Source organism: Kogia breviceps, chromosome 3, assembly GCF_026419965.1.
Source record: "Kogia breviceps isolate mKogBre1 chromosome 3, mKogBre1 haplotype 1, whole genome shotgun sequence".
Taxonomy (NCBI): Eukaryota; Metazoa; Chordata; class Mammalia; order Artiodactyla; family Physeteridae; genus Kogia; species Kogia breviceps.
Genome location: NC_081312.1, coordinates 93,531,975 through 93,594,768, shown reverse-complemented (window position 1 = coordinate 93,594,768; position 62,794 = coordinate 93,531,975). Strand labels below are relative to the sequence as shown.

The following is a 62,794-nucleotide window of genomic DNA, read 5'->3' as shown; positions in this document are numbered from 1 at the left end:
TGGAGCGGCTATGCCCGTGAGCCATGGCCACTGGGCCTGCGCGTCCAGAGCCTGTGCCCCGCAACGGGAGAGGCCACAACAGTGAGAGGCCCGCGTAACAAAAAAAAAAGAAATAAAGTTGATTATCTGTCACAGGATGGATTGGTTTTGTTTACACATATGCAAACCCAGGTATTGAGGATATTGTGCTGGTGTCTCTATCCATCCCAATAGAGCTGTGGTTCCTGGCCTCAATCACGGAGGTTTGGGGAAGCGAGAGACTGAGGAAGCCATCCGGCTGGGAGGGAGAGTTTCTGAGTTTCTAACTGGGAAGTCAAAGATGTGGGTCAAAGGTGGTCAGGCCCCAGCAGGCTTTGGTTCCAGAACACTACTGTTCTGGATATTTGTGTAAGTGCTGACCTATCACCCAAAAAAGATGTCCCCTGTGACACAGAATGACATCACAGCTTGAACAATCTCTGCTTACAACCTGATTGACTTTAACAAGATTCCAAGTAACACAATTGCACAATGTTATACTTTCAAAAGCAAAGGCTGGGCTATTTCCCATCACTTGGGTTAAAATTTTCACAGGGAGATCAATAAAGCAAAAGCAGAGATACCTAGAATTTTGAAAAAATTCCCAAATGCTGACCCATGAGCAACAGTTGTTCTAAATTGTTGCCTAAATTCACAGAGATGCAGTGATATCCGGAGTTTTTCCTTAGGCCATCCTCAAGTCCCTTATGCATATTAAGTGCTCAGGCAATGTTTACTGTTGGGCATATGAGCAGGATTCTGGTCATGAGTCTTCTTAGGAGTCTCCTCTAAAAAAGTGGAGAGAGTTTAAAAAATATTTCTAATACTGTGTTGGGGGTGGGTATGGCCACGCCTCATCAAGTATCATTGAGAATCCCTGAATACGTTTGCCTGGGGCTTTTCAGGGACTAAATTGAAGGAGAATTAGGGCTCCTTTCTAGCTCCTGGTCATCTGAAGATGACTTCCTAGGGAAGGAAACTCTACCTGTTTTAGGGAGGCTGGGGTGAACTCGAGTCACACCTCCTAGATGTGAACTTAATGAGCATGATGCTCCTGTGACCTAGGACAAGCTCTAGTAAGGAATATGTCATCTTGAGGGCCACCACCAAGGACCTGCTCCTGGAACTCTGTGACTGACACATGCAGAGCTTATGGGGTTCTACTCAGAAGTGGTGGCAGCTGAGTGTAAGGACAAAGAGCCTGTCCGAGAGAGCTCCTTGCAGTTCCCAGGCCCTCCTGTGCCATGCCAAAAGCCCTCGGTCCTTGAACAGGCTCTCTGGCCGGAGACTGGCTGTGGAGTGAAACCAGATCTCGACTGAGGAGCACGTGAGGCTGGGGGTGCGAGCTGGACCTCTGGGACTTCTCTGGTGCACAGTTACATTTTCTTTGGGGTGAGTGGAAATTATAAAAAATGTGAGACTTTACATGTTAAAAATTGGGAGATTCACATAAATATCTGGATTTCTGTTTCGTGAATAATCAGAAGATCTTGGAAGTACCTGGGCTATATAGCCCCATGACAATAATCAGCTGACTGAAGCTGCGTTGTGGCTGTACCCAAGTTTTCCACGTTCATTTGGGACCTGCTCTTCTCATCCGCATTACCAATACAAATCCTGAAGACACTTGAGTTTGCAACCCTTGATATGGCTAAAAAGTTTGCTGGATACCTTTTATGTATAGAGCTCTGATGCTCTAGACTAAAGCTCCTTCAAAGACTATAGGTGGCTTTATCACTTGTTGGCTAATACTGTAGGCAGTGGCCAGGATGCTTCTGGGGGTAGCGTTGGCCTTACACTAGAGCTGGATTTCCATTGGGTTGTTCACTGGGGACCTACCCGCTTACCTCCCAACTCCTTACCACTTTTTACTTAGAATACCATTAGCATTATAAACGGGACACCTGTGAAAAATTACCAATGATACTGTCAGGCTCAGGGTTTGCATTTAGAATTAAGTCAGGAAGAAGTGCCATTGCATATGTTGGTGTTCATCTATTTTATTACATATTTTAAAAAATAACATCCTCCCTCTAACAAGCTTAGTTTGCAAATACAAACAGTAGGCGCAAATTGAAAAACAATTATATATAAATCTTTTCACTTGCAAAGGTTCGGGTGTAATTTTAAAAAGTCTCCCCTTACTGGTATGCATAAAAAAACTGCACTGCACAATCTTCAATCAAATTAAAGTGGGATTATATCAAGTGGCTGTACTAGGTCCATTCAGTTTCTTTCTAAAATACACTGAGTTACCCGCCTGGTAATATTCAGAGTTTCAGAGTTTTATCATTAATGGCGTTGTAAATGTCCTCAGTCATCGGCACATACATTTTTTCTTTGTCATCCAAGAAATACAAGGCATCCTTGATAACTGCAGGGTTAAAGCCCTCTTCCATGAGGGTCACTTTTCGGTGTTTAAAAGTTCCAGTGATCTCAATGGTGTCCTGAAAAACATCAAACAATCATCTGCGAGCTGTGAAAGCAGGTTCTGTGTGATTCCAAGATATCCTGTCTTCAGAACCTCCACTAGGGGGCCCTCTGTGGAGGTATTTTTCCTTCCTTTAAAGCTTGACGATCACATGTGGGGAGAGAGAGGCTGCTGACAGTGGAATATGAAGCAGAAGAGTCTGTCACTTGGTGAGCTTCTGGTACTACTGGAATATTCTGATTAATGGTGGGGTGGGGAAAGGAATCATCTACACACAGACAACTTTTTTTTTCAGCCTGTTTGTGACACTGAAGACTTGTTTCTTCTTCAATAAATAGGTGATGATCTGAGGATATTTCAACTTTCATGTCTCTCAACCATCACTGTAAAGCATATGTCAGTGCTTTATGAACATCAACAGAAATAACTGTTTAACCTTAGCAATATCTGGTAATCTAACACTTCTTTTCTCAAATCTTCAGCTACAGAATCACAGAGCTCAAGGTCCAAAATTGAGAGTGTTAAACTAAGGGGTTAATGTTTGAGAAATTAAAAAAAAAAAATCTCTATCCGTGACAGTTTAGCCTTTAGTAGTTCCTACTGGCTAATGATGCCCAATTAAAGTTCACAGCATAGAAAGGTGCAGGACTTCAGTGGATTTTTCCATTCTTTAAAACTGGAAACAATAAATAAGAGGGTCTGAGCATTTCTATTTTATGTGTTTGTTATACCTCAACAAACAGACTTAGTGAGTTATTTGCTAACACTGTTGCTGAATGAACTGCCTGTGGTTTTAGGGGAAAAGGGATTAGGATTTGGTTTCAGCTAGCTATGTTTTCTGGTATTTCTGCTTCCTCATTTAGCTTCCTGAAAGGATAGTGAAAATTTGGCCGTTGTGCTCGCCATGGTAGAAGAGGAATTGTTTCCTAAGACTCAGGTGTCTCCGAGAGAGGATAATTGAACTTTATAACAAGGGGTCTCACCTGTATTCTTAGAAACCTGGGCCTTGCATAAGTGGGCAGGTAATCTGCCACATGCTTAAAGAGTTTTCTTCCATCAAATTCATGGTCTTCCTTCATCTTGATGGAGGCCATGCCAATTCGACCCTCGTGACCTAGAGTTAAAGTGGGAAAAAATTAGGTGGGTTGTATTTATGATGTATTTTATTTATGATGCTTTGCTAGGTCAAAGAACAGAGAACTGAGACAGCATTATGACATGGGTTTCTTTTGGATAGCTGGAATTTTTATTTCAAATATATGTTGAAGTTAAATTCTAAAGTGAATTAATGGTCACAACAAAACAACAAGCTATACACTGATTGAATCTTTATTACATGCCAGGTCCTTTACTAAGTGTGCTTTATGTACTATCTTATTTAACCCTCACGACAACCTTATGAAGAGGTACAAAGGTTATCTCCATTTACAGGTGAAGAAACTGAGGCTTAATGACATTAAAAGACTTGTTCAAGTTCATGCAGCAAATACTAGGCAGGGCCAGAAATGGAAGTGAGGGAGGCTGGTTTAAGATCCTGTGCTTATTGACATCATCCTTCTTGGCAGCCTAGATGTAAACACCAGAATGGGAAAAAGGTTGAATTAGTGGCTAAAATAATTTTTTGGATTCTGGTGAAAAACTCTTGCTCCCCTGTCAAGGATAACTGGGCTCAGGTTGTTCTTTGGGTCGCAGGTCAGGTCTGTGGTGCTTCCAGGCACAAATGTCACCTCTGAGACTTATATAATCACGGTTCCTAATAGCTTTGCCTCTGCATTTCAGAGAGGCTGCGGGACCGGAGGGTGAAGGCAGATCAAGTTTGAGCTGTGTGTGCCCACCGCACCGGCACCTCCCCACCTTGATGCCTTCTAGTTCAGAGAGGTTGTGCTCTCCACAGGGGAAACAGATCCTAACAGCTCTTTCTTCCCACTGTTTAGAACAATTACCATTGTTTTCTTGTGAGGACAGTGGTTAATTACATATTAATACCTCTTCTACCTGATCCTGCAGACCTGGTGGGAGTCCAGGTCCACTTCCCTGAACTACTTAACTGTAATCAGAGAGGGGGAAGGAGCCGCCCTTCGTCACCTGGGCCCCAGCTTTCGAAATCTCTCCCATGGTGATTGTGTGTTTACCCATGACTCTAAAGAAGGCAGAAAACAAGAGGAAAAGTTATAAGAAAGGAAATGCATCCTCATTTGCTTTGCCTCTTATTTGAAGGAGGGAGGCAGGTCACCATACCCTCTTTCTCTAGGGGTCCCTGGTAGCTGTCTCAAAGGTACCGGTCTCAGGAATCTTGAATGTCTCCAATGAGCTCCTTTTAGAATTAAGGCAGAGGCTGATGCAACAGAAATCTTCAGTGTCAACTGGCTCCTTGCTTCTTGCTCTGGCAGAGGTAATGCCCAACTGAGAGGCGAATGGGGCTGTTGGATCTCAGGTCTCTGTCCTGACTCCCAGAGGTTGGCTGGGGCTAGTTCAGCTCCAGGGGGAAGGTTCCTGTCTGCAGCAGTTCGGGCCAGAGGTTCTCTAGAGTTGCACTATCCAATATGGTGGCCACTGGTCACATGTAGCTATTAAAATTAATTATAATTAAATAAAATGAAAAATTCAGTTCCTCAGTTGCACTAGCCACATTTCAAGTGCTCAACAGCCATATGGTAGCTATTGGCTACCATGCTGGACAGTGCAGATATAGAACAGTTTCAGAACACTGCAGAAAATTCTATTGATAATATAAAGTTTGGCAGTTCTGCTGTCATCTCTATTCTAGGCCCAAACTTAGAAGTTTCCTCCTGGTCCAAAGCTGAGATCTGTGAAGGCCTTGTTCAGCCCGTTGGTAGTGAGAATCACCCTGGTGGACTGATGCCTTTCTCTAGATAGACCTGACACGTTTCTAGGCTGCAAGAGTGGCACTGAGAAACACAGAATCTGAAAATAGGAGAGACTTTAGGGTTCATCTCTAATCTTTCACTGCTGTAAGAATTCACAAAGGATCCCAGGTGGACAGCCAGCCTCTTTACGCATCCCAGTTGGTGGGACATTGTCTACCTCAGGAGACAGACCATTCTGTTGTCGGTCCCTCTGGTTACAGGAGAGTTCTCAGGCTAAAATTTGCCCCCTGGTCATTTCAATCCATCCGTTTTATTCTGCTCTCCAGCGCAACATAAACACAGCTGCTCCTTGTTCTACCTGACTTGTCTTCCAATCATTTGAAAGCCATTATCCTCCTCTTCTTTGTCCTATATCAATGGCTCCTAAACTTTACTGGGTGGCAGACCCACTTGGGAATTTAAAAAAGACACAAAGATTGAGTCCTAAACCCCGGATCTGGGCTTTAAAATGTTTCCCAGATGATTCTGATGACTGGCTAAATTTTTAGAACCGCTAGGCCTCCAGGCTTCTCAGACTTCAGTGTTTTTTAAAAATTGTGGTAAAACACACAATTCATTATTTTAACCATTTTAAGACTTTTTTTTGTGTGTGTGTGTGTGTGGTACGCGGGCCTCTCACTGTCGTGGCCTCTCCCGTTGCGGAGCGCAGGCTCCGGACGCGCAGGCTCAGCGGCCATGGCTCACGGGCCCAGCCGCTCCGCGGCACGTGGGATCTTCCCGGACCGGGGCACGAACCCGTGTCCCCCGCATTGGCAGGCGGATTCTCAACCACTGCGCCACCAGGGAAGCCCTATTTTAACCATTTTAAAGTATACAGTTCAGTGGCATTTAGTACGTTCACAATGTTGTGCAACTATCACCAGTATCTAGCTCTAGAACACTTTCATCACTCCAAAACCAGACTTCATTTGTTTTAAGAATCACTGGAGGGCTTGTTAAAACACAGCTCCCTGGGCCCCACCCCAGAGATTCGGGTTTAGTAGTTCTGGGGTGGGCATTTTTAACATGAGAAATATCAAATTTTTAACCAGCTCCTGGGCGATGATGCTGTTGCTGGTCCAGGGACGCTACTGTCAAATGAAAAAAATGCACAACGTGAGAGTTGTGAGTTAAATTTTATTTGGGGGCAAAATGAGGACTATAGCCTGGGAAGCAGCATTTCAGATAGCTCTGAGAAACTGCTCCGAAGAGGTAGGGCAGAAGGTCAGTACACATGGGATTTTAGTGAAGGGGGATACATGCAGTCAAGCACACATTTTTGCAGAAGGTTGCTGCTAGTCACAAGGAGCAGATGTCACCGTGAAGGATTTTAGTGCTTTTCTAGATATGAGGAGATGCAAGAATTGGGCTCTTAAAATCTTCTCCTGATAATATCTAACTATCTGAAGGCCTGTTCTGCTGGTTTTTCCCAGAGCACAGAGTGCCTCATTCCTGATCTCCACCCTGAACTCCTTTCAGGGCATGTTGAAGGTCAGCAGCTACAGCGGCTTGTAATTTGATCCTTGTAGAGGTAGATGGCAAGTGCCAATTTGTAGGTGACACCACTTTGAAGAGCAGTGGATTAGGCCTTTCCATTCCATTTCCCATATTCTCTTACCTTCTCATACTCATTCTTTTGTATTGTTACTTTAAAAACTCCAGCATTTAGAAGGGCATGCAACATATTCCAGGTGGGGTCTGTGAGAGGCCAGCATGGTGCCATGGCTGACAACCACAATATGGACCTTTGTGTTCATTCAGCCTGAAATCCAACATGAGAAGTATTCTGCACCCCTCAGACTCTGACCTAAGGTGTGGCTACACTTCCTGTCAAGTCATTGCCACCGGGTTGGAGAGGAGCAGGCAAAAGAAAGCCTCAAATATTCTTTAAAAAATAAAAGGACAGCACAGTGTCACGTGAAACCATCATAGCTCAGGTAAAAGGGGCTTTGGGATTTCCATTTTGAGCACAGATGAGAATCCCAAATACTGAGTTCTAGGGAATACCAATTCCCCTAGTACCTTATATTTGGATAGTGATTTGGAAGTTTTAATTCTCTCTGACATCTATAATTAAAATGATTTCTTTTCATGTCAACCCTCATGTACTTGTCTGATAAATATACATTTAGTATTTCTGTAATTAAAATGAATTAGTTTTCTCGACAATCTTAACTGCAGGATTGGTATTATCTCTAATTTAGTGATCTGTGTGAAGTCAAACAGCCAGCGTGTGTTGGAGCCAGGACCCAAAATCAGACCTCACCCTCCCCACTCAGCTGGCAGAGGCAGATCTGCAGACAGAGGCTTGGTGACAGCACTTTGTGTGATGATTCTGAAACTCAGTGGAGCAAGCTGGGGTCAGGGACTTGGTTTAAAAGAAGAGTCTGGAAAAAATCAGCCTCTTCTTGGCTTTTTTCCTCTAGCAACGGCACTTGCTCTTATTTGTGCCTCCCAGTTCAGAGGCCAAGATACCACTTCCAAGCTCTCAAGCATGATACCTCTTTTCTTGAGGCATGCCAAATGCTGCATGGACCCTGCATCATGGAGAGATTCAGCTTGCTTGAGAGCCCAAGAACAGCTGGGGAGTGAACCACAGAGGAAGGCCATGTTCAGATGTACTGACCTGTCTGATTTATAATGGCACATAAACCCAAACATAAGCCCCTTACTCCCAGGAGGCTAGGAAAGAGTTGTTTGATTCTCCAGCTGGCAGGAGGAAGTGATGACAAACTTTGCCCGGGGGTTAAAATCATGTTCAGTTAGTGTAGGAGTTTTGGCATTGATTTATAATATCTTGTGCATACCTGGCACAGACACGCCATAAACATTCACTTCTTGGACAAAGTCAACCAGTCCTACTATGTCAGCAACTTCAGTGGTGGCCACATTTTCCCCTTTCCACCTGGAAGGAAAGGCAAGGTTAGCAGAGGTCACTGGTGGTCTGCGGTGCAGGTTGTCTGTGACAGGTGTTTCCTCCAGACCTCTGTGGGGTGGCTGCACTTGTCTTCCTCACCTTGGACCCCAAACTCTCCAACTTAGTCATGGGAGAGACACCCTGCTTGAGGCATGAAAGACAAAGGCATAGACCTAAAGAATAAAATGTGGAATTTTAACCTTGCCACATGAAATGTGATACACAGAATGATGTTCTAATGTTAAAATATGGGCTTGGCCTAAGAAAGGCACTAGAAATTAAAAATAAATCTCAATGACTTTTTCCTGTGTTTAGGTCTCTCACTTCCCTCATTCACTAACTTTGGCTGCTATTTAATTCAGTTAGTAAATTTCTATTAAATAGAATTTCCTACTTCTATTTCAGGGTCTTATGGCAATGAAAAAGCTTTTAATAAGAAAGAAAATACCATACTCTATTTGTAGGGAGAATAATGTTAGTGCCCAATCAGGTGCTACTTTTTCTTTTAATAAAGAGTTAAATTTTGTCTTACATTTAAAAATTCTTTAGATCTCCCAGAAGTATCTTTTTTAGTAACATGAAGATGGCATAAAATAATGATATAGATCCAGAGTCATGGGATATTAGAGATGGAAGGAACCCTATGGATTGTTGGGACCCTCATTTCATGGGTGAAGGAACTGAGGTGCAGGAAGATTACCTGTCTGATAACACAGCTGCTCAGGGGTAAGAGGAAGCCTGGGAGCTGAGTTCTTCTCATTCATATCCATGCTCTTTCTACTACAGCCAGACAACTTCCATCTCTTCCTCATTCATTCATGCAAAAAGTAATCACTGTACTAGGTGCTGGGGGGCGAACAAGCAGACACAGGGTCTGGCCTGAGGGAGTTCATACGGGAAGGAAGCTGGTTAAACAGAAGTGTCATGAAGCTGGAGGACCATGCTGTTGCCGAGAATTAATTTCATGGTCTATTACGATGACTTTCAAACTCCACTGTGCTGACTTGTGGGTTCTGTGGGAAACCATCTGGTTGGGAATGGAGAGTGGGAGGGAGAGGAGCAGACGGGGCTCAGAACCCTCACCTCCTCTTCAACTAGATCAGCTTCACATTAATTTGCATTTGATTTTATCTGTGAAAAAGCCTCATGATTGGAAACAGTATGAAAATCCCTGGCTGACCTGAGTGACTGGTAATAATTGAGGATAAATGGGAGGAATTGAATGGACTAAGTTATTTAGGTGCCCCAAATCAGACACAGGTTTTCTCTCCTAGTTTCATCTGGTGTTGCTCAACCAAGATAACTATGCATTGCAGAGTGATACCCCATGTATTTTGCTCCTTGTTTTCTGGGAATACAGGAGGTTGAATTGACACACCAAGGAGACAGAAGAAAATGGAGTACCATAACCAAAGTGGAATGAGACTCTAATTTAGGAGTAAACCAAATTGTGCATGTGTTTGTTTTTGGCTCAATAATTCAGAGGAACCAACCGGAATGTATCTCCAACTCTGTCGTGGAAGTAGATAAAATTTTCGTGGTCCATCATTAAGAGGTCTCCACTGTTGAAGTAGAGGTCTCCTTTCTTAAAGACATCTCTCAGTTTTTTCTTCTCTGTCTGAGTCTTTCCTCCAGCATAGCCACTAAATGGTGTGAGTCGTGTGATTCTGCAAACCAGGAGTCCGACTTCACCTAAGACAGAAGAAAGTAAATTGTTATTTTACATACTAGCAGTAGGCAAATTTTAGTATTAAACTTGTTTTAAAACTGATGCCATACAACCCAGTAGCAACAAGCTGGCTGCAGGAAGAGTCATTTTACATGAATGTGTACAAGTACTTCCATGTACATCATATACACACGTATATACACCATGCACACACACACTGTACATTATTCTCTATGGCCACACATTTGTAATTCTTTTTTTTTTTTTTTTTGCGGTATGCGGGCCTCTCACTGTTGTGGCCTCTCCCGTTGCGGAGCACAGGCTCCGGATGCGCAGGCCTAGCGGCCATGGCTCACGGGCTTAGTTGCTCCGCGGCATGTGGGATCTTCCCGGACCAGGGCACGAACCCGTGTCTCCTGCATCGGCAGGCGGATTCTCAACCACTGCGCCACCAGGGAAGCCCTGTAATTCTTTTAATACTAATCTTTCACTGAATAATGATTTACACACACAATTAGACAAACGCATAGTAGTTTAAGTTTAAAGGAAAGGCCTGCTAAAGCTAACTGTAGTTTTGCAACCATAATTACTTATCCCCTTCTGCAAAATGTTTACCTCATAATCAAGAAATTATTAAGCTAGGTTTCAAATTATAGTTATATTACGTGTAGTGGTAAATTACTATCTTTTCGAATTTATTTCAGAGAGTACGAAAATAAACCTCTTTTTTTTCCCCCACGCTGATAAATTTTACCATGTGTTCATTTTAGCAATGATATGTTAGTTCTTAAGAGCACTTGGTTAAGGTAAGAAAAGGCACAGGTTAATTAAACAAAAATCCACTGTACCTTTGGGAACTTTGATGCAATATCCATTTCCATCTCGAACAGGTTCATCTTTCTCCACATCATATTTAATCAGCTCATAATTTACGACTTTCTAGCAAAATTAAAATGGATCATTCTGAGCACATATTCTTTCACAAATTTTTCTTTTTTATTGTGGTATAGCATACATAAAGTATACAAAGTGCACATACTTTAAGTGTACAGCCTGATGAATTTTTGCATATGCATACCCTTATGTAACTACTGCCCAGATCAAGATACTAAACATTTTCATTACCTTAAGAAGTTTCCTCCTGCCCCTTTCTGTCAAGTCACTATTCTGACTTTTATTGCCATCAAGTAGTTTTAAGCATCAAATACGTGAAATAAATATATGTCTTAGTATCTGCTGCTTTCACTCAACATAATGTCTGTGATATCCATCCCTCCCTGTTGGTGTTTGTGTCAGTGGTGTACTTTTTATTGCCATGCAACTTTCCTTGTATGAATATACCACAATTCAGCTCTTCTCCTGTTAATGGACATTTGAATGTTTCTAGTTTTAGACTATTAAATATAAAGGTGTTATGAACATTCTCATGCATGTTTTTTGGTGGACACATCACATGTGGGCTTTTAAAATCTTGTTTAAGGGAGACCTTCAAGATGGCGGAGGAGTGAGACGTGGAGATCGCCTTCCTCCCCACAAATACATCAGAAATACATCTACACGGGGAACAAGTCTTACAGAACACCTACTGAATGCTGGCAGAAGACCTCAGACCTCCCAAAAGGTAAGAAACTCCCCCACGTACCTGGGTAGGGCAAAAGAAAAAAGAAAAAACAAAGACAAAAGAATAGGCACGGGACCTGCACCAGTGGGAGGGAGCCATGAAGGAGGAAAGGTTTCCACACACTAGGAAGCCCCTTCGTGGGCGGAGACTGCGGGTGGTGGAGCTGGGGAGCTTCGGAGCCACGGAGGAGAGCGCAGCCACAGGGGTGTGGAGGGCAAAGCGGAGAGATTCCCGCACAGAGGATCGGTGCTGACCAGCACTCACCAGCCCGAGAGGCTTGTCTGCTCACCCGCGGGGACGGGCAGGGGCCGGGAGCTGAGGCTCGGGCTTCGGTCGGATGCAGGGAGAGGACTGGGGTTGGTGGCGTGAACACAGCCTGAAGGGGCTACTGCGCCACAGCTAGCCGGGAGGGAGTCCTGGAAAAAGTCTGGAGCTGCCGAAGAGGCAAGAGGCCATTGTTTCGGGGTGCACGAGGAGAGGGGATTCAGCGTACCGCCTAAACGAGCTCCAGAGACGAGCTGCGGCTATCAGCGCGGACCCTAGAGACGGGCATGAGATGCTAAGGCTGCTGCTGCCACCACCAAGAAGCCTGTGTGCAAACACAGGTCACTCTCCACACCTCCCCTCCTGGGAGCCTGTGCAGCCCGCCACTGCAAGGGTCCCGTGATCCAGGGACAACTTCCCCGGGAGAACACACAGCGCGCCTCAGGCTGGTGCAACGTCATGCCTGCCTCTGCCGCCCCAGGCTCACCCTGCAACCGTACCCCTCCCTCTGGCCTGAGTGGGCCAGAGCCCCCGAATCAGCTGCTCCTTTAACCCCGTCCTGTCTGAGCGAAGAACAGATGCCCTCAGGCGACCTACACACAGAGGCGGGGCCAATCCAAAGCTGAACCTCAGGAGCTGTGCGAACAAAGAAGAGAAAGGGAAATTTCTCCCAGCAGCCTCAGTAAAATCGGATTAAATCTCCACAATCAACCTGATGTACCCTGCATCTGTGGAATACCTGAAAAGACAACGAATCATCCCAAATTGAAGCGGTGGACTTTGGGAGCAATGATATATATATTTTATTCCTTTTTCTCTTTTTGTGAATGTGTATGTGTATGCTTCTTTCTGTGATTTTGTCTGTATAGCTTTGCTTTTACTATTTGTCCTAGCGTTCTGTCTGTCTGCTTTTTTGTTGTTCTTTTTTTAACTACAGTTAGTTTTTAGAGCTTGTTATCATTGGTGGATTTCTTTTTTGGTTTGGTTGCTCTCTTCTTTCTTTCCTTTTTTAATTAAAAATTTTTAATTTTTAGTAATTTTTAATTTTAATAACTCTATTTTATTTTATTTTTTTCTTTCTTTTTTTTATCCCTGTTCTTCTGAGCCATGTGGCTGATAGGGTCTTGGTGCTCTGGCTGGGTGTCAGGCCTGAGCCTCTGAGGTGGGAGAGCCGAGTTCAGGACATTGGTTCGCTAGAGACCTCCCAGCCCCTCATAATATCAATTGATGAGAGGTCTCCCAGAGATATCTGTCTCAATGCTAAGACCCAGCTCCATTGAACGACCACCAACCTCCAGTACTGGACATCCCATGCCAAACAACTAGCAAGACAGGAACACAACCCCACCCATTAGCAGAGAGGCTGCCTAAAATCATAATAAGGTCACAGACACCCCGAAACACACCACCAGATGTGGTACTGCCCACCAGAAAGACAAGATCCAGCCTCATTCACCAGAACACAGGCACCAGTCCCCTCCACCAGGAAGGCTACACAACACACTGAACAAACCTTACCCACTGGGGCAGACACCAGAAACAATGGAAACTATGAACATGCAGCCTGCAAAAGGAGACCCCAGACACAGTAAGTGAAGCAAAATGAGAAGACAGAGAAATACGCAGCAGATGCAAGAGCAAGGTAAAAACCCAACACACCAAACAAATGAAGAGGAATTAGGCGGTCTACCTGAAAAAGAATTCAGAGTAATGATAGTAAAGATGATCCAAAAGCTTGGATATAGAATAGAGAAAATACAAGAAACGTTTAAAAAGGACCTAGAAGAACTAACAAGCAAACAAACAATGAAGAACAACACAATAAATGAAATTAAAAATTCTCTAGAATGAATCAATATCAGAATAACTGAGGCAGAAGAACGGACAAGTGACCTGGAAGATAAAATAGTGGAAATAATTACTGCAGAGCAGGATAAAGAAAAAGGAATGAAAAGAATTGAAAACAATCTCAGAGACCTCTGGGACAACATTAAACACACCAACATTTGAATTATAGGGGTCCCAGAAGAAGAGAAAAAGAAAGGGACTGAGAAATATCTGAAGAGATTATAGTTGAAAACTTCCCTAATATGGGAAAGGAAATACTTAATCAAGTCCAGGAAGCACAGAGAGTCCCATACAGGATAAGTCCAAAGAGAAACATGCCAAGACACATATTAATCAAACTATCAAAAATTAAATACAAAGAAAAATTATTAAAAGCAGCAAGGGAAAAACAACAAATAACATACAAGGAAATCCCCATAAGGTTAACAGCTGATGTTTCAGCAGTAACTCTGCCAGCCAGAAGAGAGTGGCAGGACATATTTAAAGTGATGAAAGGGAAAAGCCTACAACCAAGATTACTCTCCCTAGCAAGGGTCTCATTCAGATTTGACAGAGAAATTAAAACCTTTACGGACAAGCAGAAGCTAGGAGAATTCAGCACCACCAAACCAGCTTTACAACAAATGCTAAAGGAACTTCTCTAGGCAGGGAACACAAGAGAAGGAAAAGACCTATGATAACAAACACAAAACAATTAAAATGGTAATAGGGACATATATATCGATAATTACCTTACATGTAAATGGATTAAATGTTCCAACCAAAAGACATAGACTGGCTGAATGGATACAAAAACAAGACCCATGTATATGCTGTCTACAAGAGACCCACTTCAGACCTAGGGACACAAACAGACTGACAGTGAGGGGATGGAAAAAGATATTCCATGAAAATGGAAATCAAAACAAAGCTGGAGTAGCAATTCTCATATCAGACAAAATAGACTTTAAAACAAAGACTATTACAAGACACAAAGAAGGACACTGCATCACGATCAATGGATCAATCCAAGAAGGAGATATAACAATTGTAAATATTTATGCACCCAACATAGGAACACCTCAATACATGAGGCAAATACTAACAGCCATAAAAGGGGAAATCAACAATAACACAATCACAGTAGGGGACTTTAACACCCCACTTGCACTGATGGACAGATCATCCAAAATAAAAATAAATAAGGAAACACAAGCTTTAAATGATACATTAAACAAGATGGGCTTAATTGATATTTATAGAACATTCCATCCAAAAACAGAATACACTTTCTTCTCAAGTGCTCATGGGACATTCTCCAGGATAGATCATATCTTGGGTCACAAATCAAGCCTTGGTAAATTTAAGAAAATTGAAATTGTATCAAGTATCTTTTCAGACCACAATGCTATGAGACTAGATATCAATTATAGGAAATAATCTGTAAAAAATACAAATACATGGAGCCTAAACAGTACATTACTTAATAACCAATAGATCACTGAAGAAATCAAAGAGGAAATCAAAAAATACCTAGAAACAAATGACAATGAAAACACGACGACCCAAAACCTATGGGATGACCACGAAAACCTATGGGATGCAGCAAAAGCAGTTCTAAGAAGGAAGTTTATAGCAATACAATCCTACCTCAAGAAACAAGAAATATCTCAAATAAACAACCTAACCTTACACCTAAAGCAATTAGAGAAAGAAAAGCAAAAAACCCCCAAAGTTAGCAGAAGGAAATAAATCATAAAGATCAGATCAGAAATAAATGAAAAAGAAATGAAGGCAACGATAGCAAAGATCAATAAAACTAAAAGCTGGTTCATTGAGAAGCTAAACAAAATTGATAAACCATTAGCCAGACTCATCAAGAAAAAACGGGAGAAAACTCAAATCAATAGAATTAGAAATGAAAAAAGAAGAAGTAACAACTGACACTGCAGAAATACCAAGGATCATGAGAGATTACTACAAGCAACACTATGCCAATAAAATGGACAACCTGGAAGAAATCGACAAATTCTTAGAAAAGCACAACCTTCTGAGACTGAACCAGGAAGAAATAGAATATATAATCAGACCAATCACAAGCACTGAAATTAAAACTGTGATTAAAAATCTTCCAACAAACAAAAGCTCATGACCAGATGGCTTCACAGGTGAATTCTATCAAACATTTAGAGAAAAGCTAACACCTATCCTCCTCAAACTCTTCCAAAATAACGAAGAGGGAGGAACACTCCCAAACTCATTCTATGAGGCCACCATCACCCTGACACCAAAACCACACAAAGATGTCACAAAGAAAGACAAATACAGGCCAATATCACTGATGAACATTGATGCAAAAATCCTCAAGAAAATACTAGCAAACAGAATCCAACAGCACATTAAAAGATTCATACACCATGATCAAGTGGGATTTATCCCAGGAATGCAAGGATTCTTCAATATATGCAAATCAATCAGTGCGATACTCCATATTAACAAATTGAAGGGTAAAAACCATATGATCATCTCAATAGATGCAGAAAAAGCTTTTGACAAAATTCAACCCCCATTTATGATAAAAACTCTCCAGAAAGTAGACATAGAGGGAACTTACCTCAATATGATAAAGGCCACATATGACAAACCCACAGCCAACATCATTCTCAAGGGTGAAAAACTAAGACCATTTCCGCTAAGATCAGGAACAAGACAAGGTTGCCCACTCTCACCACTATTATTCAACATAGTTTTGGAAGTTTTAGCCACAGCAATCAGAGAAGAAAAATAAATAAAAGGAATCCAAATCGGAAAAGAAGAAATAAAGCTGTCACTGTTTGGAGATGATGTGATACTATACATAGAAAATCCTAAAGATGTGACCAGAAAACTACTAGAGCTAATTAATGAATATGGTAAATTCACAGGATACAAAATTAATACACAGAAATCTCTTGCATTCCTATACACTAATTATGAAAAATCTGAAAGAGAAATTAAGGAAACACTCCTATTTACTATTGCAACGAAAAGAATAAAATACCTAGGAATAAACCTATCTAAGGAGACAAAAGACCTGTATGCAGAAAACTGTAAGACACTGATGAAAGAAATTAAAGATGATACAAACAGATGGAGAGATATATCATGTTCTTGGATTGGAAGAATCAACATTGTGGAAATGACTGTACTACCCAAAGCAATCTACAGATTCAATGCAATCCCTATCAAATTACAAATGGTATTTTTCACAGAACTAGAACAAAAAATTTCACAATTTGTATGGAAACACAAAAGTCCCTGAATAGCCAAAGCAATCTTGAGAAAGAAAAACGGAGCTGGACAAATCAGGCTCCTGGACTTCACATTATACTACAAAGTTATAGTAATCAAGACAATATGGTACTGGTACAAAAACAGAAATATATATCAATGGAACAGGATTGAAGGCCCAGAGATAAACCCACACACATATGGTCACCTTATTTTTGATAAAGGAGGCAAGAGTATACAATGGAGAAAAGACAGCCTCTTCAATAAGTGGTGCTGGGAAAACTGGACAGCTACATGTAAAAGAATGAAATTAAAACCCTCCCTAATACCATGCATGAAAATAAACTGAAAATGAATTAAAGACCTAAATGTAAGGCCAGACACTATAAAACTCTTAGAGGAAAACATAGGCAGAACACTCTATGACATCAATCACAGCAAGATCTTTTTTGACCCACCTCCTAGAGAAATGGAAATAAAAAGAAAAACAATGGGACCTAATGAAACTTAAAAGCTTTTGCACTGCAAAGGAAACATAACAAGGTGAAAAGACAACACTCAGAATGGGAGAAAATATTTGCAAATGAAACAAGTGACAAAAGATTAATCTCAAAAATTTACAAGCAGCTCATGCAGCTTAATATCAAAAAAACAAACAACCCAATCCAAAAATGGGCAGAAGACCTAAATAGACATTTCTCTAAAGAAGATATACAGATAGGCAACAAACACATGAAAGGATGCTCAACATCACTAATCATTAGAGAAATGCAAATCAAAAGTGCAATGAGGTATCACCTCACACCAGTCAGAATGGCCATCATCAAAAAATCTACAAACAATAAATGCTGGAGAGGGTGTGGAGAAAAGGGAACCCTCTTGTACTATTGGTGAGAATGTAAATTGATACAGCCACTATGGAGAACAGTATGGAGGTTCCTTAAAAAACTAAAAATAGAACTACATACGACCCACCAATCCCACTACTGGGCATATGCCCTGAGAATACCATAATTCAAAAAGAGTCATGTACCAAACTGTTCATTGCAGCTCTATTTACAATAGCCAGGATGTGGATGCAACCTAAGCGTCCATCAACAGATGAATGGATAAAGAAGATGTGGCACATATATACAATGGAATATTACACAGCCATAAAAAGAAACAAAATTGAGTTATTTGTAGTGAGGTGGATGGACCTAGAGTCTGTGATACAGAGTGAAGTAAGTCAGAAAGAGAAAAACAAATACCGTATGCTAACACATGTATATGGAATCTAAAAAAGAAAAAATGCTCATGAAGAACCTAGGGGGAAGATGGGAATAAAGACGCAGACCTACTAGAGAATGGACTTGTGGACACAGGGAGGGGGAAGGGTAAGCTGGGACAAAGTGAGAGAGTGGTAGTGTATATATGAACATATATATAATATGAAATGTAAAACAGATAGCTAGTGGGAAGCAATCACATAGCACGGGGAGATAAGCTCCGTCCTTTGTGAGCAGCTAGAAGGGTGGGATGGGGAAGGTGGGATGGAGGGAGACACAGGAGGGAAGAGATATGGAGATATATGTTTATGTATAACTGATTCACTTTGTTATAAAGCAGAAACTAACACACCATTGTAAAGCAATTATACTCTAATAAAAATGTTATTTAAAAAAAACTTGGGGGCTTCCCTGGTGGCGCAGTGGTTGAGAATCCACCTGCCGATGCAGGGGACACGGGTTCGTGCCCCGGTCCGGGAAGATCCCACATGCCGCGGAGCGGCTGGGCCCGTGAGCCATGGCCGCTGAGCCTGCGCGTCCGGAGCCTGTGCTCCGCAACGGGAGAGGCCACAACAGTGAGAGGCCCGCGTAGTACAAAAAAAAAAAAAAAAAACTTGGGGCTTCCCTGGTGGCGCAGTGGTTGAGAGTCCGCCTGCCGATGCAGAGGACACGGGTTCGTTCCCCGGTCTGGGAAGATCCCACATCCCACATGCCGTGGAGCGGCTGGGCCCGTGGGCCATGGCCGCTGAGCCTGTGCATCCGCAGCCTGTGTTCCACAACTGGAGAGGCCACAGCAGTGAGAGGCCCGCGTATGGCAAAAAAAAAAAAAAAAAAAACTTGTTTAACCTCAATACACTACTACTGTTAGATGTTTCACATTCCAGGGACATGTTCTCTAATACATTTAAGATTCAATGATATAATGGTATAATTTGTTTCATGCCCATGGCTATAAAATTATTAAAATTCTACCATATTTCATGTTACTGTAATTCAAGGGCATAAGAATTTAAATTTAACTCAGTAAGAGCAATAAATATACTATTTTCTATATTGGCAGCAAAATACAAATGTGACAGTATTTAATTTTAATTATTAACCATGATTACTATGTCCATTTCGAATTTGTATTCAAATCTGTATGATAAATTAACCAATCATATGCTTTGGTAGTAGCAGTTAACCATTAGAAACCAAATAGCATTCATAGTCAACAAACGTAGATCTTGTTTATTTGCAAGAATGTAAAAAAAATTTGGGGTGGTAAGTAATGCTTTTTTCCTTATCAAATGCAGGGTCATGGTCTTCCTCTTTTTCTAGTTAAAAATTATGGTTTTGTTTAAAGTAGAAAAACTGACAATAAAACATGGCAATCAATGGATGAGAAGCAAAGAACTAGTAATATACAGCATCAATTTCTTGGGTCCTCAGGTTTAGTTTGAAATGAAAGTTTCCCTGCGACTCACGTTTTCTGAAGGTTAGTAGTGACAACATAGATAGCTTGCACCAGGCCTCAGCTCAGCTTTCTGCCCTCTCTTGTTGTGAATTGCATTTAGCCTGGGTATCCAAGGTTTGGGCTGGTTCAGGTTGGCCTGATGCTAACTAGAGAAGATTAACCCTCTCAGCAGTGATTCCAGTGGGGAGTAAGAAATTGATTCTCAGTCTGTAGTAGTGCTGCCCAGTAGAATTTTCTGTGATGATGGAAATGTCCTATAACTGTACTACTCAACGTGGTCATCACTAAACACATGTGGCTAGTGAGCACTTGAAATGTGGCTAGGGTGAATGAAGAACTGATTAAAAAGTAACATAATTTAAATAGCTACATGTAGCTAGTGCCTACTGTATTGGATGGTGCAGCTGTGGAGCACGGTGGAGGGACATGTGTAGTGTAGGTTTGGCTGTTATTGTTAGAGAGGTTCCTTGGACTTGGGAATGCCTGGAGATCAGGCCAGAATACAAGGAATGGAACAGTAATAAACTTTACAACTAATAACTCTTCAAGGCTATTATATGACAGGTAGTGGGCTATATCCTATTTAACGTAATCCTTTCAACAACTCTCTTCCCTTATTACACTGAGTTTGGGCCAGGCACTAGGCTCTATATTTTCTCTTTCTGTCTCTTTTATAGATTCTGAAGTTGAGGCCTAAGGAACACAAAGGGCATGACCTTGGGCTAGTCTGTGATGGTAGTGGAATTTGATCTCTTGGGCCAGATCTCTTATGCACATGGACTATTGTCCTCTGTACTTTGCTGGTCAGTCCCTGGGGGCACAGGTTGCCTGGGAGCTCTGGTGTGGCTGTTTCATGCCCAGGCAGGATGAGCTGCCCAAGGCATAACCACAGTAATGACTGCTAAAGCAAGGGAAGGTTCAGCATTCGCTGAATATTTCTGGAATTTTGCAGAATAGGTGGTCATCTGGAAGACTGACTGCTCTAGCACAATGAAAGGCAAAGGGATTGTCTGGAGATGAGGCAATAAAATGACTGAGAGGGAAAAGAGAATGCTGTGAGAGCTGGCTTACATGTAAGAAATATCTTTCTGGTGTAGTTACTAGGTGAAAACAAATGTTTACAAGATCCTACAACTCAGATGCACCCTGGTTATCTCGAAGCAGTGGTTCTTAACCCTGGCTGAACAGCTTAAAAAAATACTGATGCCTGGGCTCCCCCTCAGAACAATTGAATCCAAAGCTCAGATGGTGGGGGCCCTGCACCTATATGTATAAAAAATTCCCCTGGTTGTGGTAACGTACAGTGTGATGAAAGGGAAGTACCACATTTCACGGTGTATAGTAAACATACAGAACTGGTAACCTTCAGGTGTTTTAACATATACAAGTATAAATGGCATTAAGAAGACTTCCCACAAGTTGCAGATGGCAAAGGCATAATGGGTTGTTATTAATATAAATTAATATTTTAAAATTAGAAGACCCTGTCATTTTTAGGTCATTGTCACAGAGCCTGAGCAAAACCTCTCTTGGTGATATGAATGGGCCATGGCTCTGAGACTGCATGGAATTCTGATGATAACATCATCATGACATAGCTTTTAAGAAATCTCCATGTGCTGAAAGCTGGCTGCCCTCATTTTTCAATGTACTTACTCTCAGTAGGTAGTTTACTCTTCCAACAGCACCGACTTTTCTCGTGTAATTCACAAGTCCGACATTGCCTTCAGTGGAAGCATAGAACTCATAAATGTGAATGTCCCCAAATCTCTTGATGAATTCTCTCCACACATCTCCTCGCAAACCATTTCCCAGTGCCACTCTCACTTTATGGTCACGATCATTTGGTTTCTGTAGCAGGACGAAGAAGAGACCAAGCTGAAACATCTTTGGAGCCTGTACTGGTTATGAGCTGACCTTAGTGCATGCCTTTTCTGTCATCCACACGTATTACACCTCCCCCCCTACCAACACACACAGTATGGGCCGACAGTGGGAACTCTGATTTAATAGTCGAAAGGCTTGGATTTTCCCATTTTGATTTGTCAGTTGACAGAACTAAGTGATGCCAACATTTAATCCATATCCAATCTAAAGCTTAAGTCATGTGTTGATTGTTTTCTTGATGAGGCTGGTGGATCTCAGTGAATTGCCAGAAAGGAAAGGCCCCATGGGAGAGGCCTGTCAGAGACTGACACAATCTGAAGTAATAATCTTCACTTGACAATGACGAAGGAAATGGGGACACGGTGCAGGCAACGAGAGAGAATCATTTTCTACAGTCATTCAAGAGAATTCATGTGAGGGCCTGGCGGGACTGGGGAGAAGACTCTTGATCATGCGTTCGTCTAACAGATAGACCCAGTGGTCACAAGAGCAGGTAGAACTGAACCAACACAATGAAACTGTTCTGATGGGATGAGAAGGGGAAGAGAGAGAGGAAGCTGGCTCCTAGTTACCTGAGGTGGCCTGGGAGGAATATACTTTGCTATAAACAAAAATCACAAAGGAAAGGCTGTTTTGGGTATAAGAACTGAAAGCAGAGCTTGTATGAGCAAGAGAGGGGATGAGGACTGGTCTGCTTTCCATTTATGAGGCCCTACAAATACGTCCAAACCTTGGGTAATTTTAATGATATTTTATATCAATAAGGCATTTGATGTGATGTCAGGAGATCACAGCCTGGAGGGAGGGACAGGTAAATAAGTATAATTTTAACTTGCAAAATCTGTAACTTGATGACCCCTACTCTAACGGAAAATAGGACGGAGTGGGGTAGAAGTGCCAGGAAACTAGGATTCTCCTCTCCTATCAAATGTGAATTTCTTTGACTGAACAGCAACTTGCTTAAAAGAGCAAATGTTCTAAGGAGTATTTTGTACCTTATTTCCTACCCTTTGAAATCACTGTGCAGTGATTTTGGAATAAGAGATCCTTTTTGAAAAAAAACATTTGCAGAGAGAGGCTGGCAGTTCTCTGACAAGGGGAGGGCCTTTGATATGGCAGTTAGAAACCAAACCAAACAAACCTTGAATTGGTTTCCATGTGAGAGAAGCCAAGAAGCCCGTGGAGCAGCATGTATGCATTTAATTTTTAAGTAGCTCCTTGGTCAAAAGTCAGGTGGTGAAGTTCTTTCAGGAGTCCTAACCAGAGAGGCAGACAATACCTTTCACTAGTTAAAACTGGGCCCCGTGTGCCATCTTTTTGAGGAGGAATTGTGTAGAGAGAGAGAGACTAGGCGTGTTGTCCCAGTGTTTCTTAACCAGGGTGTTGAGGAGACTTACCTGAGAAGCCTTCTGAACATGCATGAACTTATTTGTTCTGACTGAGTGGGAACCGATCCTCTTCATCAGCTCTATCGGTCCCTAAGTCACTGAATCGATTCCCTTTTCTAATTATCAAGTACTTATAAGTCAGGAGACTATATATCTGGTTTGCCAGGGCTGATCCTGGTTTACACCTGTTGTCCTGATGTGCTTATTAATGACACTCCTTTCATTCTCAAATGTCCCTGTTTTGATAGTGGTTTATAGGGTCAATCTGTCCATAAGGCACTACTCTCCTCAGCAAGGATTGCCAGCTTTCCAGAGGCTACCCTTGACCCCCACACTGCTGTCCCTCACTGCCACTCTGAGAATAAACCATCACAAATATTTGTGGAATACTTACTTTTGCTTGAAAATAACCACCTGACCTGGGGTTGACTTGGTCCCAGGCCTGCGTGAGAAGCTCCAAAGTAGCATTCCAGTGTGTAGACCGGAGACATTACTTCTTCTATATGCAGCCCATAATCACCCTCTTAGTTCATTTCCTTGTCTAATGGGTGGTGAACATTTATCTCTCCCATTAGACTGTAAGCTCCTTTGAGGCCAAATCTCTCTATATATCACCCACCGTGCCTGGACCTGTGCTTTGCATATAGTGCAATTCCTGCAGTAAAAGAAGAAATAACCTCCACCAGGAAACCCTCAACTTCCTTGTTCAACAGTTAATGGCCAGGACATTAGCACCAGGGCAGGGTTTAGGGTGCAGGAGGCGGCAGTGCTCTGGAGATGTGGGAAGCGGGCCAGCCTCAGAGGTGCAGCTGTCACCTGCAGTACCAGGTAGCTCGGCTCACAGTCACAATGCCATCAGCTTAGTTTTCATCGTAAACTGAGGGATCTTATTACACCAGCAGAAGGGATTAAGGCTGTAGGCTGGAAATGTTTGTGGACACAAACCAAGAGGCCCCGGAGGCTTCAGAGATGTCTGGTTCTCATCTAAGCTTTTGCTCACCAGGGCCTGAGTCTACTGGTTTTTCTCCAAAAGAAGAAACAGTATTTCCTCACCACCGAAGCCACTCCCCAAAGATCAAGGGTCACTTTCTCATTTTTCTTTAACAAAGATCGACATTCTATTCCACATTAGAGATGAGGTGCAACATGCAAACACACCTGGGGGATTTTAATCCACCACGGATTGAATGACTGATGAAGGGTGAGAGGTCAGGGTGTCCAGAGAGGGTGCAGGGCACCAGGTAATCAGAGGAAGCAGAAGACTTTTATTGAGGGCTTTGCTATGTGCCAGGCAATTGCCCTGCATTATCTTAAGGTTCCAAGGAGCCCTACTGAAATATGAGAGGTAATCAAGTATTTGCCTCATATTACAATTGAGGAAATGGAGTTTTGAGAAGTTTAAAATAATTTGCCCAAGATCACACAGGTAGAAACACAGTTGTCCCCAAATTCAAATCCAAATCTACATGACTTCGGAGAGCACTCCTTTCCTTAGTTTAAAAAAAAGCGACACACACACACAGAGTTTAAGAACTAAATAGTACTGAAAGACTTTTACATGAAGAAATGTTATTCCACTTATCTGTCCTCATCCTTTGCCTTCAGCCTACCACCCAGAGGCAGACACTTTTAACCCCTGTAGCTGTTTCTTCTCACCTGCATATTTCTAAATTAAATGCTTTTACCACTATCTTTTGATTAATCACTTTAGATATTACTTACTGATTTCCTGTTGTGCTGGATGGGGATTAAGCTCTCTCCCAAATTTTCAATATCACAATTTTTGGTTAAATCAATATTCAGTGCTCACATTACTTTGCCCCTAATCCACCACTGATGAGCTAAGTGTAATATACTATGAACAAATTCTTGAACAAATGTTTGTTTTTCCTGTGATTAATTTCCTCCCTGCCCCTTTGCTTCATTTTCTTGGTTTCTGTTTGTAGTTCTTTCCTTACCCTCCAAAAGCATCTGAATACAATGTTCCTCCTTCTATCAGATGATATAATTTCCTTTTTTCCATTTTTCTTCCTTTTATCCTTTTGCTCCAATCTGGACAAGTTGTTTTCCAGGCCCGGGGATACCCTTTGCCTCTCTTTCCTGGATCTTGTGTCTTCCTTTTTCTTTTTTTACTCTCCTGTTTGGGTGGAATACTTTCTCTAGGAACTTCCTAAAGGAGGGTATACAGGAGGTAAGATTTTTTTGAGACTTTGAATGTCTGAAAATATTCTTATTTTATACTTGATTGATAATTTGGTTGGATATGAAATTCTAGATAGGTAATAATGTTTACTTAGAATTTTGAAGGCACTGCTCCCTGTAGCTACCAGCTTGAGTCCTGCTGTTGGCAAGTCAACTGTTATTCTTATAGAATCTTCTCTCTTTCTCTTTTTTTAAAATAGGCAATCATTTAAAAATAATTAATCACTTAAATAATTTTATTTTTGGCTGCGTTAGGCCTTTGTTGCTGCATGCAGGCTTTCTCTAGTTGTGGCAAGTGGGGGCTACTCTTTGTTGTGGTGCGTGGGCTTCTCAGTGTGGTGGCTTCTCCTGTTGTGGAGCACGGGCTCTAGGCACATGGGCTGCAGGAGTTGTGGCCCATGGGCTCAGTAGTTGTGGCTTGTGGTCTCTAGAGCGCCGGCTCAGTAGTTGTGCGTGGGCTTGGTTGCTCCGCGGCATGTGGGATCTTCCAGGACCTGGGATCGAACCCGTGTCCCCTGCACTGGCAGGTGGATTCTTAACCACTGTGCCACCAGGGAAGTCCCCCTCTCTCTTTTTTTGATAGTCTTAAGTATCATCATAGAATATTTTAAGAATAAAAAAAAATTCCACTCATTTTATTAGGTACTCAATTAGCCCTTTCAATCTGTCCTTCAGTTTTGGGAAGTTTTCTTATATTATTTCTTTAATAATTTCCTCTACATTTTCACTATCCTTTCCCCTATTTCCTATTAATCAGATATTGGATCTCTTGGATTGATCCTCTAATTTTCTTATTTTGTCTCTCCTCATGTCCATCACTTTGTCTTTCCTCCAATTGTCTGTAAGATTTCTCAACTTTATCTTCCAAACTTTCTATGGATTAAGTACTTTTTAAATCGTATTTTTATTTTTCAGGAGGTCTTACTCTGTTTTTTTTTTTTTTTTTTGGTAGCATACTATTTTTGTTTAATGGGTATAAAATCTTCTCTATTTCTGAGAATATTAATTATTGATTTCTGGAAGTCTTCTCCTGCTCTTTGAATTGATGCTGCTTTTTCTTCTTTTTAGAAAATGATCTTTCCTTTTAGAGGCTTTCCTTTGGTATCTGTTCATATTTAGAAGTAAGGCAACAAAAAAGATGTTTGAGCCACTTTGTGTGGTGGGGAGGGGCTGTTGCCAGGTTGGCTGCACTGTCTGGTGATGGGGCAGTGAGCCAATGTCCAGTTTCTTTTCTGAGAATGTTTAGTTCTTCCTAAGCATAACCCTCCTCTGCTCTCTTGTCTGCAAGCATTAAACTGACTACTGGAGTTCTGGAAGCAGGGCAGGGGAAGGGAGCTGGGGTCTCCCTGGTCAGTAAGTAGACAGTTACTCAATCTCTGCTCTCAGTGCCTCACTCCTGCCCTCCTCTGCTCTTGGGATCCTTGAGTTCAAAGCTTCTCTAGCTCTTCTCCAGAGAATAAGCCTCCTGTCTCCTACAGAAGTGGGATATAGGAGCAGTAGGTATAGCTGTTTCATACACAGATTTTCAAAAATTCTCCTATTTTCAAGCCTGGTACCTCATCCAAACTTCAGTTGTGTTTGGTGCCTCCAATTTCTCAGGCTTTAGGAAGTCAATCAGCTTCCTTCTTGTTTGTAATTGCCTCTCAAGTTTCACCCCTCTCAGCCCTGCTATGGCAATGACCTTCATCTTTCAGCTCTCTGTACTATGTAGTTCCTGGTTGCAATGTCTCTTAGTTTATAGGATGATAGAGCTTGTGTGGCTTTTCCTTGTCCTCCTCATTTTGGGGAAGACTTCCAAGAGGTGAAAGGGCAGAAGCTATTTACCACCTCAGAAAAATTCCTGAGTCCATGTCCTTAACAAATAATATGCTATACTTCTGCTTGACTCCCTGAGGAGAAAAGAAAGCAACCATTGACAGGAGTGAAAGGGTGAAATTCAACCTCTTCGTTTTACAGAAGAGGGCTTTCTGTATCTAGTGTATCTTCCCACTGCACACAAAGGGATTGTCTTTAAAAACCACCTCCCACATCACTCTCAGGCCCTTTCGTGGTGCTTTATCACATTCACACTTGAGTCTCAGAACAGTAAAACTCTTGTTACCTGGCCCAGCCAATCAGTCTCGCCTCCTGCCATGCTGCTTGCAGTTCCCAATACGGCAGGTGCTTTATTCCACTGCTCTGCCATGCTGTTCCAGCTAATCATTAGCTCTTCTGTCCCTGCATGGCTGGAAAACTTTTCTGCACCCTTCAAAACTCACCTCTCTGGCAAACCTACCCTGATTCTGCTCTCTGTCCTTCTTTCCCCTGGTCTACCTCTGTCCTGGACAAACTGACCACTTTCTACTCTGTGCTGCTACACATCCCTCCATTCTGTTTTCTTTCTTTTTTTTTTTTTAAGATTTTTTTGATGTGGACCATTTTTAAAGTCTTTATTGAATTTGTTAAAACATTGCTTCTGTTTTATGTTTTGGTTTTTTGGCCACGAGGCATGTGGGATCTTAGTTCCCCAACCAGGGATCAAACCCGCATCCCCTGCATTGGAAGATGAAGTCTTAACCATTGGACCACCAGGGAAGTCCCCCTCCATTCTGTTTTCTATCTGAATGGAGGTGGTGAAGAGACAGACATTTTAGGCTGGGAAAGGACCACAGAGGTTACCTAATTTTGGAGGGAAGGCAGACAACACAAGGGAGGTGAGCTGAGTCTATTCAGCTGTTTCAGGTTCTGGTCTATCTTATTTCCCCTTCCAAACACCAAGTTTTAAGATTTTTTGTTCAAGTTCTGTGAAAAATGCCATTGGTAATTTGATAGGGATTACATAGAATCTGTAGATTGTCTTGGATAGTAAAGTCATTTTGACAATATTGATTCTTCCAATCCAAGAATGTGGTATATCCTTCCATCTGTTTGTGTTGTCTTCGATTTCTTTCATCAGTGTCTTACTATAGTTTTCGGAGTACAGGTCTTTTGTCTCCTTAGGTAGGTTTATTCCTAGGTATTTTATTCTTTTTGATGTGATGGTAAATAGGATTGTTTCTTGAATTTCTTTTTCTGATCTTTTGTTGTTAGTGTATAGAAATGCAACAGATTTCTGTGCATTAATTTTGTAACCAGCAACTTTACCAAATTCATTGATGAACTCTAGTAGTTTTCTGGTAGCATCTTTAGGATTTTCTATGTATAGTATCATGTCATCTGCAAACAGTGACAGTTTAACTTCTTTTCCAAGTTGGATTCCTTTTATTTCTTTTTCTTCTCTGATTGCTGGAGCTAGGACTTCCAACATTATGTTGAATAAAAGTGGTGAGAGTGGACATCCTTGTTTTGTACCTGATCTTAGAGGCAATGCTTTCAGCTTTTCACTGTTGAGTATGATGTTAGCTGTAGGTTTGTTGTATATGGCTTTTATTATGTTGGGGTAGTTTTCCTGTATGCCCACTTTCTGGAGAGTCTTTATCATAAATGGGTGCTCAATTTTGTCAAAATATTTTCTGCATCTATTGAGATGATCATATGGTTTTTATTTTTCAATTTGTTGATGTGATATAGCACACTGATTCATTTGTGGATATTGAAAAATCCTTGCATCCCTGGGATAAATTCCACTTGATCATGGTGTATGATCCTTTAAATGTATTGCTGGATTTGGATTGCTAGTATTTTGTTGAGGATTTTTGTACCTGTGTTCATCAGTGACTTTGGCCTGTAATTTTCTTTTTTTGTGGTATCTTTGTCTGGTTTTCATGTCTGGGTGATTGTGGCCTCATAGAAGGAGTTTGGGAGTTTTCCTTCCTCTGCAATTTTTTGGAACCATTTCAGAAGGATAAGTGTTAGCTCTTTTCTAAATGTTTGATAGAATTTGCCTGTGAAGCCATCAGGTCCTGGACTTTTGTTTGTTGGGAACTTTTAAATCAGTTTCAATTTCAGTACTTTTGATTGGTCTGTTTCATATTTTCTATTTCTTCCTAGTTCAGTCTTGGGAGATTGTACCTTTCTAAGAATTTGTCCATTTCTTCCACGTTGTCCATTTTATTGGCATACAGCTGCTTGTAGTAGTCTCTTATGATCCTTTGTATTTCTATGGTGTCAGTTGTAACTTCTCCTTTTTCATTTCCAATTTTATTGATTTGAATCCTCTCCCTTTTTTTCTTGATGAGTCTGGCTAAAGGTTTATCAACTTTGTTTATCTTTTCAAAGAACCAGCTTTTAGTTTCATTGATCTTTGCTATCATTTTCTTTCTTTATCTCTATTTCTGTTATTTCTGCTCTGATCTTTATGATTTCTTTCCTTCTACTAACTTTAAGTTTTGTTTGTTCTTCTTTCTCTAGTTTCTTTACGTGTAAAGTTAGGTTGTTTATTTGAGATGTTTCTTGTTTCCTGAGGTAAGATTGTATTGCTATAAACTTCCCTCTTAGAACTGCTTTTGCTGCATCCCATAGGTTTTGAATTGTTGTGCTTTCATTTTCATTTTTCTCTAGGTATTTTTTGATTTCTTCTTTGATTTCTTCAGTGATCCACTGATTGTTTAGTAGCATATTGTTTAGCCTCCAAACACAATTAAGTGTTTGTGTTTTTTACAGTTTTTTTTCTTGTAGTTTATTTCTAATCTATAGCATTGTGGCTGGAAAGGACGCTTGATATGATTTCAATTTTCTTAAATTTACCAATGCTCACTTGGTGGCCCAGCACGTGGTCAGTCCTGGAGAACGATCCATGCGCACTTGAGAAGAATGTGTATTCTGCTGCTTTGGGATGGAATACTCTATAAATATCAATTAAGTCCACCTGGTCCAATGTGTCATTTAAGGCCTGTGTTTTGTTACTGATTTTCTGTCTGGATGATCTGTCTATTGATGAAAGTGGGGTGTTAAAGTTCCCCACTACTACTGTGTTACTGTCAATTTCTCCCTTTATGGCTGTTAGTATTTGCCTTATATATTGAGGTGCTCCTATGTTGGGTCCATATATATTTAGACTTGTTATAACTTCTTCTTGGATTGATCTCTTGATCATTATGTAGTGACCTTTGTCTCTTATAACAGTCTTTATTTTAAAGTCTATTTTGTCTGATATGAGTATTGCTACCCCCTCTTTCTTGTGATTTCCATTTGCATGGAATACCTTCTTCCATCCCTTCACTTTCAGTCTGTATATGTCTCTAGGTCTGAAGTGGGTCTCTTGTAGACAGCAAATATACAGGTTTTGTTTTTGTATCCATTCAGCCAGTCTATGTCTTTTGGTTGGAGCATTTAATCCATTTACATTTAAGGTAATTATTGATATGTATGTTCCTATTGCCATTTTCTTAATTGTTTTGGGTTTGTTTTTGTAGGTCTTTTTTCTTCCCTTCCTCTTTAGTTCTCTTCTCTTATGGTTTGATGACCATCTTTAGTGTTGTGTTTGTATCTATTGTAGTTTTTGGGTTTGCTGTCCCCATGAGGTTTTGATATAGCAGTCTATATATGTACAAGGTTATTTTAAGTTGCTGGTCTCTTTCCCACCTAGAGGAGTTCCTTTAGCATTTGTTGCAAAGCTCGTCTGGTGGTGCTGAATTCTTTAGCTTTGGTTTGTTTGTAAAGCTTTTGATTTCTCCATCAAGTGTGAATGAGAGCCTGGCTGGGTAGACTATTCTTGGTTGTAGGTTCTTCCCTTTCATCACGTTAAATATATCATGTCACTCCCTTCTGGTCTGCAGTGTTTCTGCTGAGAAATCAGCTGTTAACCTTATGGGAGTTCCCTTGGATGTTGTCATTTTTTCCTTGTTGCTTTTAATATTTTTTCTTTGTCTTTAATTTTTGTCAATTTGATTACTATGTGTCTCGGCATGTTCCTCCTTGGGTTTATCCTGCCTGGGACTCTGCCTCCTGGACTTGGGTGACTGTTTCCTATCCCATGTTAGGGAAGTTTTCAGCAGTTATCTCTTCAAATATTTTCTCAAGTCCTTTCTCTATCTCTTCTCCTTCTGGGACCCCTATAATGCAACTGTTGGTGCATTTAATGTCCCAGAGGTCTCTTAGGCTGTCTCATTTCTTTTCATTCTTTTTTCTTTATTCTGTTCCACAGCAGTGATTTCCACCATTCTGTCTTCCAGGTCACTTATCTGTTCTTCTGCCTCAGTTATTCTTGCTATTGATTCCTTGTAGTGTATTTTTCATTTCAGTTATTGTATTGTTCATCTCTGTTTGGTTGTTCTTTAGTTCTTCTAGGTCTTTGTTAAATGTTTCTTGCATTTTCTTGATCCTTGCCTCCATTCTTCTTCTGAGATCCTGGATTATCTTCACTATCATTATACTGAATTCTTTTTCTGGAAGGTTGCCTATCTCCACTTCACTTAGTTGTTTTTCTGGGGTTTTATCTTGTTCCTTCATCTGGGACATAGTCCTCTGCCTTTTCATTTTGTCTAACTTTCTGTGATTGTGGTTTCCATTTTGCAGACTGCAGGATTGTCTGTATCCACTTCTGAGAAGTCCTTTTGATACAATCTTTCTTTGAGCTCCCTTTAAATTCATAGAACCTGGATCTCCTGTTGTGATTTTTTTTAAATTGTGGTAAAATACATACAATGTAAAATTTACTCTCAACTATTTTATCTGTACAGTTCAGTGGTATTAAATACATTCATAATGTTATGCAACCATCACAATCATCCATATCCATAACTCCTTTCATCTTGTAAAATTGAAACTCCATACCCATTAACCTCCCTATTCCCCCCTTCCCTGCAGCCCCAAGCAGCCACTATTCTACTTTCTGTCTCTATGATTTTGAATACTCTATGTACCTTATATAAGTGGAATCATACACTGTTCGTCTTTTTGTGATTGGCTATTTCACTTAACATAATGTCCTCAAGATTCACCCAGTGCTATGGGAAATGTCCTTACCCAGCTTACAGCTAATTATGACCCTCATAAATCTGTTGAATGTACCCCTTGAGTCAGAATAATATGTGCTGAGCCCAAACATTTGGGGGGAACACATTACTTCCCTCAAGTCAGTTATACATCTTTCAGGGGCAAGAATTTAGAGGTTCATTCAGCAAAATTTGTTGATGCATAGGATGTGCCAGATGCAGATCTCGGTGCTGGGGATATGGCAATCAGTAAAGCTCCTGATGCATGGAGCTTTCATTTAAGTGGAGGCGAAAGATAACAGTCATATAAACATGCACTATGTCAGAAGTGACAGTGCCATGAAAAGCAGTAACCCATGAGATGCATGGTAAGGGATAGGGTGGCATGTTTGAGAATTTGTAGGAGGGGTCTCTTTTATGAGGTGACATGTGGGCAGAGACCGAATGAAGTGAAGAGAGAAAGAACTAAGGCAAGAGCATCTTATAATTCTTTATGTCACACTGCTTCTGTTACAGGCATACCTCGCTTTATTGTGCTTTGCAGATACTGCATTTTTTTTTTTTTACAAATTGAAGGTTTTTGGCAAACTGGCATTGTCAGATGATCGTTAACATTTTTAGTAATAAATATTTTAAAATTAAGGTATGTGCACTGCATTTTAAAGATATAATGCTATTGCACACTTAAGAAACTACGGTATAGTATAAACATAACTTTTATGTGCACTGGGACACCAAAAAATTCACGTGACTTGCTTTATTGTGATATTTGCTTTATTTTTTTGTGGTGGTCTGGAACTGAATCTGCAATATCTCTGAGGTAACCTGTATATAAATTGAACATAAGTTGCTTATAAATAGCAATTGATTAACTTAGTGATCCTTTGAGTTTGTTTTCTTATGATGAGTGAAAGGATTAAAGAAAGTAGAATCTTGTGAGTTTACTGCATTATATAGTCTAGTGGTTCTCATCTGGGGTTGATTTTGCCTGCCAGGGGACATCTGGCAATGTCAGAAGACATTTTGATGATCACGACCTGGGGGGATGGGGAGGGTACCACTGGCATGTCCTGGGTAAAGGCCAAAGATGCTACTATACATCCTGTAGTGCATAGGATAAGTCCATACGGCAAAAGATAAACTGGCCACAAATATTAGCAGTGCCACTGTTGAGAAACCTTGATCTGGTCCCCAGGCAGGCTGCCCTCTCTGATGAGAGCTGAGGGACTGGGAAGAAGGAACTCTTTCAAACAACCCCTTCAAGATATCTGGATATCTGCAAATAGGGCAGATCCAAAGCCCTTGGAGTTACTTACCTTTGGGGCATCTGTTCTAAGCTCGGTAACAGATTTTGTTAGATGGTTTCAAAGCCATATGGGGGATTATTCATTAAGCAACATTAAGTAAAATTTTCCTGCATGCCTGTGGTATAAGAGAGGGCAAGGAGATAAGATGTGGTCCCTACCATCAAAGATTTTACAGCCTAGGGAGGATGGGAGGCATGAAGACAAACACCTGCAATCTGACAAGGGCCACAAAGGAAGAGAAAACAAATGAGGTAGGGGAAGGGAGCAATGACTTTTGTTGGGGTGACCCAAATAAATTTAACCTATGTGGTATCATTTGAACTGGGCTTTGACTGTGAGTAGGGTTTAAACAGGTAGAGAAAGAAGCAGAGGATATGCTAGGTAGAGGGTCAGATGTGGAAACAGGTACAAAGGTAGGGAATAATAATGTTATTACAGCAGCTGCCATCTGGTAAACCCCCTGTGGTAGGTGTGGTGCTAGGCTCTTTATCATGAAAAGTAACTGTAGTGTAAACTGAAAACTGATATACAAGAAGCAGCTGAAACCTAGCATGACCCAAAGTGACTTGAATTCCCATCTTATGCATTTCAAAAAGATAATGAAACATGGGGAGTGTTACCTGGGGAGAGTTGCATAAATACCGAAGCAGTTCACCGATATACTGAATGATAGTGACGTTATATTTTCTGCAGTCATCCCAAAACTGGCTGGCTGAAAATTTGGCCCGCAAAACAACAGTAGCACCTACAGAGAAGGTGTAGAAAGTACTAATAAAGAAATGCTACCAAAAAAGTCCGTAATTAATTTGTCACTTTTGAAATTTATAAATTAAAAAAATTTATATATGAATTATATTCACAAACAAGTATTAGGTACCAATTATATTCAATGCAAAAAAAAATGAATAAGACACCGTTTTGTCCTATAGGAGCTTCCAATCTAGTGGGGGAGAAGACACAAGTTTTTCTAATAAGAGTCAGTGCACAATAAACGAGGTTCAGTGAGGCCCTAAGGGTGCGCACACGCGCACGCTCGCGTGTGTGTGTCTGTGTGTAGATTAATTCTGCTTGGGGGCAAGGGCTGAGAAAGGCATAGGATTTGAATTAGGTCTTGAGAAGTGAATATCGAGAAAGATGAGAGAATTCCTGGCAGAGGAAAATGCATGAACATAAAGACAGGACAGTCCAGAAGGTTGGGGGATGGCCAAGACTCTGCTGGCCTGTGACTAGAGTGGTGAAGGCTGGGTGGGTCAAGGGAGATGAACCTGGAGAAGCAGCTAGGGGTGCAATCCCGGAGAGTTTGTAAGTGCCAGGTGGAGGAGCCTGACAGTTTTATAAGTGATGGAGAGCCAGGGTCTTGAGCAAGCAGGCTATATTCTTCTTTGATGGGTGATGTAGACAGAATAATGGTTTCCAAAGACATCCACATACTAATCCCTAGAACCTGTGACTATGCTACCTTACATGACAAAAGGGACTATGTAGATGTGATTAAATTAAGGATCTTGAAATGGGAAGATTATTTTGGATTGTCTGGGAGAGCCCAATGTAATCACAAGGGTGCTTATAAGGAGAAGTCAAGAAGATCAAGGGCAGAAGGAGAAAGGATGACAGAAACAAAAGATTGGAGTGAAATGTTTGAAGATGAAAGAAGGGGCTAGGAGCCAAAGAATGCAGGCAGCCTCCAGACACTGGGAAAGGCAAGAAAATGGATTCTTCCCTAGAGCTTCCAGAAGAAATGCAGCCTTGTTGACATCTTGATTTTAGGACTTCTGATTTTTAAAACAGTAAGAGAATAAACCTGTGTTGTTTTAAACCACTAGGTTTGTGGTAATTTATTACAGTAGCAGTAGGAAGCTAATACAATGGGTATAAACATATCTAGCATATCCAATCTAACGATAGGCATGAAATGTAGTAAAGTGAAATTTAAAAATGTCACAAATATTTTTCACATTATTAGTTTATTTCTACTCCTAAATATACAAAAGTCCAAGATTTTAGGAGAAATTTAAAAAAATACTATATTTTCTTTTTTAGCATCTATCAATTGTGCTTAAGCAAATGTGTGAGTGATTGATTTGTCTCTACAAGAGTTTCACAGTCACCCTGTTCTTGAAGGGCCCAACAATATGATCAGACCCAGGCATTCCTTGCTGATTTGGAGACTGGTACTGATGCTGGGCTAAGTGTTTTATAGCTGATCAATAAGTTGATGAGGGAAAGGAGCAGAGGCTTGGAGAATCATATGTGTATTTGAATATGCATATACATATATGCTACTATATATAATAAATATTTAAAATAAAATGTCACATGGCAGAAAAAATTAAGGTTTTTAGCTTAGTTAGAAAGTTAGAGGTGGTTTCCTGGAAGAGGTGGATATTGGACTGAGACTATATATATACAAAGGGCAGAAATCCTACTGACAGGAGAAAGGATGGCAATTCTAATTTAAACGGTAAAGTTTCAGAAGGAGAGAGAAGAGATGGAAAGCTAAGTATTCTGACCAGAGCTGAGGACCTGTGGGAGTAGGGAAGAATAAAGTAGAATGGGACAACTGAATGAGAAGTTTAAATTAGATGCTAATGGAGATCAACATGCAGATTTCTGAAGACAGAAATGACATAGGAGAATTATTTATGGAATCGAAGGATCAAGTACCTTAACCTGGATAAAGACCTAAAATATTTTAAAGAAGTTTCCTCTTTGATATACTGAACAATTATAGCATTATATTACTAGACAAGCAGGCATGAGAAAATATAAATTCTTTTTATTTATTTATTTTTTTGGCCACGTCCTGACCAGGAATTGAACCCGGGCCCTTGGTATTGAAAGCATGGAGTCCTAACCATTGGACCACCAGGGAATTCCCTATAAATTTTTTTGGATGCTTGCTATTGTGAGCCAAACAAGCTAGTTATCAACAGGGAATTAAACACCGTTCCGGGCACACAGGAAAGTAGCAAATTTTGTATTACTTTTCCTTATGAGCACATTGAATGTGTACTGGGCTCCAACACCTTGTTGAGAGAAAAAGCTTACCAGTCAGGATACATCCATGTAGGCCAAGCAAAAGTGCAGCACTGTGGTACAAGGGTAGGGTGGTATAGACTACGTCATTCTCCGTTACCCCGCTGGCAGCAACAAGGTTGGCTCCATACCAAATGCGAAGATGATTGATCATTGCGGCTTTCGGGAGACCTTTGCAAATACACAAGAGAAGCCATGAGTGAACCAAGAGTGGTCATTCACAGACATGTGGTCTGGGAGAGAGATGTGGCTTAGGAAGATTCATCAGCTGGTGATTAGAGGATTGCATTCAGTTACACCAGAAATTGGCAATTTTTTTTCTGTGAAGAACCAGATGGTAAATGTTTTAGGCTTTGCAGGGTCATAGTCTCTATTGCAACTACTCAAGTCTGCTATTATAGCTGAAAGCAGCCACACGCAAAAAGGAACAAACTTGGCTCTGTTGCCATAAAACTTTATTTACAAAACAGGTGGCGGGGCTGTTTGTGGCCTATAGGCCATAGTTTGCTGACCTCTGAGTTAGATGGTTATTATAGTAGTAAGTTGAGGAAAAGGGAAAGAATGTCTATTGAATTTCTGCTCTGGGTCTACCACCTTGCAAGGTATAGTTGATCCTTGAACAACAGGGGTTTGAACGGCTTGGGGCCACTTATTTGAGGATTTTTTTCAATAGTAAATACATCCATGGTTGATTGAATCCATTAATGAAAAATCGCAGATACCTAGGAACCTATATGGAGGGCCTTCTATAAGTTATATGCATATCTTCAACTGTGTGGAGGGTCAGTACCCCTAACCTGCACATTGTTCAAGTGTCAACTGTATTTTCAAAATTTCATTTAATTCTCATAATTAATAAGTAGAATTATATCCTCTCATTTGCAGATGAAAAGGTTGAGATTCAGAGAGAGTAAATAGCCTATCCATCCTATCTCCTTCCTTCATAACCACTTTTATGAATTTCTTATGTACTGTTCTAGAGTTTCTTTACACAAATATAAGCTCATTTGCTCATACGTTCTTGCCCTTTCCCCCATTTTTAAAAAAGCACACTTTTCTGCACTTGTCCCTGCTCCACTTAATGTATTTTCCAGTTCTGTCCATATTTGTATGTAGAACTTTCCCCTATTTTTTCATTCATTTATTCTCTCTCTCAGCTGCATCAAGTCCTTTGTGTGTGTGTTATAATTTATTCATATTATTTTGTGATTTCAAATGATGCTGCAGTGAATAACCTGGTCCACATGGCACTGTGCACTGTGAATGATGCTCCATCTATAGGATAAATTTTCTGGTGTGAGACTGCTAGGTCAAAAGATATGTCTTTGTAATTTTGATAGAAACTGCCACATTGCCTGTTTTAAGGGCTGTCCCCATTTATTCCCCCATCAGTAATACATGAGTGCACCTGTATCTTCATAGCCTTTCCAAGGTATCCTTTCAATTGTTGGGATTTTTGCCAATCTAAAAGGTGAAAAATGGTATCTCAGTGTAGTTTTATTACACTAAGTACATTTGCATTTTCTTAACTATAATTTATGTAAGTTTTTTGTAAGACTTAATTGAAAGAGTACGCTTATATTGTTTCCCATGGGAGTCAGTTCAGTTGGGAAGGGCATGAAGTCATTACCAAGGGGCTGGGGCTAGAGTTTAAGACCTGAGTGGGTAAACTGGCTTTGGGAAGAGGAAGGCAATTCTCTGAAGATTCAGATGCTTCGATATTTGATGGTACCTTAGCTGGATATTGCCTGAATAAAAGTAATTTGTTATAAGGCAAAGCAGTATGGCTGACAACCTACCATCATCATAAACACAATTCACAATTCATGGTCTTTGTTGAAACAGAAGAAAGCATCAATAAATCAACTGTATTCACCTTGGAAAAAAATTGTCCAGATAGTAAAAGCTCTGAATTATATTTAAAAAAAAGAAAAAAAAGAAATGCACATCTTTTGCTGGTTTGAAGTACTTTCAGAAAATTTCCTAATTAAAATTTTTGTTTTAATGAAGAAATAAGAATATCTGGTAACTATTATATAATTTTGTGCTACTGACTGCCTTTGAGGAACAAGGAAAACATTTTGTTCTCTGATTGCTTAAGTGAATTCTTTTAATTAATGTTTGGATGAGTAACTTAGCAAATATTTTATTCAGAGAGAAGAAGAAAAGTAACATAAACATCAACCTAATTATATTCCAACTAAATCTAAATTCTGAATTATAGGATTAAATTAAAGACTGCTTATTCTCGTTTTCCCCTAAAATGAATTTTATATTTGATGTCAAAGCCTGCAATTGTGAAGAAGTGTCTTAATACTATATACTTACCCATATAGTATTAAGACTAGAACACCCAGTCACTAACTAAAAGGGCTTGTTTTATCTCAATTATTTCCCAAACCAAAGTTTTCAGTTTAGTTTTACCATTCTATTAAAAATGAGGGTAGGGCTTCCCTGGTGGCGCAGTGGTTGAGAGTCCTCCTGTCAATGCAGGGGACATGGGTTCATGCCCCGGTCCGGGAAGATCCCACATGCCACAGAGCCTGCGCGTCCGGAGCCTGTGCTCCGCAACGGGAGAGGCCACAAACTTGAGAGGCCTGCGTACCGGAAAAAAAAAAAAAAAAGAGGGTAAAATTTCCATATATTAAGGTAGTGTCTGGATGTAGTGGAAGCATTTGGTTAACTGTGTCATCCTACCATTCTGTTGGAATGGCGATATATAACTTTTGACAAAACAGTGACAGACATTATGCTCTGGGAATCAGCTTTAACAGGTCATCCCCAGCCACCCCTCCTCATGAGGCTCAAAGGAACCCTTATCTATTGGTTGGCCAAAAAGTTCGTTCAGGTTTTCTGTACGATCTTAACGGAATTTTACAAGGAGAATGCATATTTGTATTACCTGCTTAAGATAAAATTTTAACCAAAAGAGATAAATGATTCACATAGTCAACTTCCCAATATTAATAATTAGCATGCTGGGGCTAGCTTCCTGCCCTCCCCTTAAATATATCACTCAGGCTTCATTTGATTATGTTTTGGCAACTTCCCCTGGCCTAGAATAGGCAGACACCAAATAGCTGTTAAATGGATGAACTAGGAGGTGTTCTGGCAGAGTGGTCAGTTGCATGAGCTGTGGAGTCAGCCTACAAAGGTGAATCCTGACACTACTTCTGGTCTTGGAAAGTTCTTAACCTCTCTAAGCATCGGTTTCTGAATCTGTAAAATATGAATAAAAGTAGTACCCACCTTAAGAGTGGTGGGAGAATTGTATGAACAAATGCCGTAAAGCTCCTAAAGGAGCACCTAGTACATCCTACCTTTAATATTGCCTGTTCCATGTAGCAGGGTTCCAGTAACACTGATAATTGGCAGTGTTTTCTCTTAGTGGCTTACAAAATAATGGTGCAGCTTACACTGAAGGTGTAAAGCATCCTAGATTTGATGAAATACACTATTTTAGGCCCTCAGCTAAGAGCCATCCTACACCCACAGCACCAAACAGCTCCAAGTCAGTGTTGCATGGAAAGATGGTGGTCAAAATATTTGTATAAATATAACCCCATTATTGTCCTGCAGTCTTCTTTGGTGGTCCATTTATAATTGGTTATACATTATATATGGACTCTGGATATAATATAATCAAAATGTAGCAATCATTAAAAAAATTCCAACAACCTATTCAGTGCCAAATCTTATCCATCATCATAACTATTTTTGTAGCTCTTGATTAACCTCTTTATCTGTTCTATACACCAATTAGGGGGAGATATGCATAGCTTAGAGAAACCCAAATGGTTTCATATGCTATGAAACAAGATCAATTCCCACAGGCAAAGAGCTAAATCCCCTGAAGTATTAGTTATCTGATAAGTTTTGCCGAAGAAAGAGAGCATTTGAAAATCTAACCCAACATTTAACACTTTCAGGATAGGTCCGTTTCTTGGAGAGTCCTCTCTTTATTTTTACCTGTGGTTCCAGAAGTATAAATGTATATGGCAGGAGTGAAAAAGGTCACTTCTGACCTCCAGGACTCTGGGATAGATTCAGTTGACACTTCATCCACTTTGTCTAAGAAAGAGTCGACCCCATCGGTGTTAGAACTTCTGCTCACGTAATAGACGGCCACATCATCTTTTTTCAGGCTTGGCAGCACCTCTTCAACAGCTGCTTGTAGTTCTTAATTTAATGAGACAAAAAATTCAAACAAACTAAATTAGTTCATTCAAGTCTATTAGTGAATAAATTTTGCAGTGATTTTGTTTGCCCTAAACTTTGCTAAAACGTGTCGATATAGTGATGCTTAGAGTTATGCATTTTTAACATGGAATTTACCAAATTTGAAAATATCCCAAGATCCCAATATTTGAGCGGAGGTTGGGTTTTAACGGTTTCATAAGCAGCAGATGGTTGGCTGAAGTCTGTACTTTACATGGCAAGTGCAAACAAATGGACATATGGGTAAAAAACAAGATTATGTAAGTGTATAACTTTTATGCATATCTGAGATATTTATATATAGTTATTCCTAATATGTGCCCCACAGGACCAGTGATTTTTAAAAAAGGAAATTTTAAGGAAAAAGAGAAATGAAAAGAGGGGAGCCATGCTACTAACAAAGATGATAGAAGCTAACTTTATATAACACATTGTTTTACATATCAGCAACAAGTAGTTCTACTAGGAAGGTTCAGCTGATCTGAGACATAAGCTCCAAATTGCACAAGCACATTCTCTGGCCTAAGAAAAAATGGACTGATTAGGATGTTTTTCAAACTATGGGTCATAATACAGCAGTGGATTGTTAAAATCATTTAAAGTGACCATTCTAAAAAATAAAATAGAAAATTTCAGAGCATATCACACACAGGAAGAGGTAAGTATTTTTTTAAAAGTTTTGTTTCAGCTATGTGGGTGTGTGTGTACTGAGTCACACAAAAATGTAGTTTTTACAGTGGGTCAAGGTCAAAAAATTTAAAAGGCATTCATGTAATATGCAAACCACATTTCAGGTTTGCTACTTAGATTTTTGTGCCGCTAAACCATAAGATGAGATGGTCTTTAAGCTTCTTTGTCTTGAATGGTAATAACTGAAGTGAATAGGCTTATCTTAATAGGAAGGTGACTCAATATCCCAGGGAATTACCTTAGGGAGGCTAAATCTGATTCATGTTATATGCTTTGTTTTTCACATGTTTATGTATGATGTCCCCATCAAGACATGAGATATCATCTCGATAGATGCATTTTAAAAGTTTTAAAACTTTTTAAACAAAACAATCATACACCTGACAAATATAAATCAAATAGTACAAAAGAGTTTGTAATGAAAATCAACAGGCTCTTATCTCACAAATAAACCTGCTGCCTAGAGGCAATGACTTTCAGATTTTTTTAGCTGTTTCTTCTAGCAATCACTTCTCCGTCACCAAATTATGTGCTTTTCCTGCTCCCTCTTGATTTATCATTTTTGATCCCCATCCCCCTTGTCCACCCCCAACAGTTATTATCTTCACTTTATAGTCTAGGTTAATGGTATTTACATCTATTCTGAAACTATAATTCTGTCTTCCTAGCTTTGTCTGTGTGTTGGCTCTAGAAGCTCTAGAACCATTCATCAAGATTGACAAGATTATGACAATGTAATTATTTATAAATATGACTGCAGAGCCAAGTAACACACAATAATCATCTTTCCCTTCTTGAACAGTTTTCTCCTGGAGTTTCTGTTGGCCGTCATTCCATAATGTACTATTTGCCTCAGTTCTTTTTTAAAAATAAATAAATAAATTTATTTATTTATTATCTTTGGCTGCATTGGGTCTTTGTTGCTGCGTGTGGACTTTCTCTAGTTGTGGAGAGCAGGGGTTACTCTTCATTGCGGTGCACGGACTTCTCTTGTGGTGGCTTCTCTTGTTGCGGAGCTCGGGCACTAGGTGCATGGGCTTCAGTAGTTGTGGCACGTGGACTCAGTAGTTGTGGCTTGCGGGGTGTAGAGCGCAGGCTCAGTAGTTGTGGCGCATGGGCTTAGTTGCCCCACAGCATGTGGGATCTTCCCAGACCAGTGCTAGAACCCGTGTCCCCTTCATTGGCAGGCAGATTCTTTTTTTTTTTGAATTTTTTTAAATTTATTTTTTTATACAGCAGGTTCTTATTAGCCATCCATTTAATACACATCAGTGTATACATGTCAATCCCAATTGCCCAATTCATCACACCACCACCCTCATCCGCCCACGGCTTTCACCCCTTGGTGTCCTTATGATTGTTCTCTACATCTGTGTCTCAATTTCTGCCCTGCAAACTGGTTCATCTGTACTGTTTTTCTAGGTTCCACATATATGCGTTAATATACAATATTTGTTTTTCTCTTTCTGACTTACTTCATTCTGTATGACAGTCTCTAGATCCATCCACGTCTCAACAAATGACCCAATTCCATTCCTTTTTATGGCTGAGTAATATTCCATTGTATATATATACCACATTTTCTTTATCGAGTCATCTGTCAGTGGGCATTTAGGTAATTGCTTCCATGACCTGGCTATTGTAAATAGTGCTGCAATGAACATTGAGGTGCATGTGTCTTTTTGAATTGTGGTTTTCTCTGGGTATATGCCCAGTAGTGGGATTGCTGGATCATATAGTAATTCTATTTTTAGTTTTTTAAGGAACCTCCATACTGTTCTCCATAGTGGCTGTATCAGTTTACATTCCCACCAACAGTGCAAGAGGGTTCCCTTTTCTCCACACCCTCTCCAGCATTTGTTGTTTGCAGATTTTCTGATGAAGCCCATTCTTTTTTTTTTTTTTTAACATCTTTATTGGAGTATAATTGTTTTACAATAGTGTGTCAGTTTTCCCTCTACCACAAACTAAATCAGTTATACATACACACATGCTCCCACATCTCCTCCCTCTTGCATCACCCTCTCTCCCACCCTCCCTATCCCACCCCCGCAGGCGGTCACAAAGCACAGAGGTGATCTCCCTGTGCTATGCAGCAGCTTCCCACCAGCTATCTAATTTACATTTGATAGTGTATATATGTCCCTGCCACTCCCCCACTTCGTCACAGCCCACCCCTCCCCCTCCCCATATCCTCAAGTCCATGCTCGAGTAAGTCTGTGTTTTATTCCCGTCCTATCACTAATCTCTTCATGACATTTTTTTCCCTTAGAGTCCATATATATGAGTCAGCATACGGTATTTGTTTTTCTCCTTCTGACTTACTTCACTCTGTATGACAGACTCCAGGTCCATCCACCTCATTATAAATAACTCAGTTTCATTTCTTTTTATGGCTGAGTAATATTCCATTTTATATATGTGCCACATCTTCTCCATCCATTCATCTGTTGATGGACACCTAGGTTGTGATGAAGCCCATTCTAACTGGTGTGAGGTGATACCTCATTGTAGTTTTGATTTGCATTTCTCTTATAATTAGTGATGTTGAGCAGCTTTTCAGGTGCTTCTTGGCCATCTGTTTGTCTTCTTTGGAGAAATGTCTATTTACGTCTCTGCCCATTTTTTGATTGGGTTGTTTGTTTTTTTAATATTGAGCTGCATGAGCTGTTTATATATTTTGAAGATTAATCCTTTGTCCATTGATTCGTTTGCAAATATTTTCTCCCATTCTGAGGGTTGTCTTTTCATCTTGTTTATGGTTTCCTTTGCTGTGCAAAATCTTTTAAGTTTTATTAGGTCCCATTTTTTTATTTTTGTTTTTATTTCCATTACTCTAGGAGGTGGATCAAAAAAGATTTTGCTGTGATTTATTTCAAAGAGTGTTCTTCCTATGTTTTCCTCTAAGAGTTTTATAGTGTCCAGTCTTACATCTAGGTCTCGAATCCGTTTTGAGTTTATTTTTGTGTATAGTTTTAGGGAGTGCTCTAATTTCATTCTTTTACATGTAGCTGTCCAGTTCTCCCAGCACCACTTATTGAAGAGACTGTTTTTTCTCCATTGTATATCCTTGCCTCTTTTGTCATAGATTAGTTGACCATAGGTGCGTGAGTTTACCTCTGGGCTTTCTATCTTGTTCCATTGATCTATGTTTCTGTTTTTGTGCCAGTACCATATTGTCTTGATTACTGTAGCTTTGTAGAATAGTGTGAAGTCAGGGAGTCTGATTCCTCCAGCTCCGTTTTTTTTTTTTTTTTTTTCCCTCAAGACTGCTTTGGCTATTTGGGGTCTTTTGTGTCTCCATACAAATTTTAAGATTTTTTGTTCTAGTTCTGTAAAAAATGCCATTGGTAATTTGATAGGGATTGCATTCAATCTATAGATTGCTTTGGGTAGTATAGTCATTTTCACGATATCGATTCTTCCAATCCAAGAACATGGTATATCTCTCCATCTGTTGGTATCATATTTAATTTCTTCCATTAGTGTCTTATAGTTTTCTGTATACAGGTCTTTTGTTTCCCTAGGTAGGTTTATCCCTAGGTTTATTTAAAAAAATTTTTTTTTGTGGTATGTGGGCCTCTCACTGTTGTGGCCTCTCCTGTTGCAGAACACAGGCTTCAGACGTGCAGGCTCAGCGGCCATGGCTCACGGGCCCAGCCGCTCCGCGGCATGTGGGATCTTCCCAGACCAGGGCACGAACCCGTGTCCCCTGCATCGTCAGGAGGACTCTCAACCACTGCACCACCAGGGAAGCCCTTATCCCTAGGTATTTTATTCTTTTTGTTGCAGTGGTAAGTGGGAGTGTTTTCTTAATTTCTCTTTCAGATTTTTCATCATTAGTGTATAGGAATGCAAGAGATTTCTGTGCATTAATTTTGTATCCTGCAATTTTACCAAATTCATTGATTAGCTCTAGTAGTTTTCTGGTGGCATCTTTAGGATTCTCTATGTATAGTATCATGTCATCTGCAAACAATGACAGTTTTTACTTCTTCTTTTCCAATTTGTATTGCTTTTATTTCTTTTTCTTCTCTGATTGCTGTGGCTAGAACTTCCAAAACTAGGTTGAATAAGAGTGGTGAGAGTCAACATCCTTGTCTTGTTCCTGATCTTAGAGGAAATGCTTTCAGTTTTTCACCATTGAGAATGATGTTTGCTGTGGGTTTGTCGTAGATGGCCTTTATTATGTTGAGGTAGGTTCCCTCTATGTCCACTTTCTGGAGAGTTTTTATCATAAATAGGTGTTGAATTTGGTCAAAAGCTTTTTCTGCATCTATTGAGATGATCATATGGTTTTTATCCTTCAATTTGTTAATATGGTGTATCACATTGACTGATTTGCGTATATTGAAGAATGCTTGTATCCCTGGGATAAATCCCACTTGATCATGGTATATGATCCTTTTAATGTGTTGTTGGAATCTGCTTGCTAGTATTTTGTTGAGGATTTTTGCATCTATATTCATGAGTGATACTTGTCTATAATTTTCTTTTTTTGTAGTATCTTTGTCTGGTTTGGGTATCAGGGTGGTGGTGGCCTCATAGAATGAGTTTGAGAGCATTCCTTCTGTAATTTTTTGTCAGAGTTTGAGAAGGATGGGTGTTAGCTCTTCTCTAAATGTTTGATAGAATTCACATTTGAAGCCATCTGGTCCTGGACTTTTTGTTTGTTGGAAGATTTTAAATCACAGTTTCAATTTCCTTACTTGTGATTGGTCTCTTTATATTTTCTATTTCTTCCTGGTTCAGTCTTGGAAGGTTATACCTTTCTAAGAATTTGTCTATTTCTTCCAGGTTGTCCATTTCATTGACATAGAGTTGCTTGTAGTAGTCTCTTAGGATGCTTTGTATTTCTGTGGTGTCTGTTGTAACTCTCCTTTTTCATTTCTAATTTTATTGATTTGAGTTCTCTCTCTCTTTTTATTGATGAGTCTGGCTAATCATTTATCAATTTTGTTTATCTTCTTAAAGAACCAGCTTTGAGTTTTATTGATCTTTGCTATTGTTTTCTTTGTTTCTTTTTCATTTATTTCTGCTCTGATCTTTATGATTTCTTTTTTTCTGCTAACTTTGGGTTTTGTTTGTTCTTCTTTCTCTAGTTCCTTTAGGTGTAAGGTTAGAGTCTTTATTTGAGATTTTTTCTTGTTTCTTGAGGTAGGCTTGTATAGCTATAAACTTCCCTCTTTGAACTGCTTTTGCTGCATCCCATAGGTTTTGGATTGTCATGTTTTTGTTGTCATTTGTCTCTAGGTATTTTTTGATTTCCTCTTTCATTTCTTCAGTGATCTCTTGGCTATTTAGTAACGTATTGCTTAGCCTCCATGTGTTTGTGTTTTTTACGTTTTTTCCCCTGTAATTCATTTCTAATCTCATAGCGTTGTGGTCAGAAAAGATGCTTGATATGATTTCATTTTTCTTAAATTATTGAGGCTTGATTTGTGACCCAAATTGTGATCTATCTTGGAGAATGTTCATGCACAGTTGAGAAGGAAGTGTAATTTGCTGTTTTTGGATGGAATATCCTATAAATATCATTTAAATCTATCTGGTCTATTGTGTCATTTAAACCTTCTGTTTCCTTATTTATTTTCATTTTGGTTGATCTGCCCATGGGTGTAAGTGAGGTGTTAAAGTCCCCCACTGTTATTCTGTTACTGTCCATTTCCTCTTTTACATCTGTTAGCAGTTGCCTTATGTATTGAGGTGCTCCTATGTTGGATGCATATATATTTATAATTGTTATATTTTCTTCTTGGATTGATCCCTTGATCATAATGTAGTGTCCTTCCTTGTCCCTTGTAATATTCTTTATTTTCAAGTCTATTTTACCTGATATGAGTATTGTTGCTCCAGCTTTCTTTTGATTTCCTTTTGCATGGAATATCATTTTCCATCCTCTCACTTTCAGTCTGTATGTGTCCCTAGGTCTGAAGTGGTTCTCTTGTAGACAGGATATATATGGGTCTTGTTTTTGTATCCATTCAGCAAGCCTGTGTCTTTTGGTTGCATCAGTTATTCCATTCACGTTTAAGGTAATTATCGATATGTAAGTTCCTGTGACCATTTTCCTAATTGTTTTGGGTTTGTTTTTGTAGGTCCTTTTCTTCTCTTGTGTTTCCCACTTACAGAAGTTCCTTTATCATTTGTTGTAGAGCTGGTTTGGTGGTGCTGAATTCTCTTTGCTTTTGCTTGTCTGTAAAGCTTTTGATTTCTCCATTGAATCTGAATGAGATCCTTGCCAGGTAGAGTAATCTTGTTTGTAGGTTCTTCCCTTTCATCACTTTAATTATATCATGCCACTCCCTTCTGGCTTGTAGAGTTTCTGCTGAGACATCAGCTGTTAACCTTATGGGAGTTCCCTTGTATGTTATTTGTTATTTTTTCTTTGCTGCTTTCAATAATTTTTCTTTGTATTTAATTTTTGCCAATTTGATTACTATGTGTCTTGGTGTGTTTCTCCTTGGGTTTGTCCTGTATGGGACTCAATGTGCTTCCTGCACTTGGGTGGCTATTTCCTTTCCCATGTTAGGGAAGTTTTCGACTATAATCTCTGAAAATATTTTCTCTGGTCCTTTCTCCTTCTGGGACCCCTATAATGTGAATGTTGTTGCGTTTAATGTTGTCCAAGAGGTCTCTTAGGCTGTCTAATTTCTTTTCATTCTTTTTTCTTTATTCTGTTCTGCAGCAGTGAATTCCACCATTCTGTCTTCCAGGTCACTTATCCATTCTTCTGCCTCAGTTATCCTGCTATTGATTCCTTCTAGTGTAGTTTTCATTTTGGTTATTGTATTGTTCATATCTGTTTGTTTGTTCTTTAATTCTTCTAGGTCTTTTTTAAACATTTCTTGCATCTTTTTGATCTTTGCATCCATTCTTTTTCCGAGGTCCTGGATCATCTTCACTATCATTATTCTAAATTCTTTTTCTGGAAGGTTGCCTATCTGTACTTCATTTAGTTGTTTTTCTGGGGTTTTATCTTGTTCCTTCATCTGGTACACAGCCCTCTGCCTTTTCATCTTGTCTGTCTTTCTGTGAATGTGGTTTTTGTCCCACAGGCTGCAGGATTTTCCACCTACCTTCATTTAGAGTTCAAAAGTTCTGGAAGCTGGAAGTCCAATATCAGGGTACCACAGGGGTCAGGTTCAGGTGAGAGCTCTCTTCCTTGTGTACAGATAAGCATCTTCTTGCTGTGTCCTCACATGGTGGAGAGAGTGGCAGGTGGATTCTTAACCACTGCACCACCAAGGAAGTCCCTGCGTCAATTTATTTTCAAGCTCCGTCAGATCAGCTTCTCCCTTTTGTTGCTCTTCTCTCCTCTTTTAACTCTTGTCTCCTCTTGTATTTTGACTGCTCTGTAATTCTTCAGTATTTTGAGAAGATCATCAAAAATATTACTATTGTAAAAACAGTAAGTGGAGTGCTAATGTCCCTTGCCAGTGCCTTGGTTCAGACCCTCATTATTTCCTAGCTAGATAACTGCAGTAGCCTCCTGACTGATCTCCTTGCCTCTAACCTCTCCCTGCTTGCAATATCAGTGACACCACTCCCCAACTTCTTGTTCCTGCCCTGTTTAAAATCCTTCAATGGCCTCCTTTGTGACAGAAGCCACTCACTATGCAGTGTGTGAGGTCCTGAGGTCCTTCACAGTTTATGCCCCCCTCCCTGACTTTTCTGATGTCATCTCCTTCTATCTACCTCTTGTCCCCTTTCCTCTAACCACACTGATCTATGTGAAGTGAGTGTACCCATAATTCTCACATCTTACTATCTTTGTCCAGGTGTTTTCATCTGCCTGGAATGTCCTCTGGTCCCCAGTCACTGAGAAAACTCCAACTCATCCTTCAAGACTCAGCCTCATTGCACTTAGCTCTATGGCCCTCCCACAGGAGCTTGCATATACTTCTATCACATGTGTTTAGTATGTAGTGTGACACGCTTCAGTTCTTTTTCTCCTCTATTTGACAGTGAAAAATTTGAGGTTAAGGGATTATAACATAATCATCTTGGCAACCCCTCCCCCACTAGATAAGTTCCCAATAAATGTTTACAGTTGAAAGAATCTGCACAAAGTATTGTATTAGTCAATGTGGAAGAGACAGAGGAATAAGCTAAAGCTGTTGATTTTAAAGGATTTAGATATTGCAATACTGTGAGTTGATAAACCTCTAATAAAATAAAATGCAAAATTAAATCATTTTTGTGATAGAGGTATGCCTTGCATACAAGTAAGGGACTACAAAAGTAAATTAAAAACAAAACTTCTATTGCTACTTAAAGAATTAAGAAATCTTTCTCCCTCTCTCCCTTCACCTGAGACTGAGGCTACTTAGTTAAATAGTGTGTTCATAAGTTACCTGGATTATTTCTCACTCCTTTCCTCTCTCTTTCCCAACATTTATTCAACATCTATTAAAAGACTGTTCCCTGTGTGCATGGTTCTAAGCACTGGATACAGCAGTGAGTAAACCAGATACTGTCCCTGTTTACATAGAGCCCAGGTCTAGTGGGGGAAGAAGTAGAAAAAGAAATAATCCATTAAAATAAGGTGTCATAGGTGTCACAGGAGGGGAGGGAGGTAGTGTTTTGGAAGCATAGGGGAAGGGCACAAAGACAGCCCAGAGGAAGTGTTATCTAAACTGAGACCTGAAGGGTGAGCAGGAGTTGACAAGATGAAGATCCACTGAGATCGACTGAGCCTGTTTGTAGCTGAGGGGACAGCTTATGCAAAGACCCAGATGCAAATAGCATGGTGCCAAAGTAGCTAAAAGAGGATAAAGCTGACTGGAGTGTAGAATGGGAGGGAAAGAAGGTTGGGAGAAGAAACTGGGATGTAGGTTGGGACCAGGTTCCTGGCTTAGGTCAGGTAAATGGGTTGGAGGGGCAAGACCAGAGGTAGGGAGACCATTTGGTAGAGCAAGCTTATTTGCATTTTAAAGATGTTTGGGAGGTAGAATAGACTAGATTTGGTAACACTCTTGATGAGAGAATAATTATAGGTCAAAAGGGACTTTATATTTTTCTGTAATTTTTTAAAAGAAAATTTACTCAGGCATTAGTGATATATCAAAAATTAATAATAGTAATAATAAAAGTAAAAGGAGATGTAGTTAAGCAGGTATCACGCTTGATGACAGTTCAAGCATTTTGGCAAATTGTATCCTCTACTTCCCTCATGTTCCTACCTGGCCTTCTACAGGCTTTTGGTTTGTGAGCCCTGACCTTTCATAGAGGTCAGCTTATGTGAAGGAAAGGCCATTGCCCCTGCCCAACACAATTTCCCTACATGGCCTCTGGGCTGTTGGTGCAGAATTTGCATTTGGACATTGACTTGAGGTTCCAGTGGCTTGCCAGCCATGTCAGGGCATACCTCATATGTCCTGTGGTACCAACCTTTCTTCCCTTAAACTAAAGATGTTAATATTTATATAGACATATCTGTACACACACATATAAACTGAAATTTGAAGGGAAATTCTGGATGTGAATGCAACTTATTAACTATGTATTTGATAGTTAGTGTCTTTTCTAAACATGATTGGGCCCCATGTTTTCTGCTTCACATGTGTATATTTTTTGTAATTCTTACTGTAAAGTCTGCTTACTTAAGATAAAATTGGCAATCAACAGGGACATGTAAGATCAAATAAATCTACTTGTCGCAGGTTGAGCTCCCTGGGACTCTGAGATTTGTGTGTAGGAGTGCTCTCGGGAATGACACCTGTGGGGTTGCATGGGAAGTAGATTGGATAAAGGGAGAGATTACACTGTGACGCAGTCACACAGTGGACTCCTTCAATTGATCCTACAGGGACTCTGGGCCCAGGATGGCCCTTCAGGTTGTCCCAAATGAAGTGAAGTGGATTCTACCTCCGTGCCTGCCCACCAACCAGTCATTGGATGCAGATTAGGAGTGGTAGTGCTTGACCTTGAGCAAAGCAGCTTTCTTCAACCAAGGGCAAGCAAAGGCTCTTAGCTGACAGCTGTCAGCTACCAATGCTTTCAGCAGCTGAGGAATGAGTGGGCAGCATATCACAGCATCCACCACAACTTTCATCCTTAGTGATAAAAGATTTACAAATTTCATTTGTGGAGAACAATTTGTATAGTAGCTTTAGATACATCACCTTGAATAATTTTCACAATGACCCTGTGTTAGATGATGGTAACCCTGTTTTTACAAATGAGGACAGAAGCTCAGTGAGTCTATGTATGGAAGGTTATATACAAAATGAAAAGAATTATACCAGGCTTCTAGGAGTCCCACCTCATTGTACTAGACATTCAAGTTCAAGTTTTGGTAAAGTGCCTTGATTTTTCGTAAGACACTCTCTACTTGACATGCTCAGTGCTGGTTAAAGCATGTGGATCTGCCTTTACGTAGTAATATGGATAATCTCTCATTCATTTTTTGATGAAGAGCATAACCTTAAGCTTTATGAAAAGTAGGATTCAAGGAAAGTTGCCTAAAGGGTGCAGAGTGGATCTGTCACTTCTTCATTAGTCTAGGCTGAAATTATGGATGGAAATAGAACCTCAGAGAAAGCAGTACACCTTTGGATGATGGAAAATCGACTGATTATGAAATCACTGCTCCCCCTTAAAATTCATTTTGTTAAAAAGAAAAGAAAGGGCTTCCCTGGTGGCACAGTGGTTGAGAGTCCGCCTGCTGATGCAGGGGACACGGGTTCGTGCCCCGGTTCAGGAAGATCCCACATGCCGCGGAGCGGCTGGGCCCGTGAGCCATGGCTGCGGAGCCTGCGCGTCCGGAGCCCGGAGAGGCCACAACAGTGAGAGGCCTGCGTACCGCACACACACACACAAAAAAATATCAGGGTAGCATAGGAATTTTCCTCCCTCACCCATAACCTTTTTTTTTTTTAAGAAGGGGAAGAAGAGAAATTTCTGAGTACACAGGCCCATTCCTAGAAAGCAGGGGGAGAGGGCAGGTGGTGAGCTGAATCAGTCTTCATCATCAAAGTGGCAAGATGCTACTGGCTAAACCTGCTGCTTTTTAATAGGAAAAGCATTCAATCTAGCAGCTTGTTCTGCTACTAGATTGCCTCACTGAATGGATAACTGACCAAGTTAGTTAAATAAAACACCCCAGGAATGTTTACTAATAAAGTAAGATCTGAAAAGGAGACAATGAAAGGAAATGGGTTTTGATTAGAATTTCAGGAAGATGTGAAATTGTTGGTGGATGAACAAATCAGAATTGAAGACTTATCTTTTCTTCACTCAGAAAGGCAACTGAAGCAAACTGGTTCTAACACAGCTCTTAGAGACTGAAAATAGTTTTAAAAATACAATTTGTAACTGTGATTTTGCATTTCTATCCCTGGCAGGTTGGAATTATAGTAATTAATAACCTAGTGTCTAGTCTTTTCCTCAACAAGATGCGCTAGAACACCCTTCAAATAGACGCATGCATACCCTCCTCTTCCCCACAAAATAAATCACCCTGAGGTCAGAAAGATGGTTAATCAAGGTTAAGTCCCACTAGGAGTAAGCAGATTTTTAACAGGGAGATACATACTCATCTCATATTTATATAATTATATAATTTCTTAATATTATTTTTCATTTCTCTCAGTTAAAGTGTCTTGCATTCTAAATAGCCCTGGAACCAAGGGTAACGGCTCGTCATGAGGTTACCAGGTCATTCCAGGCCTTACATAATTATAATCATTTGATATCCATAAGCAAGCAAGTCACCTGTCTACTAGTTGTGTTCTTTGCTATTTCTCAGAGGCTGTGGGAGGGTCCTTTTCAAACACTGGCCGATTATACTCCTTATGGAGAGTAATTCAAACGCTATACTTCTTCGGATTCAATAACATTAACAGCTGATTCAGAGTTAATTTTGACTTTACCTCTTCACTCCCTTCTTGTTTCTAAACAAGAAAATAAACTGATAAGCATTCCCAAATATGCCAGCAAAGTGCTTCTTTGTTTTTGAATGGAGATGTACAACCATCCCCCTTGCCACCTTTAGTTATGAGCAGGGCAAGAAGAAAAATTTTAGAGAACATCTTTAAGCTAGCTCTCTCTTCAGAGCTTGGGTTACTTGGCTGGGATCCTAGCTCTTGAATATACTCCTCATTTGATGTCTGGGTTTCTGTCCTCTACCATCCTAGACACAGACTTTCCCCAGCCCATCCTGTGCTCACCACCAGCTCCCTCTCTGGCAATGAGTCCCAGAGAGAGCACCTCTCTCTTGTAGCCCTCTGCCAGAAGTAAACTGGGAGGTAAAAGAAGTCTGTGGTAAGGAGCGGCTGGGCCTGGGGGAGATTGGGTCTAAATGGATTTTCTCAGATTAGGATATATTTTATTTTTTTAACATCATTTTTCATGCCATCATGCCCATCCCTATAGTTCTTAGACTTTGGAGAAGAAAGCCTGTTACAGCCAACCAAAATGATGGAACTCATTAATGCCACAAACATTTACTTACTAGGGCATTATTCAAAGATATATGAGAAAACTGTAAGCCATTGAGACAAACTGCATTGAAACAACACGTCTAAGTTACTCCTTAGGCAGCCCAGAAAGAGGAATGGAGACAGGATATCTGTATGCCCTGATCCTTGAATAAGTTTGCACTAGAAAATTATCTCATTGCATGGAAGTGAGGCCACTGCTGTTGGCCATTCCTTGGGTTCTCTGAGTCCCTATTTTCTCTATAGTAGGGTCTCTTCAGTAAACAGCTTAAAAATGACTATTATTTAAGTCCAGCCTGCTGTTGTCCTTACATAGTAAAACTCTTTAATGAAGCATCTTACTGGTGTTGGGGACCTGATGAAAACTGCCTCTGGGCTCCTCTTGCCTAGAATTCCCCCTCTACAGGTATACTTGCCCAGCTCTGTTGTCAGTGTCCCCAAGAAGCCTTCACCCTCTGCTCTTTTTCCTCCACAGCACTTGGTAGCTCTCCCAGCATACTTATCACATTCTCCTGGGCATCACAATCATTTGTGTATATTTGGCTTAGTTCTTCTACTGGACTGTAAGATCCTTGAACTAATTCAGCTTCTCTCCCCATCCCACCATGGCAACTAGCTTGTACCTTGAGGGGACTCTCTAAATATTTTTTCTTTCTTTCTTTCTTTTTTTTTTTTGCGGTTCGCGGGCCTCTCACTGTTGTGGCCTCTCCCCTTGTGGAGCACAGGCTCCAGACGCGCAGGCTCAGCGGCCATGGCTCACGGGCCCAGCCGCTCCGCGGCATGTGGGATCTTCCCGGACCGGGGCACGAACCCGTGTCCCCTGCATCGGCAGGCGGACTCTCAACCACTGCGCCACCAGGGAAGTCCTAAATATTTCTTGATGTGATATAGCAATTGTGCCATCTGCTTTTCTCCATCATCTAACCTCAAAAGTTTGTTTGATGAGAGTTCTCCTTGGTCCTGACACTAGTTTTAGAATGTTCTCTTGTTTTGGAACTTTCAATGATGCAAAACTTTTGAAAGCTATTGGAAGCATTTTATCTTACCACATTGTTTAAAGGAGGTCCAATTTTATTTTTCACAACCCTGCAAAACCAGGTCAAAGATAATCTGGAATATTTTATAACCTCTCTGGATCTCAGTCTTGAAAGACATAGTATCTTTGTTACTAAAGCCTTGTACAAGAGTAGTGCCAACACTGGGGGAGCTGTGCATGATTATGTTGAGCTGTGCAATGCAGACCTGGCCAGTGAGCTGATGAATAAGTTATTCTTTCCAGTAGAAGAGCTAGCTTAGCGACAATCTTGATGCTAGCATAAATGGAAGCAAAGCAAACTTAGTATTTTGGGGGCCCTTTTGGGTGTTAAATTTTTTTTTTTACAAAACATCCTACGTTGTATGAAATTAAATATGGCTTGCTGTTTTACCCATATTCTATGTTTGGGAACTTGCTTGAAAAACTACTGGCCCAACCAATTGGTTTCTATCAACTACAACGTTATGTGTGTTTCAATAGCTGAAGGCAATTTTTCCATGTGATTACATACATCATACCCTTCTATGGAGAGGGATCCTGAAATGTACCACAGAGAGAAAATTATATTTTCTGGGAGTTGGGTGGTTCTGTTTAATTCAAGGAAGTGTTTGTGAGTCTTCGGCTTTCTCTAAGTATAGTAAGTTCTGATGAAAAACTGGGTACTGAAATGCTTGATAAGGTTGAGCCCTGTTAAACTTTGTGAAGAGTCCCCCAAATTCATGATAAGTGGATCAATCTTCATGATAAATACCACTGTGCTGGTCCTTTACCTACACTCCAGAATTTGACAGATAAGCTGAAACTCAAGAGCTCTTACTAGCCCATGAGCCCTGAGGCTGAAATTCGAAGTAAAGAATCCAACCCTGTTGAACTGTCACCCCTCCAACATTTCTAAATCTTTTCATCTTTCTGTACCATGTTCAGATGGTGTAATAGAATATAAAAAGTGTCCTAGAAGTGAGAAGAAAATTGGGTTCTGTCCCCAGCTCTCTCTGACCCTAGGGAATTGATACCACCCCTCTGGGCCTTTGTTCGTTCAACTATTGAACGAGTGGGAACTAGACTGATTGTTTCTCAAAGCCTAGTCCTTAGATGATTTGCTTCAAAATCATCTAGGGGTGGCATGGGGCTTGCTATAAAAATACACTTTCCTGGGCCCCACTACAGTCCTGCTGAATCAGTGTTTTGGGGGGATGAGGCTCAGGAATCTTTTTTTTTTTTTTAAATAAGCTTCCCAGGTGATTCTTACACTCATTAAAGTGACTCTTCTAAACTTTTTATTGCAGTATAACACACTCATTAAGAGTTGGAGGATTATAACATTAGAATATCTCTAAGATTCTTTCCAACTTTAAAGAATTCTAAGAATCAGTCCATTCAACACATTTACGCATGGGCACATTTATTAACAAGCATGCAACTTTGGACTCTGTTACTCCCTTTGCAGGAACCGTTTCAGATCAGAGTGTAATTCTGCATGCTGTGTAATGGTCTCTCAGTGATTTGGAAAAACAGAATGTTTTTCAAATGTGTGGCCTCTCTCAAAGGTCAGTTTACTGTAGAGAGTGCTGTAGGTCCACTGGAAAGTCTGTTCAAATTTTATCTGAATGTCAGAATTTCGTTATACTTTCCATGTACACTGACCAAAGCATAATACTCAATGACAGAAGACTGTTGCCTGGGCGGGAAAGGAGATATCTGGCTGTATTTCTGATTTGATTACAGAACCAAACTCTATTATAGTCATTTAAATCCAAGCTTCTTTGTCAATAAAACTCCCAGTCTTTGACCTCCCTCACAGAGGGCCTGGGATAATATGCAGGGAAAAAGTATTTAAATCCCTCCTGAAGTGGTACACAGTTCACTGTGCTATAACATTCCTCTGAATCAACTGGTAAAGTAATAGGTTTAAGAGAGTCTTCCAGTTACTAAATAGTGAAGTTGTCTCTTTTCCCAGGCAACTAGAAATTGTTGGGAATTTTCTAGGAAAAGCCATCCCCTTCAAATAATGTGGCTGCCTTTAAAATTATTCCCCTGCTTTTAAACTTTTATACAAAGCCTTCATTTTTTTTGATTATTTATTTTATGCCCTATGAAACAGGTGTGTAAGCTTCCTGGTTTCCCACAAGTGAATAGACATCTCATCTTTGTGTGATACTAGGCGACTCCTTAGCTTGCTTCAGTTTCCTCAGCTATGAAACGAAGAGGTAGAGCACATGGATGCTTAGCCTCTTCCAGCTCTAACACTTTCCATTCGTGTAGAGGAAGGTAGCATAACGTAGGGAAAGTCATGGGCTTTGAAACTGGACAGACTTAGGTCGGAATTTTAAGTTTCCTCAGTTGTATGGCAGGGGGTAATGATATGTTAGTTCTCAGGGTAAGAAAAGCATAGGGCTTGGCACAGAAAGACATTCCAGAAAGGTGAGGCTTCCTGGCTCCCTATTCCTCCATGGCTTTTAGTCTGCACCTGGTTAGGCCTCCTCTTGCTGATAGAGTGAGAAGCAACCCCCTGGTTCTTATTCAAATGCAGGGACAAGATTTCTGGGAAGGGAAACCCAGCAGTCCTGGGGGTGACAGGCTCTTGGTTTCTTCCTGAACTGGTGACCACTGGGGCATGAAGTTACCATTTCGGGTCTGGTTGAAATGTGGCAGGAGGTAACTACAGAACCAAAGGTCACTGTTGCTATAGATGTAATGGGGGCTCACCAGAGCCCGCAGCAGGTAACCACAGTCTTCTCTCTGCCGTGAGAATCCAGGGAGGCTAACAGTATTTGAGAGTTGGAAGCAGACTTGAAGGCCATTAGAGAGGAGGAAACCAAGATACAGGGAAGGAAAGTGACTTTCCCATGATCACACAGCCAATCAAGCAGCAGAGGTGAGAACAGTCTCTCTGGATCCTCCAGAATTCACACTCATGACCCTCTGCATTTCAATGCAGATGTTGTTAGCACTGGTTAAGAGCTTGGATTCTGGATGTAGATAGATCTGGTTAACCTCCCTCCTCCTCTCAATTCTGTGATCTGGGGCATAAGGCTCCACATCTCTGGCCTGAGCGGTCTCAACTATAGTCAACCCTACCCCTGTGAACATTCACAGCAACACTGTATGTGTAGTGCTTAACAAAGGGTCTGGCACAGTCAGCTTCCACGACAGAAGGAGCATTAACTGGCGTTTTGAGGAAGGGTTGCCATCCCCTCCCTCTACACCTCCAGTTCCGAGCCGAACCCCCCCTTTCCTAACCCCTACGCCGCCACGCTGCAGCGGGCTCGTCAAGGCGCGGAGCCCGGTGCCAGGGCGTGGCGGTCCCCAGGCTCACCTGGCGAGGCCAGGAGCACCTTCGCCCCGCAGCACTGGAAGCAGTGCAGCAGGGACTTGCCGCGGATGTTACAGTTGAGGCACGCCATGGCACAGCCCAGCTTGGCCAGCCCCAGCCACAGCCATACGTAGGCCGGTTCGTTGCCCAGGAATATCGCCACGCACTCTCCCTGCCGGAGGCCGAGGCGGTCGCGCAGCGCCCTCGCCACTTGGTTGCTGCGTCGGTCCACCTGCACGTAGGTGAGCGTCTGGTCGCGGAAGAGCAGGAACGGCTTGTGCGGGCTCTGGTGTGCTCTCTCCAGAAAGGCGTGGAGGATGGTGCGCACCGGCCGGCGCTGCCCATAGCTGTGCACCTGCCGGGCCCTCCTGGCGAACTGCAGGAAGTAGCTCACGTCCTGGAAGAAGTAGGGGGAGCAGAGGTTCACCAGCAGCGGCAGGAGCAGCACCCCCGCCAGGACCGCGTAGATGACAGGCAGCATGACGGCGGCCGGGCCCCCTAGTCCCTCGAGGGCAGAGGGCGCACTTCGGGCGTGCAGCGCAGCGGCGGGGCGGGCTCCGGGTGGACGACTGGCGGGCGGCGCAGGGACGCTCGGCGAGGCGGGGGCGACGGCGGAGCGCCTGGGCTGCTGGCACCGTTGCGTGCTCTCGGGCAGGTGGAGCTGGGCTGCCCGTGTTTTGGGGCGCGACCGGCCGGCTGAGCCCGCCCCCTCGTCGGGGTGCAGCCACCTGCGCGCCAGGCCCGCCCCTGCGGTCCTCCCAAGGCAGGGAAGGCGGCTCCCCGGCTCACTGGGGCCTCGGCCTCCTCTCCGCCCGAGTCTGGAGGTCTGGGGGCAAGGCTGGACTCCCCCGGTGGTGTGATCTTATCAAAATGGTGACCATAAGACACCTTAGAAGACGTTGAGAAGATTAGAGGAGATAATGCAGGCGCAGAGCTAGTGTTATTTATTGCTGCTCGAATAGAGTGCCTTACAGAGACGACAGATTATTATTATCAATAGAGAACCTGCTAAGTGGGAGACAGTCCTATGGTTTATTAGTAGCGAGCACCAGGTGCCACTGCCAAATCAGAATTCCATCTCTCCTTCCTGGTCCTGGGGGCATTCCGCCTACCCTCTGTTTCTCACATTTGCTTTCCGACACCCCGCGCCCCGCCGGACCCCGCCCAACCCCCAGGCTAATTGCCAGGCGGGCTCTTGTGACAGAGAATTCAGGGGTGAACAAAAGCGCCTACGGTTGCCTCCTGCCGCTCGTCCCAGCCCCTGGGCAGTGAGTGAGAATGGGTCGCTCCAATCAGAGCCGTCCCTTCGGCCCAGCTAGCCCAGATTAAGCTTGAGGTAGCGCCACACTGCCACAGGAAACCAAGTTCCGGTGAGGTTTTGATTAGTTATAATACGTTGTTCTTTAAGTGATCTCCCCTTCCCTCCTCCTTGTATGCTGAAAATTCTCAAGTATTGTCAGTCCAGTTCAATTCAATTTACTAAGTGGCTCCGTGAGAAACTAGCACAACACAGAGGAAATTAAGTAAAAGTTATTGGCATTTCTCAGAAGGCATTTCTTTTTTTTTAAAAAATACATCTTTATTGGAGTATAATTGCTTTACAACGGTGTGTTAGTTTTTGCTCTATAACAAAGTGAATCAGCTATACATACACATATATCCCCATATCTCTTCCCTCTTGCGTCTCCCTCCCACCCTCCCTATCCCACCCCTCTAGGTGGTCACAAAGCACGGAGCTGATCTCCCTGTGCTATGCAGCAGCTTCCCACTAGCTAGCTATTTTACATTTGGTAGTGTATGTATGTCAGTGCTACTCTCTCACTACATCCCAGCCTTCCCTTTTGCCCCTGTGTCCTCAAGTTGGTTCAGAAGCCATTTCTTTTAGGGTGATCCTTTCTTTTAATTTCCCTTAGTGCTGCTTCTATACAGAGTGAATACTGGCTGCTTGTTACAGAGGAGGGTCAGGATTTAAGTAAAGCAGCGATTTACTCTCTTCCTCCTCTGTCTTCCTGCATTCATCCGTTTTATTCTTATGAGACAGCCACAAGTAATGAATACTTACCCCTGCCAGAAACTCTGCTAGGGGCTTCCCTGTATGATATTTTTGGAGCTTCACAGTCATCTAAAGATGGCACTTTCGTGCTCGTTTATAGACAGGAAAGGGACGCTGAGAGAGGTGAATTAAGACAGCTAGTAAGTGATGCATGGAATTTTGGAATTGGTATCTTTTTGTTCTCAGGCCCACTCTTTTTTTTTTTTTTTTTTTTTTTTTTTTTTTTTTTTTTTAGCGGTATGCGGGCTTCTCACTGTTGTGGCCTCTCCCGTTGCGGAGCACAGGCTCCGGACGCGCAGGCCCAGCGGCCATGGCTCACGGGCTTAGTTGCTCCGCGGCATGTGGGATCTTCCCGGACCAGGGCACGAACCCGTGTCTCCTGCATCGGCAGGCGGATTCTCAACCACTGCGCCACCAGGGAAGCCCTCAGGCCCACTCTTTAGTGTAGCAATATGTTATTCTGTTCTCCTATTCTGTGGGTTTCTATCCATGTTTTCTTTTTCCTTTAGCAATTTTATTTTTTTTCCACCTTTCACAATCTCCCCTTCCCCCATTTTTTAATCTCCCTCTTTTTATCCTTGGGACCTGCTCTAGCAACGCTTTCCCTTTTCCTGACTCTTTCATGGCTAATCCAGCTACTATCTAATGACTGGTTGCATCATTGCCCTGGGGAAGAGCCAGAGGCCTTGGTTATCCCTGAGGAGAAGGCTGTAGTGTAAAAGTAGAGGTCAGGACAGAAGCCATTCTGTAGTGCACCTCTTTCTTTATGGTGAAGCTAGAGCCAGCCCTCCTTTTCCATCCCAAAGCCACCTGGTCCCTTCATGACTAATCACTTCAGTGTAGCCTCCTAGACCTCTCTTGTGTTGTTCTTAAGCAGCTACTCTTTCCCCAGAATCCTTGATTGCCACAAATGCCCACTTTCTCCTCTCTTACTCTGAGGATCACTTTAGCCTTGTGCATCCACAGTTTTTCAGCTGCAACTGAAAGAGGACAACACCCACACTGGTTTAAGCAGACACAGGAGTTTGAGAATCAGAGTCCGGGGGTGGAATAGGCTTCAGGTAAGCCAGTTTCCCTTTCTCCATATCTCTGCTCCACCTCCTCTGTTCTCAGGCTGGTTCTCCCCTCATGGTCCAAAAATGGCTGCCAAGCCCTTAGGGGTACCTGCTTCCAGTGTCGACTTCAGACAGAAATGTAAGATTCTTTTCTGTAGGAGAAAAAAAAAAAAAAGAAAGGAAAGAAAAAAGAAGAAAGAAAGCTCTTACTGGGTTATGTGCCTGTCTTGGTGGGCTGGGGGGAGAGAAATGCTGATTGGTTTAAGCCACTCAGGGCTCACCCATGGAGCTGGGGGTACAGTCAATCCCACCTACACCATGCTGTGGAAAAATCAGGGTCTTATTAAAGAGGAAGTGGGGAGAAGAAATGAATTTGGGGAAACAATTAGCTGATGTTTGTTATATATATCTTGGAACTCTTTTTTCCCAATGATTCTAGCTTCCAGCCTGGGTTCCACTTTGTGCTCTACCACCAGCCTAACGGTCTTCGTGGAATTTTTGCTATCATCATCTCTCCAATGCTCAGTTATCTTCAGTGACCCTCTCATTGTTTCCCATCCTCTTCCACTCATGGAGTCTATAGACAATTGTCATATTTGTACAGCATACTAGAATGCATCTGGGCTGGAGCTGATCAGATGCCCTGGGTCCTGCCTGGCTCCCTTGAGGAGGGAGAAGATTGGTAGCTTGGCACATTGGTTACCCATTCTAGAAACATCTGCTGGGAAGCTCTGGTTTATAAAATGAAGTTCAAACTTTAATTTCTGGCTCTTCTGATGCTGACTTGAACTTTCACTGCAGTCAGTTAACAAATATTTATTGAGTTTCTACTATGAACCGAACATCATGAGGCACTTAAGTATTTGAAAACGGATCAGAACTTAATTGCAACTACTCCTTTTCAAGAACACTTTGTTTTGAAGAGTCTGATCTCCACCCTCCTAAAAATGCCCTGCATATTCATCTTTGTATGACTTTGTTCTTGCCTATTTCCACCCCTGAACTCTCCACCCCTCTAAATCCCAACTCTTTAAGGCAGTGGTTCACAGATTTCTGGTTTTCTCAGTCCAGTAGCATTTCAAAATAAAGTACCAACTTAAAAAAATTTCAAGTAAAATTAGCTGCCCCTAGCCAACTGCAGTCTGTTTTTATTACTATTTCATAAAAGAATGACATTTTTAGCATTAAAAAGGAAAGTATAATATCTTTTATATGTGGAATCTAAAAAAATGGTGCAAATGAACTTATTTATAAAACAGAAATAGAGTCACAGATGTAGAAAACAAACTTACGGTTACCGGGGAGGAGGGGCGGAGGATAAGTTGGGAGACTGGGACTGACATATACACATGTACATATATAAAATAGATAACCAATAAGGACCTACTGTATAACACAGGGAACTCGTCTCAATACTCTGTAATGACCTATAGGGGAAAAGAATCTAAAAAAAGAGTGGATGTATGTATATGTATAACTGATTCACTTTGTACACCTGAAACTGACACAACATTGTAAATCAACTATATTCCAATAAAAATTATAAAAAGGAAAGTATAACTGAACCATACACTTAAAAATGGTTAAAATGGTTAATTTTATGTTATATATATTTCACCACAAAAATATACACAAAAAATGGAAAAATACACACAAAAAGGAAAGTATAGTCCTTTTTGAGGAAGGATGAAGACAACATTATAC

At 41.1% G+C, this 62,794-nt stretch overlaps 1 protein-coding gene across 2 annotated transcripts; it reads right to left on the bottom strand.

Moving 5' to 3' along the window:
• Nucleotides 1-2,288: 2,288 nt before the first annotated feature.
• Nucleotides 2,289-58,528, bottom strand: SLC27A2 (solute carrier family 27 member 2). Of its 2 annotated transcripts, XM_059057925.2 has the most exons (10): nt 57,986-58,528; nt 40,252-40,461; nt 36,295-36,453; nt 33,867-33,991; nt 21,265-21,459; nt 10,751-10,841; nt 9,727-9,925; nt 8,124-8,221; nt 3,433-3,563; nt 2,289-2,465 (listed from the first exon to the last, which is right to left on the bottom strand). In XM_059057925.2, the coding sequence occupies exons 1-10, from the start codon at nt 58,461-58,463 to the stop codon at nt 2,289-2,291; spliced, it is 1,863 nt and encodes a 620-aa protein (XP_058913908.1). In that variant the 5' UTR covers nt 58,464-58,528. The 2 variants fall into 2 exon arrangements, with proteins under 2 accessions (XP_058913908.1, XP_066886806.1); XM_067030705.1 differs by lacking the exon at nt 36,295-36,453.
• Between the last annotated feature and the right edge of the window lie 4,266 nt (nt 58,529-62,794).

Bases quoted from the DNA above. Each gene is read 5' to 3' on its own strand.
- SLC27A2 (XM_059057925.2), bottom strand. From the start codon at position 58,463: ATGCTGCCTGTCATCTACGCGGTCCTGGCGGGGGTGCTGCTCCTGCCG. The intron at 8,222-9,726 runs GTTGGTTCCTCT...CTTTCCTTCCAG, and splicing joins AGAGTTGGAGATACATTCCG to GTGGAAAGGGGAAAATGTGG. The intron at 2,466-3,432 runs GTGAGACCCCTT...GATGTTTTTCAG, and splicing joins CCAGGTTTCTAAGAATACAG to GACACCATTGAGATCACTGG.